Here is a 72,089-nt window from a genome sequence, read left to right on the forward strand (position 1 = left end):
GATATATACTACCATATTGTTTTCCATAATGGGTGAAAAGTTTAGAATTCCACCCACAGTACATAAATACACTTGTCTCATCACAAGTTTGTCAGCATTTATTCTGTCTTTTTATTTTCAAAATTGGTGAGAGGCACAAAAGAATATTTTCATATTGCTTTTGTTTGCATCTCTTTCTAAATGCGGGACATTTTCCTGTGGAAACTGGGGACATGGTGTTTTAAGCTTTTTAAAAGTAGGCTTTTGAGACATAACTGACATCCAATAAGCTGCATACATTTACAGTCTATAACTTTATAAGTTTTAACTTACAGCCGTCACTGCAATCAAGAAAAAGAACACTCCATCTTCAACTTCTGGAAGAATTTGTGTAGAATTGGCCTTATATTTTCCTTAAGTATTTGGCAGAATTTACCAATAAACCTAATCTAAGTCTGGAGATTTCTTTGTGGGAAGGTTTTTAACTACAGATTCAATTTTTGAAGACAATTATTAGGTTATTTCCTTTTTTTGAATGACTTATGTTTGTTTGTGCCTTTTAGAAAATTTGCACATTTCATACAAGTTGTCAGATTTCTTGGCATATGGTATGGTTATTCCTAAGATTCTCTTATTAACCTCCTAGTGCCTGCAGATGTGTCGTCATGCAACTCCTCTTATATATGATGTTGGTAACTTATGTCTTTTTTTCCGGTCAAGCCAGATATTTTTCCATTTTATTAATCATCTCCAAGGACCAGTTTTTGATTTCATTGATTTTCTGTATTAATTTTCTATTTTTAAAATTTCTGCTCTTAGCTTTATTATCAACTTTCTTCTATTTAATTTAGATTTAACTTTTGGTTTGATGTCAGATATTATATACTTTATCTTGCTGGACAATGACATTTTTTAATTCTAACCAATGCTCTTGAGCTTTGTTTTGGACATAGTTGCTTAGAAACAGTTTGATTCTGTCAAGCCTCGCTTTCGAGCTGTGTTAGCATCAGAGAAACCTTTAATGGAGGACTAATTTCCCCCTACTGAGACACTACATTCTGAGCGCTCTACCCCAAATCCTGTGAATTCCAGTTTTTCTGTTCTCTGGAGCAGGCAGGCCCAGGAACGTAAACTAGTCCCAGCTTTGTATTATTTCTAAGGATTGTTTCCTCTAATCCTTTCAGGTTGTTTTCTCAGGTAATTCCCTCACATAAATGTTTTGATCCACACTCTGCTGAATATTGACAGGGGTCTCTGCGTAGATCCTTGGATCTCTTGGTCTCTCTGTCTCGGTCTCCCTGTGTCTCCTTCCCCAGCTCTCTCCTATTTGGTGCTCTGTCCTCTCTCTGTCCTCAACTCAGGCACTTTTGTATCATCCTTGCTGACTTTTCAGAAGTTGTTTTGCTTGCTTTACATCTCTGACTAATCTCCTTATTTGTCTATTTATTTTTAGGTAATGGATGTTGTATCAGAAAAATAACTTATAGAAATAATTGACAGCTCAGGATGACTACCTTCCTTTATTTTTTTTTTAAAGATTTTTTAAAAAAATTATTTATTTGACAGAGAGAGAGATCACAAGTAGGCAGACAGGCAGGCGGAGAGGGGGAAGCAGTCTCCCCACTGAGCAGAGAGCCGGATGCGGGGCTGGATCCCAGGACCCTGAGATCACGACCGACCGAAGGCAGAAGCCCAACCCACTGAGCCACACAGGCGCCCCAACGACCTTCCTTTAAAGAAGACTTTTATTGCTTCCACATCAGTCTGCATAATTTGACACTGAGATTTGGGTTTAAAGTCTTCTGGTCTGCACAGAGTACCTGGCTGTAGCCTGCGCAAGAACTTCTTTCCTGGGTTCCTCCTTTCCTTTTAATCCTGAAATATGGTTCTTTGGATCCCAACCCAAAGCGGACCATGAGGTTTAGCAGGGTTACACACTTCACAGGTCCTGGAGGCAGATACATGTCACCCAAGACCTATAATGATGTTAAAAATGCATAAAATAAAAAGTAGTTCAGCTTTTGATGATGACCAGTTTATGATTGGATAATGCCTCTGGCCAAATGCTCCACATCCAAAGCCTTGTTAAAATATCGGTGTCCCACCCTTTCCAGTGGCATTTTAATTCCTTACTGCCCACCTACTTGATACATTTGGGAAGATGATTTTTATATTTCATCCATCTTTTTAGTTATGTTTAACAGAAGAGTTTTTCTGAAATATTTAGTCCACTGACAATATGTTTCCCTTTAAATGTTAAGAAGCAGTGTTTTGCAGCGGAACAGTCACTGTCCTAAATGTTAAATTCAGTCTTACTTTAGGTCTTTTAAGTTCTCATAACACTAAATACAACATCCAAAAAATTATGACAATTAAAACTCTCTCCAGCTGTGACCAAATGTCCCTGGGGAGCAAAGCTGCTGTGGGTGCAGAGCCACTGCGTACCAAACCCTGGATGAGCGCTTGCAGGCCACCCCACCTCCCCTCCCCGGTCCATGCTCCTAACTGTCATGCTGTACCGTCTGCGTGGAGGCGTGGGGCCCCACCCCAGTTTCTACAAACCCCCAATGTCTCACTGCTTGTCCTTTCCTCACAGACACGACGTTCCAATTAAACAATTCTTTTTCTTCTCTGTCCTTCCCCTTCTTGTGGGGAAGACCTTCTGTTCCCTTTATTTAGCATGTACTCCTTTCTCTTCTGAATACCTGTCCTGTCCAGTATAAACGCTGTTCCTTTTCTGGAGCCTTTCTTTATCTTCTCCCATGCATTTCTCCGCACTCTGAATGTGGTTTCTCCCCTGCAGCTAGGAGCTGGGTCAGTCGGAGGATACATCATGAAAACTATGAGGAAAGAATGTGTGTCTTATCCATCTCTTGTCTTCTAGAAACAAAGGACCGTTCCCTGCCCGTGGTAGGCACTAAGTAAATGTTTGTTGACTGAATAAATCGCTGTTTTGTAAGAGATAGTGATTGTCTTTCATGCCCTGATTCTAGGAAGAAACTACGTCCTTACCTTGTGTTTTGAAATCATCATAAATTTATTACCAAAGGATTTATGTAAATGATACCCTGCTCGAGTTCCTGCTTCTTTGAACGTATGAATTCTTAGAACGTTATGTCCCATGCATGGACTACTAGGTAACATTTGCTTCCATTTATTTGTCTGCTAATAAGCTGCTTTTTTTCTTTACTGTTGATTTTTTAAAAAATAATTTAAGGGCTTTGATTGTATGCAAGCCATTCAACTTTGTCCATGTCAACGGTTTCATTAATTTTAGAATCCATGAGAAGAGAATTCTATAACCAATTGAAATTAAACTGAAAATAAACTTAATTTTTGTTCAGTTTTCTTTATGGTTCAGTTGTTCCTTATGTATTATTTCATTAACCCCAAGTAAAATCAAGTTAGAGCAACATTTCCCAAAGAATGTTCTACCAACGCTTTTAGGAGAACCATAGAATAAAATGTTGATGGTTATATAAACTGTGGGTACTTTGTAGTGTATCCTGCTCTGGGGAATTCATAATTCACAGTGACAAATTAAAAGTAGTAAGAAAGCCTACAACAGAAATCAGTCAGTCATTGGCTTAACCTCATTTAACCTATTTCTGAACAGTAGACCTTAGTTGTTAAGCACTGAGGCCCTGGTGCTAGTTGGCCTGGCCTCAGATGCTAAGTCTACCACTTTCTAACTTTGTAAACTTGGATGAGTGTCCCTTTTCTGTGGCTGGGAAAAAGGAGGTAATGATGGAGCTGTAGGGTGTTGTAAGGATTAAATAATACATGTGAAGTTCATGTAACTCTTGAACAATAAGGGCTTGAACTACAGGGGTCCACATATACATGGCTTTTTTTTTTTACAGTACAGTCCTATGAATGTAATGTCTCTCCTTATGATTTTCTTAAGAACATTTTCTTTTCTCTGGCATACTTTATTGTAAGAATATAGTACATAGTTTGTATGCAAAATAAGTTAATCAATTATTTTATGTTTTTGGTGAGGCTTCCAGTCAGCAGCTGTTAAGTTTTTGGGGAATCAAAAATTATATGGAGTTTTGATTGTATGGGTGGGGCTCGGGGCGGTCAGTGCTCCTAACATCCACATTATTCAAGAGTCAACTGTTACTTAAAATATTGCCTGGATTATTGAAAACTCTCAATATATATTTACTATTATTTTCATTTAATTAATTTTTAATCCTCATTATAATTTATTAATAATTTTAACTAATAATTACATTATAATTATTAGGAAATATTTATCCACCTAATTGATATGGTTAATATATTTAATAATAAGTTACTGACAATTGTTTATTATTAATATTATTATTATCATATAAATCCTGACCACAGGACTTGTTTTGGAGTAAGAACTATTGGGATCACTATGAGATTTGTTAGAGATTTTGGGGGACTGCTACAAAGATTTTTGATATAACAGCCTTTTTAGGGAAGTCTGCCCAGATGGATCAGTTTTTATCTCTGAGCACTCACCTGCAGAGGGGATAGCTAATCCAAGTAGGAAACAGCCAGTGAATTCCTGCTTATACTTGGATCCAAACTGTAAACCTTAGCTGGAGGAGTTTTCTTTTCCCTCCAGGTATACTGAGGTGCCCTACGATCTTATCTGCCCAGAGAGAAGAATAAAGCATGAAGACAAGAGAAGGAAAATGACCCCCCCTCACTCTCTCATACAAGACACATACCCATCCACACAGATGAACATACAGAAACACAGACCCGCCCATCTTGACAAACATACCAGGCAGCCATACTCACCGAAGACAAACTCGCATCCCGGGGGGCGCTGTTGGAAGTTCCCGCAGGTTTTCCCGTTCCTCGTCCCACTCTCAAGACGCTTGGCACTGTGAGTTCTCTAAACCACACTTCAGAATGCTTTCATTATGTTTTCCTTTGGCTTACTTTAGCCCCTGTTGATTTATCTTATTACCATTTTCTCCAGAAATACCTCAATTTTAATAAAAATACCTCAAATTTTATTGCAACAAAAAAACTTGGTAAAATCTCAAATTCTTCTCATATTTTAAAAGCATCAATCAATAAATCAATACAAACTTGGGATTTATTTTAACTATATTTGACAAATAGCTATGAACTTAAAAAAACTTACTCTTTATTTAGAGCCTTAGAAACATGATATATATATGCATCGTGTTTAAAAGTTGGAAGTCAGAAAATAGCTTTAATATTAAAGTCAAGATAGGGTCAACAGAGATTATTAATATGCTAGCTTAATCTATTTTAATGAAATGGAGAATTTTGTATTTTGCATTTAAATTTAATAAATAGGTCATAATAGGACTGGTTCATAAGGAATTGGTTAGAAAATTTTAACTGAAACAAATGAAATGCTAGGACTCTAAGGCAAATTTTATGAATTAAGAAAGTGAATTATTAATTAATATAATAATTATTGTGAATTAATATAATAATTATTTATTGTGAATTATTTCCAAATTGGAAATAATTTTGCCATCAGTTTATACTGGCTATAAGGAGAGTATAGATTATGAAATCACCTAGTATATAGACTCCACAGCTGATTAATTGCAAAAGCTGTATGAAGTTTTCTGAAGAATCCCGGTGAAATAAATACTGTAACATAAAATCAGTGGCTACTGTTACTGTCTGCATATTTCATAAAGGCTTCTGTCTGCATATTTCACATGATTAAGTTACCACTGAGGGTTTAGGATGCCAAAATGAATTTTAAATTTCAGACTGATTGAAAATTATATTATTGTGATTTCATTCACTGGATATTCTAAACATTGATTCTACAGTTTTCAAAGTATTGGTTAAGAGGTACATTAGTATTTTTATTTCTCGATCTGATTGAAGATATAATCTTATGATTTACCATTTTAGAAATAGATTTGGACAGCCACTTTCTAAGTTGTGAAGATTTTTAGAATTTAAAAATGGAAATACAATTCTTAAAGGCTGCATTAAGAAATTAACACTATCCTGTGCACATATCCATGTAGACATACAGATAGAAAAGACAGTTGAGTGATTTTACACTAAAATAATGATTATTATATTGATACTGTTTACTTTTTCCTGCTCCCGAAGTGAGGAAAATATTTTTTTTGTATTATCTTCTTGCTTAGTTTGAAGACAAAGATTTAAAAAAAAATTATCTCCTAAAGTATATTTTAGTGCAGAGAATAAAAATTTTATGTCATAATAGAAAAATTTGGTAAATATTGTAGATTATTTTGCTTTTGATCAACACTTTTCTGTTTATCTCTTATGTGGCTCTTTGGGTAAAAACATAACTCCAGCAGAGTTAATTCTTCTCTAGGAGTAAACAGTTAAAAGCTATTTCTTTGAGAAAGAGCTCATCAGAAGAGAGTTGATGAGAGTGTAGTTCTCAAAACTCTCACCAATATTTGTCTGTATCTTTGCTGGAATAAATGTTTGCCCTCTGAGTGTCTCTACGAGCCAAAAAATGTAAATTACTTGACCAGATTGCTAAACTGCAGATTTTTGGAAATTTATAGTTCCTAGCTTTCTTTTCTTGTTAGTAACATTTAAATCATGATCTAGATAAGCTCAGAGACTTATCAAAATTGATCAGGGTTTTTAAGGAACGGCTAGAGACTCAATGGTGTTTTCACCTCTGGTATCCATTCTGTTCACTGAGCTTCTGAGTTCCTCCTTTGGTCCAGTCTTCTGAGTCCCTGATGCCATGTTTCTTCTGGTCTCCACAGAATACAAACCTGGTCTTTACAAGCCTTCTCTCAGACAAGGGGGACTCCAGCCATTCCTCCTTCACTCTCTTCTTCCAGACATCTGCTCCTGCCTTCTGTGCCATGTTCTGCCTCCCGGTTTGGAGATGTATTTACTCCTTCCTCTGCCCTGTTCTAATAATTTCCCTGGTCCTGAACTATCATTTGTTGTCTGTTGCCCCAGCCTGTGGAAATCACATAATGTTTTAGGTACTGGAATGAACTTTCTTTTATATCTAAAACTTGCATCTGCCTTTTAGCTGCCCTGTTTCAGTTGGCAGAACTGTTTCTAGGTCTCAGTTTCTCTCTATAGTTTGTTCTGTCTCATTAAAGCTAATAAGATCATATCTGAAAGGCACTTGAGCCTTGAGATTATTAGGGTAAGGGGGAGAAAAGGAACAGGATCAAGAATTTTGCTTAATTGAAATCACTGTTGTCAATGTGCTTTGTACCAAGGTCAGGATTAGTGTTTTCCTTCTTTCAACATCCACAAATCTGAAGATATAAGATGATCTTTCAGTTTTCTTGATCATTAAATGAAACTTATGAGGGAAATAGTTTTATTAGGTAATCTAATAACGGAATTGGATGGACTGAAGTGTTTTGGCAAATAACTAATGAAACTATTCGGAGCTTCAGTTAGTTCTAATTAGAGCATCTAGACTAGAAATCCTGAAGAAGATCAGATGTTCTGACTGTGCTGCTGACTGGATATCCTCTGGAGAGAACTCTCAATTTCCAGGATGGGCATGGAATGTGAATCTGGAGTCCCCCCGTATCTTCAATGCAGGCCAGACAAAGCTGCATCACAATCCTGTAGCAAAGGCAGGTATTGAGAAGGACCCATCAGAATCTGGTGTCCAGTGATATTGATCCCAAGTTGCATTAGAGCAAAAAGTAGCTGGCCCTAGAGCAACATTTTTCAGAGTATTACTTTGACCACTACTTTTATGTGATGTAAATCAGCATGATAGAAAAACAGCATTTCTATGATGAAATATAGTTAGGAACTGCTGAGTTAAATAAGAGTAAACAACGTCCTTTACTTACGGACATCCCAGGCACTTTATTATATGAAAGTGTTTTATTCAAAAGATGAATATTTTTGTGAAGCATTTTTTCAAATGTTTTTGATCATTTACCCGAATTTTATCCAATGAAAACCACAAAGAATGAATGTTTGAAACTTGTCTAATTTGGGACATAGATTTAGGGAACATATTTGATGCAGTGTTCAGATGCAGAATGATCATCTGCAAACATGATCATTTACTAAAATAAATAACATATGTTGACAAATTTAATGAATGGCCAAATGGTCATGCAAATGTTTTCTTGTACTTCTAAGCTCATAAACTCTAAAAATAGTATTTTGTACTTGAATTATGATTTGTATAATTAAAACCCAAGTTTTAGGTCTAGCTATTGATTTCTGGGCTTAATATTTTATATTATGGTACAGTCTGGCAATCCCAAAGGGATGCTTAACCTTGAGAAATAATATATTTGCTCTTTTTTCACAGAACTATGTGTTGTAGGGATTCATGGCCCCGCCAGTTTCTGGGAATTAGACTGATTGCCTTGTTGACTTATGGCAACATATCCATTGTTAAAGGTATTTAAAAAAAAAATTAGAAGTCCACTTTCAGTGTTAGAGTGCAAAACTGAATTTCCTATTCAGAAAGATATTGCCAGCTTCCCTCAAGCTGGTTCTACACTCAAGGAAGCTTGCCAGACTGCTTATTAATATGATACATTCTGAGTTACCATTCACCAGCTTACTTTGGATACTTTGGATACTTTGGATATGGTATCCAAAGTATACCATATACTTTGGTATATTATATGTATACCAAACATATTTGTGGATACCACATATCCAAAGTATACTTTTGGATACTTTGGATATGATAATTCACAAAACAGAGTCTGCTCTACAAGGAATTTTTGTCTGTTTGTTTCAGAGCACCTGGCTACTGAGAGTAGGTTATCAAACATTCAGTTTTCTTTCTGTCTCTAGGATACATCCAGTCATGCTCTCTGACTTTTCTCTGTGATGAAAACCTCTTTCTCTGTCTACCCATCAACAGAGTAGTAATTTGGAGATAGAATACTTCAACAAAAACAATATATTTTTAGAACAATACAGTTTAACAGATAATGGAAGAACTGAAAAAATGTTTAGGAAAATGTTTGTGTTCCTTGTAAATAATAGCTAAGAGATACTGAGTACTTACTTTGTCAGATACTGTTATACATCTTTCATTTAATCATCAAAGCGATCCTGTAAGTAAAGTGTTATTATGCTTGTCTTCCATGAGTGGAAACAGGGGTGAAGAGAAATAAATGACCTTCCCAAAGCCACAGAGTTGGTAGTGAGAGAGCTGAGTTGAATGTGGGCGTCTTGCTCTAAAACCCAGACACTTGAAGCCACCACATTACATGACCTCTCTTCAGCTAAAGAGAGATCCTATTCATTACAACCCACTGAAATTGACCAGGAGGGCGGGTAAGATATTATGATGCTTGTTTCCATGTTTTCACGATTTAGTTTTTGAAAAGTGCATTGTGGCTTTGCTCACGTTGTGTATCTGCTTGTAAATTTTCAATGACTTTATATCACACTGAAGTATAAATCATTTTAAACCAACCAGCCTAGTCTGTAATTGTCAGTTTAAGAGCCTAGTCTGTATTTGTCAGTTTAAGTGTCAAGCACTCCATATTCTGGCCTTTTTTTCAACATTCTAATGCTTTACCTAATGTTATTCTTAATGGACATACCACTAAAATCAGCCAGGTTTATTTAACTTATCCTGCCTCCAAGACTTTGTTCATATTTCCATTGCAAGATCTATCCACATATCCTCTCAGATTGTCCAATTAAATTCTTTTTCAAGGACTGTTTCACAGCTCACTTCTTCCGTGAGAATGCTGATGTCCTTACCTTCTGTCTTGACTTTGAAACTTCTGAAATAGATTTTAAATATGGAATATATTTGCATCACAGGAGATGTGACCTTTGAGTGTAATCTTCAGGATGCTGAGGGTTCACTGGGCAGAAAAATGGCCTGGAATCCGGATGGTGTGGGAACTATCACAGAGAGCAAACATGACAGAGCATCACAAGGGAAAAGCTTAGAAAAATTGGTAGAAGCCAAAATATAAAGAAGTGTATGCAACTTGTTACCAATTGCAGAATATATTTTGGAAACAATGATTAACCAAGGGAAGATCCTAACAAGTGCATGACTTTTTGAAAAAATTATTGGCTGATCAACACTATAGTTGAATTCTGTCTTCTTATCACCTTTACTTTGTTTTTCTCACTGGTAGTAGTATAGAGAGATGATTTCCAAGCCTTTAAGAAATTATTGCTTTAGTCTAGGTAGGATGTTGAGAACCCCAATGACTGAATGGGGCAAGAATAGTGATATAGGAGAAAGGGGACATATGTATGAGACAGTTCATGTCAAGTAAATGTAGGGAAAAGGAAGGGAAATAATCAAGAATTATTTCAAAATTTTTGACTTGTGCAACATAGTTTTTAATAGTGTCATTAAGTACATGAAAGATTAGAAGGGATGTGGGTGTAAAACACCTTTCCTAGTGGGCTATCCAAGGCAATAGGTCTGTAGGAAAAGAGGTGACAACAGACAATTGGAAGTTAGAGGTATATGGCTGAAGAGAGAAGTTCAAAATGGATATATACACTTGGAAATTTAGGCTACTGGTAATTGTTGATTCAATATACTCGAGTAAAAACAATCGGGAGAATATGCAGAGTAATAGAGAATTGAAAATGTACAGTGAGGCATCTTTCAAGCCAGGATCAAAGCAGAATCAAGAGTAGGGAAGATTCTCCTATTCCCCACACATAAGCACAAAACATTAATGGATCTAATTTCATTCCCAAGCAATGCAAAAGTAAGGAAACAAACTAGTGTAGAACAGTTTACATATGCACACTGACTGCCATTTTTTGATTTAGTATCTGCAATAAATGTATAATCTCTAAGATATATTTGTTTTTAAATTTTAACTCAGTATATACAGGGAATCCTGTATATATTTTGCATGTAAGTCGAAATGAATCTTCTAAAGTGAATGATTTTGAATGTAAGTATTATAAATAACCAGCACTAACTATTGCACATTTAATTGAATTCTTTTATTTTAAATATTCACAGTACAGGAATTCATTAAGCCTGAATAGAACATCATTATTTACACATCTAAGGAATAACTCCAGTGGTAAATCAGTGAAGTGCTTACATTGAATATAGGAAATATGATTGAAGAAAGAGAATTCTCCTTACACATACAGGCTCAAACCCTTTATACATTTATTTCTGCCTTGGGATCTTAGCACAGATCACTGAAGTCACTATTAATTGCTGAACAAAATTTCAAAAAATTATAACTATACCAAATACACCATATATTTATAAACCCAGAAAGACATCAATGGGCCAGAAATCCACATTACGATGGCATTTTTAAGGGAAGGAAATTTCAAATGACATCTCCAGTTTAATTTGTGGAAAATGCAAGTTCTTCAAATAGCTGAATATACAGATTTTCTATGGCGTTTTGCCTTGCATGGCTTATTAAAATATTTGCTTAGCTGCCATAACATGTTATGTTATTTACAAGTTGAATTGATGAAGGGAGCAATATGGTAGCAAACTAAGAGCCCAGATCAGTTGTTTGCTGAATGCCATACACATACAACATCCTGGTCAGTGAAGGTGGCCTCCATACTGCCAGGACTGGCTACTCAACGTTTGGATTAATGCTTTCCTCCAGGTTGTAGCAAGACTCAGTTGCATGATTTTCACTTGGAATAGTAGCTAGACTCAACTTTTCTTACTGTTATACTAACTTCACTGAAGCAGTTAAAATTGAACTTGAATGAACCAAACTTCTGTAAATAAATAAATAAATAAATGTATAAATAGAATCCCTACTGTTTTAATAACATAGCAATAAAATTACCTTCCAACAGTATAAATGCTTATAAATGCTTATATTGATGTTTTAAGTCACCAAGTGCTATTTCTAGCCTTACTATATTATGATGAATGACTAATTTCATTTGGGAAGTGGTCATTGGTCCACATATATTATCTGTTTGGAATTAAGCCCTTTCAAAAGCACAAGTATATTTCCTGAAGAACACCAAAGAAAAATAAAAACATGAACAAAACTTCACCAAATGGCATAATTTCTGTTCCCAAAGACTATTGCAAATTATCAGCATGTAGAGGCCTGGTCTTTGCGGCCAAAATGCGTATTTTCTATGCATTTTTTCCCCCTAATCACCCAAGTTACCGAGAAAAATATTTTTCCTCCCTGCTCTACCAAGTACACTGATTGGCTGTTAACACTGCCTGGATATTCTATATTATTGCCCAATTTAGTGTTGTGCAGACCTGGCCTCAAGTGTTTTCTGCTCCCACATCCCTCCCCACCACCCCTGGCAGTAATACTGATTTTGGCAGTGTAAAAAGAAAAAAGACACACTCTTCTTGATTGTAGAAAAAGCTGCCAGAATATTGTGTTCATAGTATGGAACTGATGAAGATGATATTTTTCATATCTTCATGCTTTTATAATAGTAAATTTCTATGCAGTAAATTGTATCATTTGCCAACAAATGATTTTATTTGTTTTATTTTATTGCCAACAAGAGACTTTAAGAAGAAAATTGGGGGTGAGGGGATTTTACCACATTATGTTGCCCAGTTAAAAAAAAGCAAAGCAACATTTTCTATTGGCTCATTAGCACTAAGAATAACATTTTCACTTTACTCAAGTTTAAAAAGAACTTTTTGAAAGACGTGAATCATGCACACAGACTGGGACAAAGCCTATGTATGAGTTGGCAGTGTAAATGTCCCCCTCCCCCAAAGTTGCATGATTCACCAAGGGCATGCATTTTTTCATCTAATATAACACAACCTTAATATCTTTATATAATTTCTAACACATTTTATTTCAAACATGCACTGGCTACTAAAATAAGATTTTAAAGAAAAGCTGATGTTTGATATAAAATAATCGTGTCTTTTCAAGTGTGAAAAAATACTCTACAAAAAAATAAGTAGAAAAGTGGTTTCTGATCAATGTGTGATTTTATCTATAAAAATCCAGATGACTAATTAGTGTGCTTACAATAACCCTATGGGGTCTGCATTGCAATTTTACACATACATGAACTTAATAGCATTAAACAACTATTAGCACAATGCAAGTAAATCCTTATCAGAAATAACAAGAACTATAAGCTGTACATTTGGCATTTAGGTTTCAGAGTATTTTTAAGAGTCTGCTTAAATATGATAGTACAATAGTGCAAAATCACATTACATTAATAAAACATACAATTACCACCCAAGTAATTTATGGATTACTGACCCTTACAATTCACATATTGGCTAGAATTGGCACATTTTGTTTCACCATGATAGTTTTGACCTTCTTTACTTGAGTGCACATTGTTTTATTCAAAGTTACACTTGAACTACATAGAAAAAAGTGTAGGCTTATGTGTGTCTGTATGTGTGTTTTTGAGGAGACGAGAGAAAGTATATAAACTTCACTGCAGCTTTCTTTTTTAGCAACCATTTAATTAGAATTATAGTAGAATTATAGAAATTATAGAAACTGCTTGGTAACTATTTTCTCTTCTTTCTTATGGCTCCCAGAACAGTGACCTGGCCACATGGAAGAGACCGAAAAGGAAAGAAGGAAAATTCTAGAAGAGTATATGGCAGCCCATGCTCTGTGCCAGGCTAACTAAACCAGACTGTCTAATCAAAAAAATCAAGATCTAATAAGCACTTCCCAGTTGGCTCTAATGGAAAGTCCACCACACTATTGACTGATGAGAAGTCAGTGGCCCAGAAAAGCTAGTGAATCATGCAATCAATTGCACCACCTGGAACTTGGGTTCTAATCCTTAGTTTACTACTCTCTTCCTCCTTTCTGCAGCTTTGTAAGCTGGAATCTACATTGAAACTTGTTAGATCTTCCTTCACTTTTTCCCTTTAAAAACCTCTCTTATACACACAGGTTGATTCAGTTTCAGAATAAACTACATTATTCCAATGAAGATGATTAATCTCAATAATTTCACTCAGGTAATTCTGACCAGTTGCATTTCCTCCAGCAAACACTCTTTTTTTACCTTCATCTTATGTACTATTTATGAAAATGGCATTTTTATATTGTCACAATTACTCCACTAATCCTGATTCCTACAAAATCCAACCTTAAATTTAAAAAAAAAAAAGGAGAAAAGAGGGGGAAAGGTGCACATGAATAAGTAATTTAAGAGTAAAAAAAGATGTCATTATTTTCACTATGTTTTTCTATCTCCATTTCCAATGCTACATCTTCCAGCCCAAGAGCTCTCATTGATTTGAATGTAAAGGATCTGCAAGCTAAATGATTGTTTTTTCATTGTCAGTGAACTTCTGGTCTCAAGTACAATACTCTTTGTCCTTCAATTCATTATTTTTGAATACTAAGTAAAATATTTGAGATAGGCCATCTATTATATAAAAAGGGGACTGCTCCTACTTTTACATTGAACCAGATATTCTCAGTCTGTTCAAAGCTCTTAAAGAAGAAAACCAATGTGTGGCAGGCCTGGATCTCATTGTAGTCCCTGGAGACACATATCCTGTCCTAGATGACAGTGAGCTCTCTTCTTGCAATCTGGCCTTGGACAAGGATGGCCTCTTCAGGATTGTCTCATCTGAGGGACTGGAGGTGGCTAATGAGGCCAATCCGAGAAGGGGGATGCAGTCTTGTAACTCTCGTGCATATTTCTTGCATAATGAGTAGCACCAGCTTGTTGATTTAGTCTGGGTACCATGTCTGTGAACCTGCTTTTCTATCTCCTTCCATTAATCAAAATGGAATGCAAAATGTGCAGTAAGAGTCACCAGAGTTAACATACCTCTGAAAAAATCACTCTCAGAGTTTTTCAGACATAATTTATATTTGTTTTTTATAGCAAAACTCCAGCAAGCTCTAATGTAACATACTTTATGTATACAACTAATTCAATAATTTGTTTGCCAGATGATTCAGAAGACTAATTTAATTTTTGAAGTTTTCTAACATTGCATCTGAAATAAACATGTCTCTGAAATAAACATTTCTAATGTTCTTTAAAGTGAGACAATTGGGGAGGCTACTGGGTGGCTCAGTGGGTTAAAGCCTCTGCCTTCAGCTCAGGTCATGGTCTCAGGGTCCTGGGATTGAGCCCCACGTCGGGCTCTCTGCTCAGTGGGGAGCCTGCTTCCCTTCCTCTCTCTCTGCCTGCCTCTCTGTCTACCTGTGATCTCTGTCTGTCAAATAAATAAATAAAAATCTTAAAAAAAAATAAAGTGAGACGATTGGGAACTGCTTAAAAATACTATTTTGAATATTATTCATTTCTGACACATCAGTGTAAAACATTTATGTTTGCTTTTTTTGTTTTATTAAAGTACAACTTAGAAAGTGTGCAAATGAACAGTTGAGGTTATTTGTGTCAAATTTTTATTTATTATGCAATTAGAGCAGTCTTAATCACAGTCTGGCTAGGAATTATTTTATTTCTGCACCACTAAACAAATACATACATGTTTATTGAATTTATATTCTCCCATTTTAAAGGGACTTTTAGAATTTTTTAACTTTAGGAAAAGTAGATGAAGACTTGATTCTGCTTCCTAACTTAGGTCATTACCTGACTCTGCCGCTGAGCTGATGTGGTAGATGAAGTCAGGTTGCTGAATATTTGGGGACCCGTGTCTTTACCAGCAAATCACCTCGGAGAATCTTCCTTCTATTCCATTCTGTGACATAAGCTATGCCAACTAATAATAAGCTAAATTGACCGTTAATTTACTGATTGCTCATAACAGGGAGGGGAAATTAGGCTTGCTTGGGTTCCAATTATTTTAAGAAATGGTGTATGTGTTTAGTAAGTCAAATAATGCCTATGTACTCCCCCTTCCATTACTGAGTCATTATAGAAGATGTGAATGCATGCTTCCACACTATATTTATTTGTTTCTTTTCTTCTGAAGATTATTCCTTTGGCTTATTTAAATTTGCAATGATTCTTAAAAGCTGTCTGCTTAACATTTTCAGTTTAGAACTGAAATTTGGAAGTAGTTTTGAATTCCTTACAGTGATATTTTGTTATAATAAGTGATTGTAAATTTGAACACAGTATCTATTCACTTATATGTTATTTCATTTGTCCATGCACACACACACACACACGCGCACACAGACACATGCACACAGACACATCGGGAATCTGCTACCTCCACTTCATAGATACAAAATCTGAGGCCAAGAGGAGTCAGGTAGCCTGTCTACAGTTAGGGAGTGGCAGAACTGAGAGTCAGTTGTAAATCTGTGGTCACCCAAACTCCATGTGCTACAGCTAGCTCATTGCTATACGCCAATAGCAAATTACTTTTCCACCCATCAAGCAAGGGCTTTGGGACATAGAAAATAGGTTCTCTTAAACATATACATTGGATTAGCAGATCACAGAAGCATAAAAGTTTGTGGCTGTAAGGATCTTAGTAATTGGATAGTCCAATTTTCGTATTGCAAAATATAAACATGCATTTAGAACCTAAAAAGAGAATGAGAGATATTTTTTCAAGATATATAAACTTTTCTTTTCCTAATAATACCTCCAGGCCAAGAATTGAGCAGGTCTTTTGTGTACACTGTTGGTTCCCAGAGATGGCTCCACATTAGTGTCATCTAAGGTGTCTTTACAATTGTTGGTCTCTGGGTCCCATTTCAAACCATTCAGATCAAATCTCTGGAGATGGAGTTTGGGAGTCCACAATTTTAAATCCTCTCCAAGTGATCCATACATGCGTCTAGGCCTGAGAAATACTGCTATAAACCACCCACAACTTAAAAGAAGATTTGGAGACTGCCCCAAATTGAGCGATTAGTTAGCCAGCACCATGCTCATGCATGAAATAATTAGGCAAATAGAGTCTCTTGGCTCTTAAAGTAGAGAAACACTTTACTGTCATATCCAGGATGATCCCAAGTGAATTAAAGACATTAGCTTATATCAGTTCAGAATATACTCCATTTTATAGGTGGTTATGACACAGACCTCCAACCTGACAGCACATCAGAACTATCCGGGGAAATTTTTAAAATACAGATTCCAGCTCCCATTTCAGACCCAGAGAATCAGAAACTGCATATTATTAATATTTTTCCAAATGATTCTTATGCAGTTGACCCGGGAAATTCCAAAGACATGTGTGTGTTCGAGAACCACTGGCTAAGTTAGGATGGTTTATCAACTACAGCGTGAAACAGACTAACTTAGGAAGTATATTAAAAGCATGTTTTTTGTTTTTTGGGTTTTTTTTTTTTTTTTGGACTTGTTCAGAAAGAATTGCCTGAGCAGGGTCAAAGAATCAGTATTATTCATAAATACCTCTGGTGATTCCGGGTGTGGTGACCCAGGAATCAGGCTTTTCAGTTACATTGACAAAGACAGCTGACATTGGAGAGATTTTTTTTTTAATTCTTTACAATATTTTCAAAGTAGATCAAATGAAAAACATATGGTAACTATGAATTAAGAATAACTAAATTGTTTGGATATATTCAATCTGGCTTACTCAAATGAGGCTCCCTGTTTCATTGTCATCTGGGGATTTGCAGTGTGCCTCCACTGCCTCCTTGAAACTTTTGCATTGATTAAAAAAAAGTTTTAGATTATTGTAATAAGAATGTGGATGATATAGAAAAATCTATAACATTTTAAAATAATACTCATTATATGGTTGGTTTTCTGTAGGCAATTAAGGTCTCCGTGAGTCATGAGTATATGAATTACAAAAGGCGAGGTAGAGAACGAAGGGGAAGGACTTAAAGGAAGAAGTTCAGTTAATTGAGCACTTGCTATATTCTAAGCACAGGGTTAGGTTCTTTCCATATATTAGCTGAAATAATCTGTTTTACACTTTAAATGTCTATTCAGAGAAGTAAGAGGGACATCCATTTGAAATATTGACCTTCAAAAAATGATATGGTCATTGAAATTTCATTTGAAAATACATGCATATTGTCGGTTTAGATCTTAGACGAGAGAGTAACAACGCCAGAAGGAGCCTTGCAAACAACGAGGTCCGGAGAGGTTAGCTGGATTTCTGAAAATGAGTTTGTTGAACCAATAACCCAGCCTAGCATTGTCTGGTTTAGCAGACTCTCTCTCATTTTTGTTCTGTTAACTGCTCTGTATAATGCTTATGAATATGGATGCATTCAATATGAATTACTGAGAGGGAGAACACTTTGGATTGTAGTTGAGCTTACCCATTTGCAAAATGCTACAAAATCTTTAGATGAGAGACATCTAGAAAAAAATATCATCTTAACTGACTGATGTTTGCAGTACAAAGGAGTGCAGTTAGGTGGGAAAGAAACTGCATTTTCCTCTGTGCATAGTTTGGTAATAAATATGTGTTCTTCACAGTGCTCGCACTTTATATTCTCCTCAAATACTAATTGTCTTTCCTATTAGAAACAGTTGGTGTTCATATTGGAATAGAATGTTAACAAGTTCCAAATCCTTTAAAATCTTTCTTGAAATGTTACTTCTTTTGGGTTGCTAGGATGCAGGAAGATTGGAAGGACATAAAGACTTCCTTTGCATCCAGTCAGTAAATTGACCAAAGAAATAAATATAAAACATAATCTCTAACTGGTACCAATAAGCTAGAACTGTTATCACACTTTAATAAAATTCTGCATGACCTCCAATACAATTTCTTTATTCATTGAACAAATATTTGTTGAGATCCTTCTCTGTGATGGGCACTGTGCTTATCTTTAAGATCCTGAAGTTTTTAACAGCTCAATTGTAATTAATTTGTTAAGAAGCTCCCCTAAATGATATCAGAGTTCAAGGGAACTCAAAGGTATGGTTAAGGTCAAAAAGTCACAAGGTCATAATGTAAGGACCTAAACCTTGTTTTGGTAACATTACTTCACGCAAAGACATTTTCTAGACAAAGGCAAAGGCATTACCTTAAGACTCATGGAATCTAGTTTGAAAATAGGCAATCAAAAAGATATCAATTGTATAATTTCCTATTCTTAGCATATTTAACCTCCAATTGGAGGCAAGAATTTAAAGCCTCAGCAAATAATTCCTAAATATTCTGTCACTTTATACATCAAGTGCTCTGAGCTTTCTAAGCCCTCACAACAGAAAGCATTTCTGCACATTCTAGGATTATCAAGACATGTAGTGAGTGCAAAATTTTAAGCTGATGTTGGTTTCCCACTAAGATAATTTTTTTTCCAGTCTCTACTTCTAAAATTTATGGCTGTCATATAATATGACTGTCATGTCTTTTTTTTTTTTTTAGGAGTTTAATACTGTTGGATATGGAGAATTCAGTATATATTCTTACAAAGAAGACCTATAATAATATTTACATATTCTTACTAGTAAGGCCTATAATAATTAACATTTAATATTCAGACCATTGAAGATTTTTTATAATTTGGAACAAAACTTTTTAAGTTGTCTATTCTGCTTTTATATCCACAGTTTATCCCCTGGCATAATTATTTGTTTTTATAACCAAAAGCAAGCTAATTTTGTTGAATCCATATCTTTCACCAGGAGATTCCTTTAAAAGAATTGCAATACATGGTATTTATTAATGGAGTGCCTCAGAACCATACACCATCTTTGAGGGTCACATTTCACTTAAAATGTAGTCAAAATCCATTTCCTTCTGCTAAAGCTCATCTCCTAAAATATTTAAAACAGAATGCTAACAAGTTTGATTTGTTATTTACTATATACTTTTTTCAAAAGTCAAAGTGTTTCCACATAGAGTGTACCATTCCATAGGCCTTAATTAGAGCAATAAGGCATTCACATTTTTATGAATTGAGACATACGTTTACGGTTAGATGAGAATACAATGAAAAATAACATAGAATTGAGAGATAGGCCACCCTTACATTCCAGTCTTGGAATTGTCACTAGCTGTGTGTGTGTGTGTGTGTGTGTGAACATATTTCTTGAATAAATGTTATTTCTGGATCTGGTTAATCCATAAGTAGAATCAAGGGATTGATTTGTAAACATTGCTATAATACCATCTATCCCTAAAACTTACAAATAAATACTCCCAGAACTGATGGGCTAAGTTGACTCATTCATTTTGGCACTTCAAATTCAGAAAAGTTATTCTTCTGGGACCTGGTAATGGGTTTTCAATATATAGATGTGTCAGTTAGTGACATAATATTATTGCCTTGGCTTGAGTCATATTATCAGCATGTGATTATACTCAGTCTAAAAAAGAGGCCAAATTCATATTTGGCAAGAGAGGTGATGCCCCCAGGTTTCTTAGTTCTTTGAAATCATGAGTGCCAACCACAGCCAAGATGGGTTGTCAAGACACTGAATGCTTCACTGCTTTTGAGGAAAGCAGGTGCTTTCTAAACATGTTGGTCATGCAACCCATTTAGAACACTACACTTTTTGTAGGATGAGAAAAGGATGACAGAGTCAGTGTAAATGTATGAATTAGACTTTTTAACCTGATGAAATAAACATAGGTGAGATTTGTCTTTATCTACGAGGGCATCCACACAGACACACCACTTCTTGATGTGATGTGTTAGAAGACATAACATGGAGGGAACCTACATCAGGTCAAATGAGTAAACAAAGTTTGCAGCTCAGAAATATGTCAAATCCCTGAGCAACTGGGAAAATTTGCTATCTTATTTTCACTAAATCAACAGTGACTCATATAAACTCCATTGAGAGGAGTACGTGCATTAACACAGACTCCAGGAAAGCTTTCGTGTATCTCTCCACTTAACTGTAAGCTCCTGTAGGGCAGTGACGGTAACTTGTTCGTCTTTATCTCTGATTAGGGCATTGCCTGACACAACATGCCCGTTTGACACGGGTAAAGAAATGAACCTGAGGATCAAACAGTCCTTCATCTCGTGCCAGAATCTTCCTCTGCTCCACTCCCCCTAGAGCTCCAGAGAGCTCAGTCCCACACAAGGCAGTCTGGGGCAATGGACATATGTCTTACTGAACTCAGGTTTGTCTCTATCTAACTTCCATTTGATGTAGAAGATGGTGGATTTGTATTGTATTCTACTAATGTTAACATGTAACAGGACTATTAGAATACGTCACAACTAGATCCAAAAGGATGTCATCAGAACACTCCAGTTCCTTTGATGGGTTTTTGGCCTGAATGGAATAGTCATTAAAGATTCTTTTGGGACATGTTTTTCTTGAAGAATCCTTAACATCTCATCTTTTTTCACCTACTAATCTCTGCTTATATCCAGCTCTTAACCTTACAGAGGAAAACTGTTGTATACAACTGCAGGTTCAGGGATGAATTTTCCAAGAACTTAGTGTAGTGGCAAGTTTATTTTGGTTCTGTAAAGCTGTGAGGGCCATGGTCACATGTGCTATATATATGAATAATTATGAAAATGAAATATAAAACATCATCTCCAGTTAATATTTCTATGCTAGAACTGTCACTTTCTTGAAACAAACAAAAATTTTCTCATGATTTTCAATGACATTCATTTGTTCATTCAATAAATGTGCATTGAGATCGTACTCTGGATTAGAATTGTGTATTTTCTATAGATCCCCACTTTATTATGTTTAGTATCTCCCATACAACACTTTAATGATAATTTCATTTAGGTTCTTGTAATGTGAGAGCAAATCTTTAAAATGTTTTGTCTATTTATTTGTCCAGAGGGTAAAATGAAACTTAAATATTGGGGCTTGGAAAAAATATTTTAAATTTTTATGTTATTCAAGATTATACATAAATGTACCACTTGTAAATACGATTTGTATCTATACACATTTTATCCTTTGTTATTTGAGGAAATTATTTGTTTTATTATAATAATAAGTGTAAGGATCGGGAAGAGAACTATCCTAGATATTCTTATGTATTTTCAGGATTATTTCCCAAGTTCTACAAATCCCCCCAAATTGGATATTTAGAAATACTTGAACAATTTAACTCAAGATCTTGAGAACAAGTGGCTGCATTTGCAAGACTGCTTAATGATAATAAATGAAAAGTCTAATACCTTCCTGAAAAAAACAGTTCTGCTTCACTATCTTTTTTATTCACTACATGAATAATTCTCCCTTCACAAAAAATGTGGTAAGCAGGTAAAAAGTATATCTAATAGAGACAGTTACACACTTTGTTCACTTTGAAGTCAAAGAGGTTAGAACTCAGTTACAAATACCTTTCCTTTGTTATATTAGGCAAACTTGGAACTAGAGATCATGGTATTTAGTGAAAATATTTCATATTTTAAGATGTGCATTGTCATCTCCCAAATAGCTTAAACAGCTGACCAATGTAGAAACAACAATCATATCACGAATGTACATTACAAACAACTACCAAAATGTGAAAAACAATGTTTACAAATGGTAGCAAAGAATAAATTAATTTTCAGTGCACATAATTAGGTATATACAGGATAATTTAAAACCAAAGGGAGTGATTGCTAGTGCTGAGCTCTCAGAAATCTCCATCAAAGTGTACACGTTACCCAAGAGAGAGTGATAAAAATAAATTGTGACACAAAAGCAGAATGCTGTCGTCTCTCTTCTTATCCTCAAAACTTGGATGATAGCTCATCAAAATAATTTTTCCAAGTGTGCAAATGATGGAAAACTTTAATTCCAAAACCATTTCTCTAAATTACCAACAGATTTGTATTCTTGATGCCTTTTCACGTGATCACAAGCCAAGCATGCATGTGATTCCCAAAATCGTGGGAGATTCACTGTGAAATCCTTCCTCCAGTTAAAGTAACTAAGGTATAACTTATTGTTTTTGTCAACTTCCTTTAGATACTTGGCTAGCTCACTGGGAGAGTTATAATCTTCCACATGAATGAATGAATCTGCTGGAATATAATTCTCATAATTTTCCCTAGATGGCCCCAGAACAACAGGTACAGAGCCAGCTAAAAAAGCATTATAGAGCTTTTCTGTGATGTAATCTTTGTGGATTGAGTTTTCAAAAGAAAGATAGAATTTGCAAGTAGATATGGTAGGAATCAAATTTTTATCATTCACATACTCTCCAAATGCTTGCCCATAGGTATGGATTTCAATGCTTTTGCTTAGCTCATTGTAATACTTGACCCTGGCGTGCTCAGGGTTCCAGTTACTTACAACCCAGCACACTAACTTCTCTTTGCTTGGCACTTCAAACACGAAGGGGTTTGTGCTCACCGTCAAGAAGCCGTAAGGCACTTGGATATCTGAGTCGCGGCGGTAAGTGAGAGTCAAGTTGAACAGGTGCTCAATGCCACTTTTTTGGGGCGTGTGAGTTGGTGATTCCAAATTCATCCAAATCCATTTCTGGAAGGGTGGCCTAGCCTGCTGAGGTAAGTTAGTCAGATCCCAACTGATGTCTCGGTGATGGATCAGAACTGCATGAGATTTGTTGTACAGGGAACGGTCTGTTGTGAGATGGCATCCTTGGATGTTGAACATTGCTTGGCAAGATGTAAGGTCAAAGGTCTGCCCAAATGGCCACACCCAAATCAGGATAGTAGTTTCATTAAAATAATCAGTTTTGGTGGAGAAGAAGTTTTTCATTTTCAGCACTGAGCTGGCTGACTCCATTGGACTGAAGATCCAGCTGTTGGTAGGCTTGATGTAAATGAGCAGACATGCCATAAAGCAGCCCAGGATAATGCAGACGATTAAAAATGGGCGGAGAATTCCTTTGGATGCTGATGTCATAATTTTTTCTGTGAAAGAGAAAGATGGAGGTAGGTAGAGGTAGCGATGAAGAGCTAATCATAAAATACAATTTGAGGTTAACGGGTGATGTATTTCAAAATACACTTAATCACAAAATCAGTTGCATTTTCCTTTTTTAGTGTTACTAAACCATTAGAGAAATGGAGCTTTTATTAAGCCAAGAAACTGCCTTTCAAAGGCACCTTCCCTTGAACTCCATAAATTATGAGTCAGAATTTGTTACGAGTCTGCCCGCATATCTTCAAGCTGGGTCACATTTGTTTTCAATGCCATCCTTACCTGTTATTTTATTTGTTTCTAGAAAGCTGGCACAAAGACTGGCATCACCAAGGGTATGACTAAAATTTTTTGTACTTTCAGATCTGAAACCATTCCTTAGTTTATATGACTATTATTAATTATATATAATTACTACAATTATTTACTAATGCATTTTTGAGATTGTAATATAACTTTGCAGTTCAGATGGAATTCAGTAGAAAACCAAAATTTTTAAAGAAAAACTTTTGTTTTGGTTTTTTCATATAAGCTCATCTTCACTGCCAAAAATGCATCACAAGGGATCTCTTATAAGAAGTGGCAGCTCTTGGTTTGATATCTGTTATTTGTTTTGTTTTGCTTTTAAGTAAGTACACAGGTACAAAAATTTGGGAAATTAAAATATCTTTTTTAATTTTTTTTCTTTTTTAATTTTTAATATTTATTTTTTCTTACAATTTTTCTTATTTACTTTTAATAATCTCTTAGTACACCCAAGATCTACTAGGTTGTGATAATAAAATGCTATAGCAGCATTAGAAAAACATTCTCATGTGGTATCAGGGCATTAAAAAAAGTTTTTCTTAGCATTAAAATGATATTAGTATAATAAAAATAAATGGATTCTCAAAAGAAAAGAATTGTGTTTCATGGAGGACAATATTGATCTTGTGAATTATAGCAGATTGCAGCTAAAAAGATGAATTAAGGCTTTTTGATTTGTTTTTAATGGAAGAGTCTTCAAGGTTTTTCCTCTTTGACATTCATGTCTTCTTATGAATATGAACACAAAGATAAAATATGTAATATGTTTGCAAACTGTCTTTTGATCAAATTCTTACTGATCCTCTGAAATTCATGATTCTTCTCACCAAAATAATGTGGTCTATCATTTCAGATTCATTAAAATATTTTAAAATCTTGATCAAAAGCTAGTGTACAAGCATGAGCAGTTTCTTTCCAGAAAAAAAGGGAGAAATTGTTCTTTAATTACCTAAATTTATGTGAACATTTAAAAAAAATCACTTTTTTTTTTTTTTTTGCTGTTATGCAGCTTTTCTTAAAGCATATGACATAGCCTATGTAGTTCCCTTGATTTTATGAATCCAAAGATTCTGGATATTATATCCTGGAGCATTCCCAGAAGAGAATTATTAGAATCAAGGACTGAGACTAATCATCAAATTTAGCTTCAGCCCCATCCAGTCAATAACAAAAGGAAAATAAAAAAAGTGTCTACCAAATATGTTCAGAAACTATTAATTAACTCCTGAGCTATGGAGAAAATAGAAAGGAATATGAAAGAAATCTTAGATATTTAGAACTAAATGACATTGTTGACTCTACATGTCAGATTTTGTGGAATGTGGCTAAAACAGTACTTTATTTAAAGGAAATTTACAGCTTTGCACATTTGGGGGAAATTAGTTAACAAAATTGCCAACTGAACAAGCTGGACAGAGAACAATGGGCCAAAGCTAAAGAAATAAGAAGTAAAAAATTAAGATAAGGATTGAAATCATTGAAATTGAAAGCAGAAATTTGAGAAGACTGATAATACCACATGTAACTGTGTGAAGTGATGAATTAACTAAACTTATAGTAGTAATCATTTTGTAATATAGACATATATCAAATCATTATGTTGTACTGCTTACACTAATATAATGTTACATGTGAATTATAACTCAATAAAACTAAAAAAAAATCCAGAGACAAACTTCACACAAGAATAATCATGAAAAAAGGAAATTATTTTTTTTAAAGAAATTCAGTTTAAATATAAAAAAAGAGCAAATGATTATGCAACAGAAAAAAATAAGAAATGACTATATGGAGTAATTTTATATTCATGAATTTTGAAAAACTGATGAAATGGATGGTTATATATCTGTACAAATAGAAAAATGCCAATTTTAATGAGAATTTCTTATTAAACAAATAGCAGTTAATGAAGTGGAATTGATAAACGATAATTGAAAACAAACAGTAGACCTAGGTGGCTTTATAGGAGTGATATCAATTGTTCAATAAATAGAGAATACTACTGTCATATTTTAAAAATATAGAAAACAAAAAAAAAGCTTAACTCATTACATGAAGTCAATTATTAACCTATTACTAAAAGGAAATATAAAAAGTTAAAAAGGTCTATTTCACTTATGAACAGATACAAACATTGAGCAACAAAGAGAATTAAAATATATTATGACACAATTCAAGAGTAGGTTTATGTAGGTTCATGTATATTTGATCCTACTTTATAAATTTGACTGGTTGGATAATCTATTTCTAGACTCTGAGAAAAGTTACTAGAAAGATCTCTTTTTTAATGGAGTAATAGTACTAACCTTTAACATACATGATTTGACTGAGCAATGAAGTGTTTTTCTCCTGTAAGACCAATGTTTAATGGTATTTAGAAATGTTTTCATTGATAGGGTGCTGGGGTGGCTCAGTCAGGTAAGCATGTGACTCTTGATTTCAGCTCTGGTCACGATCTCAGGGTTGTGAGATTGAGCCCTGCGTTGAGCTCCACACTGTGTCTGGAGCCCCCTTAAGATTCTCTATCTCCCTCTTTATCTCTCCTTCTGCCCCTTCCCTCCACTCATTCACACACTCTCTCTCTCTTTCTCAAAAGAACAAGGAAAAAAAGAGAGAGAGAGAGAGAGAGAGAGAGAAATGTTCTCATTGAAAAAGTTTCCTTAAGTCCTTTTTGAATTGAAATACAATGGCAATAACTAAATAAATGATGTCAATTCATTGCAATAAGTTACAACTTAAATAGCTCCTGTTCAGTAAATGCTCATTCTCAGCTAGGTCCTGTGCAGAGCACTTTGTGCACATCATTTCCTTTAATCCTCACAGAACCTCTATGAAGAAAGTCTTTTATCACCTTTGATGAAAAAAAAAAAACAAACTGAAGTCTGGGGTGCCTGGGTGGTTCAGTTGGTTAAATGTCTGCCTTTGGTTCAGGTCATGATCCCAGGGTCCTGGGATTAAGCCCCAGGTCCCAGTCCCTGCTCACTGGGGAGTTCTGCTTCTCCCTCTGACCCTCCCACTGCTCATGCTCTCTCTCAAATAAATAAATAAAATCTTAAAAAAAAAAAAAAAAAACAACAAAAAAACTGAGGGTCAGAGATATATGCAACTAGCTTAACCATTGAGTTATACTCTTTCTTGCCTTCTACAATCTTCTTTGAACAAGTAATATAAGCATCAATTGTCTATTTAGGTGCATTTGACACTTCTGGTTTTATTGTCTTGGTTTCTCTGGCCTCTACACTTTATAATTGAGGACTACTTATCCATGCATTAAATTTCGAGCAATTTCCTTTAACAAGAACACCTGACACTTATATGATACTTTCTAGTGTCAAACATTGATCTTAGCACTTATGTTAACACACACACACACACACACACACACACACACACACGTATTACCTCATTGTCATCCCATTTTATTGATAAAGAAACTGAGGCTTCTAATGGTTAAGAAACTTGCCCAGGGTTACCCAGTTCAGAAGTGGCAGAGCACACTTTCAAACAAACCCAGGTCATTGGTTCTAGTTTGAGTCATGAGCACTACATTTTATGTTCACTGATTCTCCAGGCTGCAGCTAGAGAACGTAATAACCAGAATGCAAGCCCTATGAAGGCCTTTCTTTCTTCACCGCTTTATCCTCATCACCAGAATACAGTAGGTGTTTAATAAATGCTACATATGTTGCATGAATGAGTGGGTGGATTGCCTAGTCCCTACCCTGTGCAAGGTAAAATGCTAGGTAACTAGATAAGCAAAAATGAGCCAAGTGTGAATGAAGAAATAGATACTTAGTTGCTTTCTTTGTGCATTTAACATGTATACTTTCAGAAAGTAACTACCATCACAGTTGGGATACAGATATTTCTACCACTAAATGAGCAAAATCTCCTAGCTTTGCCTTTGTCATATGTCAAAGTTGGCATCTATCTAGTATACTTTAATTTCATGACTCTTTTTGGCAGGAAATGAGGGAAAAAAATGAGGAAAAAAATGAGGAAAATGAGGAAAAAAAACAAAATGAGGAAAAAATGAGGGGAAAAAAAGTCACTAGGCAAGACACAATGCTCCTTTCACTGCAGGCCTCTCAGTTTTTCTGCTTCCTGGACATTTTGTATTGGGGTTCATTTTGTTAACTCTCTGCACACCTTTCCTCTCAGCTTTTCATTGCTGTCGGGGTCAATTTCTGAAAAGTAGGGGCAGTTACTCAGTAACCCCTGCTTTGTACAGAAACTGTCAGGAAAGTTTGCCTCTTGGAGCCTAATTGACATCCCCTTGACAGGAACCTTTAAACTTACTTCTCATAACTAAAATTCAGTTGGATACCCAACACATCTTGAACTGTTAATTGATACAACCTATTTTTAAAGCACCCATAGCCATGTCACTTTAGCTCTCACTAGAGAGAGCAATACATTTATAGCATAAAGCAAATTATAACCATAAATAGTGTAATGAAAACTTCTCAGTTATTTTTGATAGTCTCAAGTACCATAAAAGAATATAAAGACATCAGCATTAATAACTAACAGAATCTTTTGTAAAAACGTAACTTGATGGGACTTGGTGTGCATACAATTCTGCTTTCTATTAAGGGACTACCTTCAGTGTCACGCCTTAGGAATACTCCACTGAGAGTTAAAGAACAGAAGGGAGCCTGGAATAGAAGAGGTTCAAGCATGATTCTCACATCATGAATATGCTTCAAGGTATTAGGGAGAAAAAAATGTGAAAACAAAGTGAATTAAGAGGCTTCTCTAAGGAATGGTAATTCTACTTTAAGTTTTTGGTCTGTGAGTGTCTGTGCACGCGCGTGTGTTGAATCCTTACTTTACACTGAAAGAAATGGGTATATTTAGAACAGAATTCAATACCTGCCTGAAACTTACAAGACAGAAGAGGACAGTTGGGCTTTAACTTGCCCCTTTGGACTTCACTCCTAGATAGCAGCCACCCCCTGATTCTTCAACCCACCTCTCCGGCTCACAGTAGCAGGCATGTGGGGCTGGAAGAGAGCTTCCCTATGCCCTCCGGAGGTCCTGAGTCAACATGTTTGCCAATCGTTGTGTAATACACCTCTTCTCTATTTGTTGTGTGGGTGCACAATGAGCGCATTCCCAAAATGGTAAGACTTTTCATCCACATAAAGAAACAGAACTTTCGATCCACTTAGGCATCTTCAGATTAGTTCAGACCAGCCTCCAAGGAATGGATCATGGACAAATTAAGTTAGAAATAGTTAAAGAAAATAAGTGATTGTCATTCATTGTGACTTCTTCCCTGTTATAATAAAATTTGTAAAGTGCTTTTGATAGTGGCTGGACCAGAGAAAGCGCTATGTAAGTGGTTGCTATTATGTTATTACTCTCTGTTGCAGTCAAGAATCCGAGCTCTCACCATTGCTGAAATTCTTCTGGAATAATAAATCCTTCTTACGTCTATGCAAATTATTACCATTTCTAACAACAAACACACACACAATCTCCTCTAAGTTCAAAACATAACTCATTATTAATAAATTTTGGATAAATATATAATATACAATTTCTAATGAATTTAAACATGGTCTTTCAATAGTTCATGGAGTCACACTTTTTACAAAAGGTTACTCCATGAGCATATTATATGTAAAGGATTCTATAGCAGATATTTGTTAGTTTATAGTGTCTGGATTAATCTCCCTTCTTCTGATAATAACACCCTAATTTCCTATTGGGATATTACCTCCCCCCTCCTGTATACAATCTTTGGGACTGCAGAGAATGTTATTTCCCCCTTTCCTAACCCACATTGGGCAGAGAATCCAGCTCATTCAAACTCTGACTCTTGGACTTGGAAACTTGAGTAGAAGGGTCAGGATGGAAAATGTTGGAGCTGATTAACCACAGTAGGGCTTCCTTACAAGATAATTATATAAACTCGGCTACCTGCATCCAAGGATCTGCTTGGGATCCTGCCTTCCTGGGCTTGCCTCTTCAGCTATTCCTTCAGTTCTAAGAACTACTCCATAAACTTGCAATAATTTCCTTCTTGTCTGTTTCAATTATAATTGTTTTTATTACTTGAAACAAACAAATCCAAGCAAACAACCACAACAAAATAAACCCTAACCAAGGAAACAATCAAAAACCCAACTAATTATCTCACCTCCTCTTTTTTTCTTCATGCAGGTTAGGAAGTGTATACCTAGAATCCTTCAAAATATATCCATAATTATTTGGATTTAAAAAAAACAACTCTAGGGGCACCTGGGCGGCTCAGTGGGTTAAAGCCTCTGTCTTTGGCTCAGGTCATGATCCCAGGGTCCTGGGATCGAGCCCCACATGCGGCTCTCTGCTCAGCGGGGAGCCTGCTTCCTCCTCTCTCTCTACCTGCCTCTCTGCCTACTTGTGATCTCTGTCTGTCAAATAAATAAATAAAATCTTTAAAATAAAATAAAATAAAATAAAACTCTATATAAATTCTCAAAACAGCAAACCATCTCTTCATTTTATGTTAAGCTGTAGACGCCATCCAGAATTTAGGTATTTGTAGGTGGTATTTAACTGAGCTATTACTTATCTGTTTGGTCAGATTCAAAGAACAGTGGTGTTCCCCACATACTCATTATGAGGTTTGGTGTCATGATATCAATATGGATTCTGTGAAAGTCTTCTGAATCCTACCCTGAATGTTCATATTTTGAATTGCCTAGTTTTATTTATTTTTTGGGTTGTTTGTTTTTGTTATGATTTTGTTTTGCTTTCACTTCTTCCTATGACTTTTATAGTAAGATCCTTTCCAAGAATAAAAATGTCTTATGCTTTCAATACCCTATACCAAATTATATTCTGCCTCAAGATACTGTAAGACTTTATATATTCATCACTTCACTTTCGAAGATTCCCTTGACACTTCACATTCCACTGAATCTTCCTCATGGGCATTCCTGCTCTGAGTTCTCACTATTCTCCCCATTAGATCCTGAGCCAAATGCCTCCTGTCTTTGGGAGAGATGCCATTTACTTTTTGGCAAGAGATCACTGGTTGATCTCTGGAACGCTATCAAATTTGTGTTCGCGAACTTTCTCAAAGACCTCTGGGTATTAGCTCTGGTATTTCCATGGGTGAGCCTCTTTTATTTGCTCCAAACACTGGAGAGGCTTCCACCAAAATATGCCACTTTTAATGGTCGACTATGCTTTTCCAGAATATTCCTCAGATTGCGCTCCAGCACACATAAGAATTCCCTGACTTATTCTTCCTTTGGGACATTACCTCTAAAATGCTCAGAAATCTCTGTCTTCTTTCCCCCCTCTCACTTTTGTCTCATACATTGGTTTCCTTCAGTGTGCAAACTGCCAGCGATGGCTTTTCCTGCATGGCAAACTTCTTCATCTTGAGCAGTTTCTACATTCACTCTCTTTGAAATTTCTTTCCAATTCAGAGATTAACCTTTTTCAGTTTGATCTTTTATCTGCTTTCTTCTACTCATAATCACCTGTTCACAATCGCTGTCTTTATTCATTTTAGAAGATCTATTTGCACGCCTTCGCTGTAGCTAGAGCAATCAGATCTGACACCGAGCCAAGAATAACTTGGCTCCTGTGCTACCTTCCCAGAGGGAATACCACAGACAGGGCCAGGGATGCTCTCTGGCAGCTACCTAGAACATGCTTTCTGGGGTTCCTTGAGGCTAGCATTCTTTCATAATTTGGCTGTCAGCACCTGTGCTTTCTACTATAATTGTCAGGTGTAGCCTGTAGCAGCCAGCCAATGAAGGTCAAGGGAGCCTTAAAAACAACAACAACAACAACAACAAAAAACCCCAAAAACCTCAAACTCTCATTTTGAGCTGATATATTACTATGTGTTCCCAACTCCGAAGATGAGAATTTTTTCCTTCCAGATGACAAAGTAGAGTAGCTCGTTCCTGACATCTCCTGTCCTTCAAACCCACACCCTACCCAGTACCATTTATGCCTCCTAAACAGTCCTTAGATTAGTTGACTTCTTTTTACTTCTCCAGGTCTGGCGTCTATCTCCTCTGTTATAGACTGCTACCCTTGCTTTCTCAGTGGTACATCTGGCACTCGCTTTTGATGCATTCAATTGATTCACAAGGCAGTAGACCAGTGGTTCTGAAAGTGTGGTCCCCAGACGAGCCACATCATCAGCGTCGCCTGAGATCTTGTAAGAAATGAGATTCTCCCACCCGAACCCAGAAATAAGGAATCAGAAACTGGGCTATAGCCCAAGAATCTATCTTAAAAAGTCCTTCAAGTGATTCTGAAATATTGCATGTCACGTTCCCTTCTGCATTTCCAGCATGGCCATGGCTGGTCTTCTTTCACTGAGGAAGTCACTGGACCAACTCTGCCGTCTCCCTGGAGCAATTTCCCTCCTGTCTCTGTTCATTTCCTCCTTTCTGCTCCACTGGCAGTAGATTATGGAAGGATTCCTGACAACCTCCTGACACCCACCCCACTACATACACACTAAATCAAAGGCCCTGAGTATGTGTCTCATGGTACTATCTGTTGTTTTTACAAAGCACTTACCACAGTAGCTAGGGTACCCATATTTATGTATTTGATTCGTGTTGTTGCCTCTGTTTGGTTGTAACTAGGCTCATATAATTGACATTGGCTTTTTTCCTTAGTATTCAATTTCTTGATCCTAGTCAGATGTATATATCCTTGCTTTCAACAAATGTTTTTTTGAGTGACCAAGTAGTTAACAATTATTGAGCATTTGCAATGTTACAGGAACAAGGCTAAGACTTTTCAATAAATTTTATCATTTTGTTTTCAGGAAAAAAAACTCATTTTTTGTGCATTTGAAAAATAAATACATATCACTTTCTATATGCCAAGCATGATTCTAAGCACTTAAGAAATAGTAATTCTTTTAAATCCATAATGATGAGATAAAATATACACTATAGTTACATTCATTTTATACATGAGGAAACTGATGCACATCTATCCGTCCCATGTCACACCAGTAAGTGATAAATTAAGATGTGGACACTAGTGGCTCGACTCTGAAATGTGTTGCTCTAAAAATACAAGTTAAGAATTGAGAATTCCAGCTTACAACTGCAAAGCTGTGAATTCTGTGAATTATAGGATTTAGAATTTATTTTATGACATATATTGGTCTGAGGTCCTTGTTCATTAGAGCAAACTAGGTCACCAATACTTCATCTCTACTCTTTTCCTGGAAACCAATGACCAGAAACAGAACACTAGAAGTTTTAGATAATTCTCTTCCTATCCCTGAGAGTACAGAGGGGTGAATTAGTGCAGGAGAGGAGTCTAGCTTTGTTTTATTATTAGGCTGTTTATAAAGCAATTCCAGGAATATAAAGAATAATTGACACATTTGGAATTGGTAATCCCAGGCTTCTGATCATTGTATTCCTGATAGCCACATTCTCTTTGAGGTGAATTCCTTTTGTGCTTCTCCGTTGAGTCAGCTTTGAAAATTGACCTCAAAGAGCCAGGTTGACTAAAAACAATAAAGGTAGAGAAAAATAACCATCTCAATAAAAATTTCAGTTATATCCCAGAGTTTGTGCACACAATGTCATCAGCTAACATTTTTTAAAGGTTTTACATGTATTTAACCATTACTTAAGACAGAATAAAGAATCTCTTTTCTCTAAGTTTTACATTCCAAATTCCCTGTTTCCCAGCAGACTACTACGTAAGGTCATTTGCTTTCAGTGATTATACTATGATTGTTTGACCTTCATCAGTCTTACTACCAATAATCTCTGCAAGGAGTCCCTCAGTTGTTTTTGTAAATAACCTCGGGAGGGAGTTTCCTATGGACCCAAACCGGTCTGCCGGCAACAGTCCCCATCTATCGCATTTGTCCTTTTTCCTCCTTTGGCTACCATGGGTCTGAGAATCCAACCAATGCAGCCTCACTCTGCTCCTACCATCAAATGTGTGGGTTTACAACCTCAAAGCCAACTGTCTCCTGACCCTTGCTTTATGTTCCTCGGCTCTTTCTTACACACTTTCTCCAACATTAAAATTCTTGCTTTTTAAGTCACAAAAACAAAATTGAAAACAAAAACAACACACCATCGTGCATATCAAAAGATGTTAACAGATACTAAGGAGAAGGTTGACATAAAAAAAAGAACATATCTACCTGTAGAAGTAAACACTATATTAGATGAGGCATTGCCTTGACAACGGTTTCTGGATCACACCAAATTTTATAGACTGATCATCTTTTGAACTCATGTGAAACTAATTAGCACCAGCTTTACTGGGATTAAATAAAAACACATCACTGTAGTTAGTGAGAAGATTCTCAAACTTCAAGTTAAATCTACAATAAGAGAATAGGCCAATAAGAACCAAAACACAAAGGATAAGCCGCTAAGAAACCAACAGCCTAAGAGACACTCTGATAAAAGTGTGGCTAAAGAAATTTCAGGAAAGAAGAAAGTTCAATCAACTTGCAACTGAGTAATCTGAAAATGAACTGTTTGATTAAGATACTTAACAAAGATGATATTAGATGATATTAGATGATATTATGATATTAGAAGAAAGGTAAGAAGGAGGAATTTAGAAGTAAAAGATGCAAGAGTGAAAAATCCTTAAATTTAAGATACAAACACTCCAATCCTTGGGAGGGGGAAAGGAGAGGCAGGGAGGACTTCCACTGAATCACCATTACTCGGCCGGTCCCAATGGCTTCTTTCTCCTCAAGGGTCAGCTAACATTCTTATTCTGATTTCATTCTTAATAAATAATCTTTTTTTTTTAAGATTTTATTCATTTATTTGACAGAGAAAGAGATCACAAGGAAGCAGAGAAGCAGGCAGAGAGAGAGAAAACAGGCTCCCTGCTGAGCAGAGAGCCCGATGGGGCGCTCGATCCCAGGACCCTGAGATCATGACCTGAGCCGAAAGCAGAGGCTTAAACCACTGAGCCACCCAGGCACCCCATAAATAATCTTTTGAATATTCAGTTCACTTTCTTCTTTCAGAAGAAAGTACTATATTTGGTGAACATAGTAGAGAAAATGAAAAGAAATTATATTAATAGAGAATAGCCTTAGGTCCTCTCCTCCCACCACACGGGAAAAGACAGTTGTCTTGTCATGGAAGGCTGATTCCTCCTCATTAACTCTGGAATCTAAGTAAGTCAAGTGACCTCATTATATATATTATCTCTGATTTTTCCTTTCTTTTTTTTTTTTAAGATTTTATTTATTTGACAGAGAGAGATCACAAGTAGGCAGAGAGGCAGGTAGAGAGAGAGGGGGTGGGAAGCAGGCTCCCTGCTGAGCAGAGAGCCCGATGCGGGACTCGATCCCAGAACCCTGAGATCATGACCTGAGCCAAAGGCAGCGGCTTAACCCACTGAGTCACCCAGGTGCCCTCTGATTTTTCCTAATCTTCAATTTCTCTGTTTCTGGTGGTTGCTTTCCATTAGGATTTAAATATAATCATAGTTCTTGTCTTCTATTAAAGAACCTCCACTCTCCCAAATACTGCCCCTCTGTTTTCTTTTTCTCCACAGATAGCCACATCATTCATATAGCTACCTAAGCCTCTGACTAGAAATCATTATTTATTCCTTCAACTCCCTTACCCAATATCTAGTCAATGATTACACTTAATCAATTGAAATGCTGTAGTATTTATAAAATCTCACTCACTTTCTCTATTGTTATGTCATTGTTTAGGCCTGCTTCACTTATTTCCTGGATTATTATAATGAACCACCAACTGTTTTCACTGGTAACGGTCTTGTTTTCATACCATTCATAGTAAACACTGTGACTCTTTTTCTTCTTTTTCTTTTTTTCAACTTCTCCCTTTCGAAAAAGTTTTGTTGTAAAGCAGTGTTGGGAAGGAAAGACTCAAAGCAGCTAGCCTATGATCCCTCCTTATTACCAGGGAGATGTTCTGGGGAGTGGCAGGTTAAGGAGGCAGGTGATCTGGTGCAGTGTTTTTGTAAACACAATAACTTGACCTTCAGGCCAACAGATTACTCATATTTGCTGGAAGGGAGAATTCTTATCTATGAAATACTTTCAGGAAGACGTTCTTGGTTTAGGATTGCTTATTGTAAAAGAACCTAAACTTGGATGGATTTATGAGGCATGACTTCCTAGAGAGTGTCACATAAGCTATACAACTCTCTTTTTTTTTTTTTTTAAGATTTTTTATTTATTTATTTGACAGATGGAGAGATCACAAGTAGGCAGAGAGGCAGGCAGAGAGAGAGGAGGAAGCAGGCTCCCCACTGAGCGAAGAGCCTGAAGTGGGACTCGATCCCAAGACCCTGGAATCATGACCTGAGCTGAAGGCAGAGGCTTTAACTCAATGAGCCACCCAGGCGCCCCACTATACAACTCTCTTAAGTATAAAATAAAGATGTCTTACAATTTTAATGCTCCCTACTCTGTGAGTGACACTGGGGACTTCTATTATTCTGGACCAGAGACCAGGTATGATGCAAAAAGGAGAGCTTATTGAGATTGCTAGGATATTTTAGACTTCTCCCTGACTCATGACTGATTGCATCCTTAAAATATTGGCACTTTGATACAGGGCACAATCTCTGATAGAAATGAGTTTCATATGGCAGTCTAATTCTTTGTATTAGCTTAATATTTGCTACACAATTTTGAAAATACACGAGTGCAACAAATGGGAGCAGTCTATAAACCAATTCGCAGAAATAATAATAATATTTTGTGTGTCTTTCTACTTTATCATAGAGATCTATTTAGCTAACTATTCACCCCTCTAGTTTCAATTATCAAGTGTTTTTAAACAATAATGAGAATGAATAGATTCAAATATCTTTTTTCTTCTGGCCTTTTTTTTTTTTTTAACCTATCTTTAAGTTGTGATCATTTGCTCATATCATCAAGAAAAAAACTTGATTTTTCTTGGAGGGGGTGAGGGGCAAAGGGAGAGGGAGAGAGAGATTCTGAAGAAGGTTCCATGCCCAGTGTGAAGCCTGATGCGGGACTCAACAGGGGGCTCAGTAAGGTGTTTGATGGCGGACTCAAGCTCACAACCCTGAGATCATGATCTGAGCCAAAATCAAGACTTGGACACTTAACTGACTGAGCCACCCAGAGGGTCAGAAAAAACTTGATTTTTAATGGTCAAATAACCTTTCATCATACGAATATACTGTTAATTAATTCACCATTCATTTATTTTTGGTCATAAATACTATTTTCACTTTTTTCTAATATAATTATTATCATGATATATAATTTATACAGTGAATCTATGACTATATTTCTGATTATCTCCCTAGGATTGCTTTATAGAAGGGGAAAATTGGATAAAAGAGCATGAACAATGTCAAAGCCACATATCTATTAAAAAGGCATAAGAACACATGTATTTACTTAAAAATGTAAAGAGTTCTTCTCATCAGAATTTAGACATACTATTAACTTTTAAGGTATATGTGCTTATTTTTCCAAATTACATATACTGTGTAACTTGTTAAGTTGGAAGAACTTTTTTTTTCTTTTAAGATTTATTTATTTGAGAGAGAGAGCAAGCAAGAACGAGTTGGGAGGAGGGCTAGAGGCAGAAGCAGACTTCTTGGTAGTAGGAAGCCCAATGTAGCACTCAGTCCTAGGACCCCCAGATTACTACCTGAGCTGAAGGCAGAGGCTCAATAAACTGAGCCACCGAGGTGCCCTGAATTTTTTTTTTTTAATATTTTATTTATTTGAAAGAGAGAGAGAGAGCCTGGGGCGGGTGGGTGGAGGGGGGGCAGGAGGAAGGGGCAGAGGGAGAGGGAGAAGCAGATTCCTCACTGAGCAGGGAATCTGAGGTGGTTTCAATCCCAGGACCCCAAGATCAGGGCCTGAGTGGAAGGCAGACACTTAACCAACAGCCATCCAGGTACCCGTAAATTGGAAGAACTTTTTATTAGTTATATGTAAAGATATGACAATATCTTTTCAATTACATATTTCAAAGTTTTTAGTAGGTTGCCCTTTGATTTACTTTTGGCATTTTTAACATACAAAGTTATCAAATTTTAGGGGTGCCTGGGTGGCTCTGTGGGTTAAGCTTCTGCCTTCATCTCAGGTCATGATCTCAGGGTCCTGGGATTGAGTCCCACATCAGACTCTCTGCTCAGAAGGGATCCTGCTTCCCCCTCTCTCCCTGCCTGTCTCTCTGCCTACTTGTGATCTCTCTCTCTCTCTCTGTCAAACAAATAAATAAAATCTTAAAAAAAAAGAATTTATTAAAAAAGCAAAGTTATTAAATTTTATACAGTCAAGTGTATATCTCTTTCTCCTTTGCTTCTGTTTGTATTTATACTTAGAAAGTATTTCATAACTAAAGATCAGTCAAATCACTATGTTATTCTAGGTTTTAATTGCTTATATTAACTGAATATACAACTGAATATATTTTTGAAATACCCAGCCAATTATTCCCAACAATATTTATTGCATACTCTGTCCTTTGCACACTCTTTTACAGTGGTTTATTTATCAATTTCATGGGGCGCTTGGATGGCTTAGTCAGTTAAGTATCCAACTCTTGATTTTGGGTCAGGTCATCGCCTCAGGGTCGTGAGGTTGAGCCCCATGTCACGTTCCATGCTGGGCGTGATTCTGCTTGTGATTCTATTTCTCCCTCTGCCCCCTCCCACACCCCCTCTTAAAAAACCCAGACAAAACAATTCCAGGTTGGGTATATGTCTGGATTTATCTCAAGGGAATGTATTCCATTCCATTCATCTGTTGATTGCAGTGTTTATAGCATGCTTTAAATTGTTTATATTAGTTTCCCCCATAATTATTTTCTTCAATTGTTTAATCACTTGTTTATTCTTCCAGATAACAGAATTATTTTTGTCAAGTCCATCCCTAAATCTGATTAGTACTTGGAAGAAATATCTCATTATGTTTATTTAAAGTATTTGAAATAATGGCGTACTGAATGTATTTATTCTTCTCAATGAAAATGTACTGTCATTATACTAAAATTGTTCATATCTCACAGTAAAAGTTGGTGGTATCTTACATATATAGAATATTTATTTTTTCTGAGACATTTCATGTTTTTATTGTCCCTTGTTATTGTATAGAGCATCTCCCAACCTTACCATCTGAATATTTCTGAACAAAACTAATGATTTTACTTTTTTTATTTTATTGGAACACTTTACAGAAATCCTCATATTAATTTAAAAATGTTGTGTTTATCTTATTGAATCTTTAAGATATACATACAAATCCTTTGTAAATAATAATGTTTTTCTTTACAACTTCCAATAGGTAAAATACATTTTGGTGGCTTGAAATTTTTGGAATTCTATTAAATAGGAATGATAGTTGGCATCTTTGGCACATTTTTACTTGTAAGAACTGTCTTATCTCTGGTTATGTGTCAGAGTACTTTTTTTTTTTTTTTTTTTGAAGATTTTATTTATTTATTTGAGAGAAAGAGAGAGCAAAGGAGAGCGAGCACAAACATGGGGAAGGGGCAGAAGGTGAGGGAGAAGCAGACTCCCTCCTGAGCATTGAGCCCAACATAGGACGTGATCCCAAGACCCTGAGATCATGACCTGACCCAAAGGCAGACACGTAACTGACTGAGCCACCCAGACAACCCTAGAGTACTTTAAAAAAAAAATATATATATATATATGTATATATATATATGTGTATATATATATATATTTATTTATTTGAGAGAGAGAGAAAGGGCACAAATGCATGTGCAAGCCTGAGTATGGTATGGGGCAGAGGGAGAGAATCTTCAAGCAGACTCCCTGCTGAGTGTGGGGAGTCCAGCACTGCTCTAGATCTCAAGACCCTGAGATCCTGACCGGGGCTGAAACCAAGTGTCTGGACACTCAACAGGTTGAGCCACCCAGGCACTGTGAGATATTATTCTTACATCAAGGAAGTTGTTTTCTACTATACCTAATTCTTTGTTTCCTTGTTTTAATTAAATGTTTTTTCTTCTACTGTATGTGTCCATCGATTTTTCTTGTTAGGTCTTTGCTGTGTTTTGCTACTATTTTCTTAGTTAATCTTTCTTAGTTAAATCTTCCTTAAATTACTGCTTGATGCTATTTTTCCATTCAAATTAGTGCTGCTATTGATTTTTACATACATATCCAGAAGTGATTATGTATTTTTTGTTATGGAGCCTTCTTAATTAACTTTTTGTATTAAGGCTAGGATACCCACATAAAAAGTTAGATGAAATAATACAAGCATTGTATAATTCCAAACAAAGTGTAAATGTGAAATAAATGTTAAACATTGTTATTCATTTTATGTAGCAGACAGTATTAGTGAAAAGATTTCATAACATTATGATTATCTTTCCTTGAGTTTGAATCCAGTTGGTCCTGCTCCCTGTCTTTTTTATATTATTGTACTACATTATATTGGTAACATTTCCAATTTCTTTTATTCATGTATTTGATTTTTTGATATTACTTGAGTTAATTTCAATTATTTGTATTTTCCCAGAACTGTCCACAGCATTAAGATTTTCAAATATATTAACTTATCATTGCATATGGTACTTTAAAAAACATAAGAACAGCAAAGTGGCAACAGTAACCTCCTCTGATTTTGTTCTTATGTCACTTCCCTGGGTCTAGCTTTATTCATTTATCCTTAAAGGAATTGGATGCAGCTTTACCTCCTGTTATGAGCTGAATGTTTATGTTCTCCCCAAATTTCATATTTTAAAGTCTTAATCCCTAGTGATTTTGGAGATGAAGTCTCGAAGGAATTAATACAGTTAAATTAGGTCATTAGGGTAGGATTCTGAACTGGTAGGCTCAGTGTCCCTAGAAGAGCACCAGAGAGCTCTTGTTCTTCCCCCTGTCCCTGCAAATCCACAAGGTCATATGAGCACAGAGCTAGAAGGTGGCCATCTGCAACCGATGGGGTGAGCTCTCACCAGACACCACCCTGCTGACACCTTAATCCTGTAATCGCAGCCTCCAGAATTGTGAGAAAATAAATTTCTGTTGTTTTAGCCACCCAGTGTGTGGCATTTTATTGTAGCAGCCGCTAGCAGAATAATGTACTTCCTCATCGAAGTGTTATTTCCACAGTCCTCTTACTATGAATGTCTGTCACAGCTCTTACTTTATTGTCTTGCTCAAGAAATATTTCTTATATAAATGAAAGCAACAAAAAGTCATATACCTCTTCCTGAAGGAATGAACTTACTATTCAGTTAACTGTGTATATGTTAATGGGGCTGATTATCTCTAGGTGTAATGACCAAATCTTTTATTCTTGGCATGAAAAGCAGAGAAATAAATCCTGAATGTCTTCCCTTTGGTATCTGAGCCACCAGTAGATCTTCTCCAATATTATCTATTTGTCTCTCTCTAAACTTAAAATGGTTTAGAGTTACAAAGAACAATATTCACTCATAATGTGTTCATCTGACTCAAACTTGTTTTTTACTTTGATGCTATGTGAATTAAGTGCTAGATTGTATCTTTAAAAAATATGAAAAAGAGGACCATCAACTGGCTTCTGGAAGATGCAGGACACGTGGCACATGGTTTTGTGACTGAAAACACATGCTCTGGACACTGAGTGCCTGATTTTCAATCCAGACTCTACCTTTGGTTCTCTGTGAAATTCTTGAGCAACATCTTCAACTTCTCCAGGTCTCAGTTATTCATCTAAAAAATAAGAATACCTACCTTCCAGATTTGTGCACGTATGATTAATTGATACATGTAAATTACCTGGAACAGTCCTTGGCGCATAGAAAGTATTTGGCAATTATCAGCTGTGGTATTTACTACATATACATGTGCCCGGTTTCAGAAGTATTTCTCATTATTGGATATGAAATTGCCACATGCGGTAGCAGGAATAAACTTTGCAGTTCCTCTGAGTCACAGAGTTGCAGGAGATTTTACATGGAGTAACCGAGTCACTTAACCACTGAGCGACTGGTCACTTCTCAGAAAAAAACAAAGTGGCATTTTGCAGCATGAATGTGTCACTACTTGTCATTGGTCACGATGCAAAAAGCAATTTGCTCCATTTTAATTTGATTTTGTTCCATCTTTTAGAGTAATTACCAGACAATTATTTTGTCATAAACTGTATGCTCAATAGGCAAATCTGGCTCCATGAGATTAAGAAACTCATTTTCTCTGATGTGCTTTGCCCCTCTTTGACCTTCAATTTCTGAAAACATATTTTTCAGGTGTTCTCTTTGGGAGTAAGTGATTTTTCAGTCATTTTCATTTTCTTAATTTTCATTGTTCTTATGTATTGAAATTCCATTTTTTTCCTACAACCAGCAAACTAACTAACCCATGATTTTGTATATAACAAATGCTCATTAAATATTTTTGAAGTTTCTATGTTTATGTGACACAGTGTTATACATGGATATTACAACAATGTATGTAAGTTCCCTTAAAGAACTCACAAACCAGAAAAACAAGTAGCAAAAGAAGATAACAATCCTACTCAATAATATACACTTTAAAAGATATTATCTTAATATGAAAGACTTCCTCCTCTGTGCTCCCATAGTTGCTATCTCCCTAACTGGACACTTGTATTATAATGAGGTCAAGGTTGATTTCCTTGTGTTCCTCCCCTCTTAGACCCTAAGCTCCACAGAAGCATGAACCAAATTTATTTTGACATCCTATTATAGTTACCTAACACAGTCTTAGGTACATGGAAGACGTAAGTATCTTCTAAATGAGTAAGTGAATAAATGAATGGGTGAATGAATGTTCAAGCAAATATTATGAACTTATGGCTTTTTCTTTCTTTCTTTAGAGTGGAAAGAACAGATTTCCGTGGTCATATGCATTATGAGATGATGATCCTCAAGCTCCCACTCTCCGGAAATTTCCAACCATAACAATTTTAGCGCTTTTAAGATAGTGGTTTTCTGCTCCTGTGGTATAAAAGAAGACCCAGATGCTTTAGAAATCCCAAAGCTAGGGAAACTGCAAAAGTTTTGTTTTGCTAAATGACAACTCTGTGAAATCTAAATATAAATGAGATCCTTAAAGCAAAAGAACACAGTATTTGAATGTGATTCCTCTATTGCTGACAATAGAGTTGATGGGAAGCAAATACAGGCACAGTTCAAAACCAAATTACCTGCTTTCAGAAGCAGTGAGAAGGGAGACTGAAGTTTTTTACTGTTTATTATATTAAATGATTAACATATTGATAGGGCTAGGAAACCCTTAGATACTATATTTCATGTTCTTTCTATTTATATTTCAGTTAAATAATAAATTGAATGAGAAATTGAGACTCATAAATAATTATTGCTAAGAATGATGGCATTATTCAAGGCCTGGAGTTATAGTCTCCTTAATTAATGATTGTCAGGTAGTTGACAATGGAAATGTTTGCAAGACTTACATTGACTAAAGATGAGAAGATTTGTGAGCATTTGTGTTGAAGGCAATAGAAAATAATTAAGAAACAGTTTTTAGCTGGGAGGCATCTTTGTGATAATCTAATCTGACAGCCTCATTTTATAGCTTGATAGCGTTATGAAATAGATATGTAAAAGTCAAATTAGCACTAATACTACATATTTGTGACACAATAGGAACTTGAAGCCACATAGTTTGACTTCCAGTTCAAGACTTTCCATAATACAATGTCTCTTCTCTTCATGAAACGAAGAAACTGTGATAGTCATAATTCGAAATGAAAAAGAGTCCAAAATCAAATCACTGAGTGAATTAAAGTGAAAATAATTCAAATAGAAATGTAAATTGAACAGGGAAGTCTTGCCTGGATATTGAATGGAACCAGTAGCTTGTCTTGGCCACACTGCTACACATTCTTTTACTGTCTTCTCCTTCGGGGCACTGCATTGTGTCCCAGACACCTGAACCCAGGGAGGTTGGGTAGAAAGGGAACCCAAGCCAAATGGTCATGTAGGTGGACACACAAATTTATTCTTTTTTTTTTTTTTTAAAGATTTATTTATTTGAGAGAGAGAGAGAGAGAGAGAGAGAGCTCCTGCATGCAGGAGTGGGGAAAGGGACAGAATGAGAAGGGAAGAAAGAATCCCAAGCAGACTCTGTGCTCCAGGAGAGAACCTGATGGTGGGGGGGAGCTCGACTGGGGTTTCAATCTTATCATCCAGAGATCATGACCTGAGCTGAAACCAAAAGTCAGAGACTTAACAGACAGCCACCAAGGTGCCCCCAGAAGTTTGTTCTTAAGTCTGATATTCTTTTAGTCCTTTTAAAATTGGAGGATCCCTTATCCTGCCCCACACTGTAAGCAAAAAAAGCCTGCCTATCAAGAATTGCTTCTGCTCTGGGTAAAGAAAGTTTCTGGTGGGTATGATTGTAAGAGAATATTTATTTATTTACTTATTTAGTTAGTTAGAAGATTTTATTTATTTGAGAGACAGGAAGTAGGTGTGTAAAAGAGACAGAAAGAGGGAGAAAGAGTGCACATGAGCAGTGGGGTGGGGGAGAGGGAGAGGAAGAAGCAGACCCCCTAGTGGTAGCAGATAGCCAGGAAGCATGGCTCTGAGGCTGGAAAATATCAGACTGGAAGATGCTTCCCCTCTTTCTCTTGGACTTTATCCAAGGTTTGGAGAAAAGCAGGGGAAAAGAGAGAATATCGGAGAGAATAAACAATTTAACATGACCAAAAGGGACTGTTTCAATCAAGGGCTGGCAAAGTATACATCCAGTGGCCAACTCTAGCCATAGCCTCTTTTTGTAAAAAATTTTATTGGAAAACAGACACATCCATCTGTTTACATATTGTCTAAGGCCACTTTTGTGCTACAATGACACAGTTGAGTAGCAGTGGCAGAGACCTTTTGGCCCACAAAGCCTAAAATATTTACCAACTGGCCTTCTGTGGAAAGTTTGCAATTTCCTGGTTTAAAGCATCAGGTAGAACTCGTTTTAAAACATAATGTGCATTTATTTATTTATTTTTCTTGATATGTGATCGCACAGGTAAAAAGCCCGAGTAGTTTTACGCAACAAACTCCACATTTCTCTTTACTGCTGGTTAAATCTACATGAAACTTCACGCTCAAGACATTTGTATGCAAATAACCATCACTATTAGCCACAGAATTGATGGTTGAACTTATATTAAGTTTTTTCTGCTTGCTTCAAAGTGACCATATTTCTTTTTTTTTTTTTTTTTTTAGATTTTATTTATTTATTTGTCAGAGAGAGAGAGAGAGAGAGCGAGCACAGGCAGACAGAGTGGCAGAGGGAGAAGCAGGCTCCCTGCAGGGCAAGGAGCCCAGTGTGGGACTCGATCCCAGGACGCTGGGATCATGACCTGAGCCGAAGGCAGCTGCTTAACCAACTGAGCCACCCAGGCGTCCCAAAGTGACCATATTTCTTATAAAATTCTTAGCAGGCAATGTCGTATTGGCAATGTACTTAGTTAAGACAGAAGGTGGGAGTGAGGTAGCAAAGAAATGAAAAACAGTTTCTCACCTTTACTTAATAGAGGCAGAGCCAAATGTGCTAGATGGGAAAGTGATGGGGCTGTGGCCTCAGAGAGGCACAGGTGTTTTTTCTCGTTGGTGAACTTCTAGATTTGCCTCCTAAACTTTAGCCTTAGGGAAATGGGATCCTAAAGGGAATTTCTTTAGCTGTAAATAGTCCCAGAAAGAGTCTCAATACCTTGCTGAGACATTTTCTCAAAGTCCAGTTTCAAGGAAAAATGTCCTGCAATCTAGCTAATCTATGCCATTGTTACAGCATAGCAACACAATTGAATTAGTCCACCAGTGTATTTAGTGTAAGATCCCAAAACATTTCAGAGTCAACCTCCCCTCTGGAATAGATGAATACTTTAAAACTTATTTTATATATATATATATATATATATATATATATATATATATATATATATACATACACACATATATATATGTATATATATATATATATTTTAAGGTAGAAAGAAAGAAGAAAAAAAAACACATGTGTATAAAATGGTTTGCATTCAGGTTCAAGGAAATTTTGCTTGGGATGTTTTCTAGATAATTTCTCCAGGACTTCAGAACTGGGCATATATAGAAGCCCATGGGTTTTCTAGTCACAAATCATTTTCTGTGAATTCTTCCTACCTTCCCTATTCATTTTCATCTTTTTCAGCCTCTATAACCTAGCCGTGCTTCCTGTATTCACTTTATCATTTTTTTTTCTTGGTTTCAAATAAAGGCATAATGACGAAAGGCGAAAAATAAGGTTATAATGTGAATATCTTGTTATTGTGGTAGCGGTCAGCCTTTTTTATTTGGGGACCTTTGTGTCTATTTCTTGCCAGGAGAAAAACCCTGGCAGATACTATCTTGTTTAACCTCTGCCTCCAAGTAATTTTATACTTAACTGGTGAAAGATGACTGTTCCATTTCAATAGCCTTCTCCAGTGGAGAAGTTTTTTTAGGTATAATTTACATCTTTCTTGTTGTAATTTGCAACCATTTAATTTGATTCTGTCGCCATGTAGATGGAAAACATCTGGTCAACCTTTTTACAGAGCTTTTTATATACTTGAAACTAGTTATTAACAACCCTCAGCTATCCTTTCTTTAATAGTAATCTAAGTTTCTTTAACATTTCTTCATAATAATGTGCTGCTCTTTGTATACAAAGCTGTGATTGTTAGGACACTAATTTGGATTGTTTCTTGGAGTGGTGAAGAGTTTGCATTTATCCAATCACATTTCTCTTACTTCAATCCCTAATGTGTTGCTTGTGCACCTTTAAGTAGTGGTCTACGACTTCAAAAGCAAGTGAGATTTTGGGCCACAGGGTTCCATATTTTCTGTTTCAACCAGTGGAGGAAATCCTTCATTTAAGCAGTCTTAATAAACACTTCTTGTGTGTTCCTCAGTCTTGATTCACAGAATAAAATCTCACAATTTTCTTTAGAAAAACTAAACAGCAATCCAAACAAATAAATTATTAGATACTTTGTTATGCAAATGATTTCTTAAAAGACATTTTTAATGACAACAATGTGACAATCACATTTTTTAAAAAACTTAAAACTCTTAGCAATGCCATCAGATGGTGGATCCCATTAAATAGTATTAAAAAAAAACAAAAGAAAATCTGTGGGATTTATATGCTAAATTATCATATTGTAAATATAAAAGACCAGGTGTTCCATCTTGACAAATTCATAACTTTGCAGGACAGACGCAAACATATTTTATCACATAAAATATTCATCAATTTTTTTCTTTTGTTTTTATTGAAAAGATTTTAAATGAAGCAAGAACATAGTCAAGGAAATCTCTAGTGAACACAAAGACTTTGAGAGGACAGCTCAGTTCTCATCTCCCACCAAGAGAGAGGTAAGATCGTGTGGTCATATGAGGTAGACTCAATTCATTCAATAAATACAATGTTACTGACTAATCTTGAGTGCTATTCAAGTTGCTGTTGATACAACAGCTAAAGAAGACAGACAAGTTTTCTTCTCTCGTGCAGCTAACATTTTAGTGGGGGCATGGAAGACAATACAATAAAAACAAGCAAACAAGACAGTATCAATTAAAGTAAGTATTTTTTTTTTCTTTTGGAAGATTTTATTTACTTATTTGACAGAGAGAGAGAGAGAGTGAGCATAAGCAGGGGGAATGGGAGAGGGAGAAACAGGCTTCTCCCTTAGCAGGGATCCCGATGCAGGGTTCGATCCCAGGATCCTGGGATCATGACTTGAGTCGAAGGCAGCCTTTTAACCAACTAAGCCACCCAGGTGCCCCAAAAGCAAGTTGTTTGAAGAAAATAAAATACAGTAGTATAGAATGATTAGTGCTTATGTAAGTCAAATGATATATATTTAAGAGGAGACCCGAATGACAAGGAAGAGCCAGCCCCTCAAATGATCTGGAGAAAAAGCAACATAGAGAAACTAAAGGAAATAGAAAAATGCCCTTGTAACTGGACAAAATGCTGTGTGCTTTGCAAAGCTGTTCTTGTATTCTTCCCAACAAGGAGTGCATTTTTCTGCCCCTCTCCATCAATTCAAATTCAAATCTACCATTTTCTACAAGTCCTCCCCCAATTCCATAAAACCGTCTATTTTGACTCCAGCCCTTAATTTTTTTTTTTAATATTTCAATGGTACTGGGAAACTTCATACCTAATGATAGATTAAGTAAATGTTTGCTACTCTCTTATGTTTTCAGAATACATGGTTATCTTTGTGATGATGAGAATTGCATCTCTTTATTTTGTCCTCCATAGTAACAATCCTACAGACAAGCGATATTGACTAAATAAGAATCTTGAGGCTTGCTGAAGATTTACTAAGGCTTGCCACTTGACCCTGGAATTGTGACTTACTCCTTAGATCTTCTACCTCTAAAAAGGGTTTTAAATATATATATATATATATATATATATATATATATATATATATATAAAAGGAATGCTTCTGGGATAATAACCACAGTAGCTTGCCCAATAGTGACAAAAGTACGTTAAATAAGAGTAAAGTAATCAGAACTGCTCAGATTGGGCACATTTTCTAATATATCCTAGAGAATTAATCTTTGCTTAAAGGACATAATCCTGATTCTTCGCTTCTAGTTGTCAGTTCTTAGCCTTCATCTTTCAATGACTATCCACTTTTATTCCCCCCTGTAAAAAGTGTCCTTTATTTATTGTCTTGACTTTTGGTAGCAATCTCTAAACATTACTGATACTATGCAGAAACCCATACTGTTGAGACTCTAATTTTCAAGAAAGAGGGCAAAAGATTATAGGAGCTGTGGCGTTAATACACTGAACATGTTGTGGTGCCTGGCTGACTTAGTTGGAAGAGCATGTGACTCTTGATCTTGGGGTCCTGCATTTGAGCCCCACCTTGGGTGTGGAGATTACTTAAATAAGTAAAGTTTTAAAAAAAATTGAACATGTCTCAGTGATACAGTGTTGTTTTCCAAATATAGAGACCAAATAATGATTTGAAATTATTTTTAGACCCACACACAATCAGGAACAAATATTTTGGCAGTAAAAAATGCATATAAAAATGCATATGGTGGGGCACCTGGGTGGCTCAGTGGGTTAAAGCCTCTGCCTTCGGCTCAGGTCATGATCCCAGGGTCCTGGGATCGAGCCCCGCATCGGGCTCTCTGCTCAGCAGGGAGCCTGCTTCCTCCTCTCTCTCTGCCTGCCTCTCTGCCTACTTGTGATCTCTATCTGTCAAATAGATAAATAAAATCTTAAAAAAAAAAAATGCATATGGTGGTAAATGGCAGAGTCCATAAGAAAAATGTGCAAGGAAATCATTCATTCCAGTTAGTTCACTGATTTGAGGAGTTATTTTCTGCCTCTAGAATTATCAAATGACATTCAAACCAAAAATGGTCCTAAGTATTAGAAAATTTTTTTATTCTGCTAGGTGTTTCAGGACAGAATCTCATGATGGCATTTAAGGTCACTTGCTTAATTTGAGGGTTGGGATGAATGGAGGAAAACCAAGAATGGGCATCCCTTGAGTTGATGAGAGCCCTTGAATATGGTAGAGTGACAAAATTTTGCTCTATGAGCCTTCCTTAAAGCTGTCGTTTAGATTTTTAAAGTACTTAGTGTTAAAGATATCCCTACTCTGTTTTTATCCGGCTCCAGAAAAATAAAGGTCATGCAACTGAGATACAGAGAATGGCAACAGGAATAAGTCCTAAATGTGGAGCTTAAAAGGATCTAGACTGAATGAGAAAGAAGAAGAGTGTCTCAGACAACTATTATGCCCCACCTCACCCTGCTTTGAGTCCCACTTGTTGCTCCAACCTCTATAGCAGGAGGTGACCATCTCCATGCAGCCCTCCACCAGCCACGGCAGGTGCAACCCAACCGTGCCTTTCTCTGGGTCACAAGCCAACCACTTATTGCCTACAGACTTCTCTGACACACTGAATGTGGAACATTCTTGGGAACCTGCAAAGCATTCAGAAGTGTTGGGCAGTTACGATCTGAGGAGTCAACCTTGTCCCAACGGGAATAGGAACTGATGGATAAACATTCTTGTCTCTCATCCCCTAGGACAAACAGCCCTGACACACTTCATAAAGCTCCTCAGAATGTGTCAGTGCCATGGACTGGAGTGCCAGTCACCTGTTTGGTGGTCAACTTGATAATGCATCCTGAGATAAGCTTCTTTGTCTTTCCTTTTTCACTTGTCCTCTTCTGTGCTCCTATTTCTTAGGATTAGATGTTCCTCAAAATTACTAGTCATTAAGTCTTTGTCTCTACTTTTAGGATCTATTTTCAGAAGGACTGAAACTAAAGCAGTGGGGATTTAGGGGGAAGAAAGAAGGAAAGGGGCAGGGGGAGTGAACCATGTATTGACCCCCAAACAGTAGACTGTTAACTGATTTATATGCTAAATCAAAGCTATGGGTAACCCAGAGTAAGTGAGAGAGTTTTACAGATAACCATAATTGTCTTTGAGTTTCTACTTGACTCAGAGCACAATCCCCAAATGTCCCATTCTCCAGGGTTTCAAATGTGTTGTCTGAATGGAGAGCTAGAGAAATATATTTCCTTCTAATCCCAGGACAGTAGCTCTTTGTCATTATTACATACTTTATGGAGTTTTATTAACTTACATAAGAAACCATAGGAAAACCATTATCTTCAACATATAAGGCAATGATTCTAAGTGACAGTAATATTATTTTCTTATATTACTCCTATTTGATAGTATATCTGTGTAGGTTTGTGTGTGTGTGTAAGAGAGAAAGAGATTTTGTTTCAGTTTAACTTCTTTTAACTAGTTCATTGGCTATTCTGTTTTAAAGGAAAAAAGAAGACAGTTTGATATTGATACAATATAGTTCATGATCCTAACATTAAAATGTGGGTTGTTTTCAGTTTATGGTTATTATAAATCTCGCTGTTGACATTAAATCTTATTTATAAGCTATTTAAACTTCTGCCAGAGGCAATCTGAGGTTTCTGCACTTATGAAATAAAACATTTAACTCTCATGAATCACAATATCAATTTGACCTACTGTGCACATTGTAAACTACTCAGACTCAATTCCTGTGAAACTTAGCATCTCCATAAGATTTGGGTGGAAACTCATTTTCCTGCATTACTTCACACCATTGACTTACAAATAAGAGAAAACTTAAATTGGCAAAGTGACTTTGAGCTTCTTGAGATGTTATTTATGCACATACATTTCCTTCTCTGATCAAAGCTTTTAACCTTGTTCTTTGAAATATTATATTTGTAATTTCATTAGACGTTTCAAAACACATCAGAATGCAACCATTTTTCAGTATCTAATTTAGCTGAAACTGCAAATGAGTCCTATTTGTTTTCAGGGTTGGTTTTATTTCATTAAGTCAGAATTACTTGTTTCATAATTACATGTGGAAATAAATAGCCTTTTCACAGGCTAATGAAAAAAATCACTCACTCAACTTTAGTCCAAATTTATCAGGCTGGCAGAATTTCAAGTAACCTTTCAGTCATCTTTACCATAAGAAATTAATTTCTCTTTCTCAACACAATAAAAATGTTAATTGGAATTTTCCCTAATTAGTTAAAAATCAAAATTTTTGAAGAATGAAGGAGAAAGATTTGGTAAACGCATAGCATTAGAAAGGAGATTTGGACATGACAGAAAAAAGGTTTTATTTATAATGCCTACTCCTTTCAAAATAGTTCTTCAATTGAAAAATATCTAAAGAGAGAAATAAACTAAATTTGAAATGATTATGTACTTTTTTAATAAATAAAACTTTTTCCTGAGAGAAAAAGTCAAATTCTGGCTTTCTAAGAGCTACGATTTTCTTCCCTTTATTGAACTTAGCTTGCATTTATCAAGTAGGTACTCTATGTTGAGTTATTTATACTGTTTCACTGATAATGGTAATTATCCTCCATGATAATGGGATTATTTTACCCTACATCGCTGGGGGTGAATTTAAAATGGAACCCAAACCATCAGCAGAGCTTAATTTGAAGTTAGAATTGTCATGATCACATTTGCTCCACATTCATCGGAATCTCCATGAGCAGTACTAAATTACACATCAGTTATTCATGACTTGGTGGTCACAATAGTAAATATGGTGGGTCACTCAGCTACTTCCTTTAGGACTTTGGCACTCACTCATTTTCCCAGTTGCTGGGCCTATTGGCTACTGGCAGTTCACAGTTGAGCCCCTCCATCGCGGGGTGCCTCTTCCAAATCTGCTCCTACATCACTGTCTCATCAAGGAGCCAGTACAAAGGCTCAAGTCCCTTGCCAAGGTGGGTCCTCTGAAGGGCCATCCCATCTCCAGGGCTCCTTAGGATCATGTAAGGCCCCCGGAGGGGCTTCGTGGCAGAGCCCCCCTCCCTTCATCTAATATTGCTTCCCTCACTCCTATATAGATGCTCCCCAAACACTCCCCAATACAGCTCTGTACACACTTCCTCTCAGTGGCTGTTTCTAGGGGACTGGGAAAGGACTGGCAACATTTTTGGTTATCACAGGTGTTACAGAGTGAAATCACTCTAAAAAGTTATTTTTGTTTTGGTATATGGATTGATGGTGAATATTTTGAAAATTTCTCAGATTCAAATAAAAATTTCTATTGTATAGAGAAGAAAATTCTTGAGTCTTAGCCATGTATTTTAACTAAGCATCTGGAGACGTTTCAACCCTTTATGAGAAAAATATTGGTTTTGCCTAGAATCACCCTTTTTAGTACAAGTCTGTAGAAAGTAGGCAGTCTTGGTGTAAGGGCCAAAGAAAAAGCTAATTTTATTCCTAGGAGCAGGAATTCTAATAGACACATAAATCAGATCATCTCTCTCTCTTTCTTAGAACATTTCAATGGCTCACCAGTGCACTAATTTAAAAAAAGAAAAAAAAAAATCCAAGCTTCTTAACATAGGTGTGAGATTTGGTCACTATCAGTTTTCCCAGCCCCATTTCATGCCAGTCTCCCTTCCACTCCACATCCCAACCACACTGGTGTCCTCACTATTCCTTCAATGTGTCAAGTTACTGTCTTCCTGAGGGCTTTGCATTTCTTAGAATGTTCTCCACTTTTTCAGAGGGTTTGATTCTCGTTTTTCAGGTCACAATTTAGATGCCACCTCTACAAAGAGAACTATGTTGACACTATCTAAACTAGCACCCCTCTCCCCAGGGACTTTCACTCATGTTTTCCTACTTATTTACATCATAGACGTTATTACCACCTTGTTTATTAATTTGTTTACTTGTTTACTATCTATTTCCTCTAAGTAAAATGTGAACTTTGTGAAAAATACACTTCATATTGTTTCTTGTAGTATCTCTAGAATAAATATTTGCATAATATTTATGGAGGATCTATTATTAAGAATCTTTATTAGAGATGGAACTATCACTATGTGATGTTCTTAAAAATGCCATTAAATAAGATCTTTTATGAATTAAAAGCCCCTTCAGATTGACCCCTTGAGAACTTGAGAGCCGCACTTAAAAACTTCTTATCTCTCAGTACTAACTTCCCCATAATAAAGAGCGCATGAGTCACATCTCCAAAACTGTCAACAACGCATTGCCCAGAAGTGTCTTACCAACAATCATGTGAGGCAATATAACATGGTGGCCAGGAGGAAAGGTTCTGAGATAAAGTCAGATAGCTCTATCATTTATGAATAGCATGATCCTGGACAAGTTATTTATATTCTAAGAGCTGGGTTTTTCATCTGTAAAGCATGGAAAATAAGAGCACTCACCTCAAAGCCCTTCTGTTAGGATTAAATGAAATAACGCATGTATAGAAGTGAAAGCCAACAGATTTCTGTTACCTTCTATTCAGACATAGCATCATTCACACCATTATACCCTTCCTGCCTGTTGCTATAAGTGAGTTTTTCTTATTAAAGTCAATCTCTTGTTTTGACAGTAAATCCTATCCCCTTTTGCCTAACCAAGAATTACTGAGTCCCTTTCTTTCATTATCATTAATTTTCGACTTCTGTAGCATTATTTCAATCACAAGGCTAAGAAGTTTCCCATCTTAAAACAAGTAATCAAACAAACCTCTTGTTCTGCTTCTGGGCCAGCTACTACTCCATTCTTGTATTCTACTTTGCAGTAATACTTTCCAAACCAGTTGTCTATTTGTTCACTCTCTTCATGGTTTCTGCTCGTGTTCTATTAAGTACATTCTACTCAGGACTCTTCCTTTGCTACTTCATGAAATTCTTCTCCCATTTGCTAAACTCAGTGATGAATTCTCAGTCTTTATCTTACTTGTACTTTACTTGGAAGCAATATTTGATACAATTGCTCTCTCCCTCAAGGAAAGTTTCCACTCTTGTATTAAATTACCACATTCCCCTAGTTTTCCTTCTTCTTTATTAGTCATTTCTTCTCTGCTCCTTTCTTGGTTACACCCATTCTTCCTAAGCACTCAAGATTCAAGTGTCCAGGGCTCAGGACTTGGTTTTTAGAGGTTCTTTTGTTTCACAACTATGTGTAAATTACTAAATGTATATATTTAGATGAGACCTCACCCCGAACTCTAAACTATTTCAAGCTGCCTACTTGATTTTTCCATCTGGATAACCCACAGATATCTGAAACGCATTATGTTTAACAATGAAATCTTGGTCTTTTACCAATCTTGTTCCATCTGTTGCCTTTCCCTTCTTACTTGATGGTAAACCCCTGTTTTCAGTTGTGTAAGTTACAACCGTTCAGAAGGAAATTCTGCTGACTCGAACTTACATATAGAATTTACTACTTCTCTCCATTTTCAAGGATACTTTTAAATGAAGTCATTGTCATTTTTCTTCTGGAATATTGGAATAGCCTTCTTCTTGCTTATATTTTTATGCCTCTTACAGTCTCCCAGAAGCCAGAGATTTAAATTATAAACCAGATCATTTCACTCTTCTGCTTAAAGCTTTTCCACTGGCTCTCTGTGAAATTTATCTATCTATCCATCTATCTATCTATACACTGCAGTTCCTGGACAATTCCTCCTAGGATTCTTGTAATTTCCTAAGTGATAAGAGCACTATGAACATCTTTTGTTCTAGTGTTTGGTCTTTAACTGTAGTTTCCAACACAGAGCTCTTAAATTCCTTGGAATTTCCTGCTTGATTGGAGAATCTTTTGTTCTAATGAGGTGATTCTGGATGGATGCCTGTCTGGGAGCTGGTTTCCAGAAAGACTAACTCATGATTAGACATTTACAACTTTCACCCTCTATCTCCTACCCTACAGGAAGTGGAGAGAGGCTGGAAACTGAGTTAATGATCAATCATGCCTATGTAGAAGCTTCTATAAACACCCCAAAGATATAGGGTTTGGGGAGCTTCCAGGCGGGTGAACATGTGCAGGTACTGGGAGATTGTTGTACTCAGTGAGAACAAGAAAGCTCCGTGCTCTTCTCCACATACCTTGCCCTATGCATCTCTTCATTTGGCTGTTCATCTACATCCTTTATCATATCTTTTATTATATAATTAACTGGTAAACACAAGTAAGTGTTTCTTTGAATTTTGTGAGCTCTTCTGGCAAACAATCTAATCCAAGGAGGAGGAGGCCATAGGAATCCCCAAGCCAACCTCCAGGATAACCTGACGACGAATGACTTGGGATTGGCATCTGAAGTGGGGTGGGAAAAATCTTGTGGGAATGAGCTCTTCACTTGTGGGATCAGACACTTTCTCTAGCTCGACAGGGTCAGAATTATAAGTTGTAGGACATTCAGCTGGTGTCATAGAGAATTGTTTGGTGTGGGGAACCACCCCCCCTCCATACATCTAATGTCAGAAGTGTTTTGAGTGTGGTAATAATGTGAGTAAAGGAAAAACACACAGGAATAGTGTAGGGTTTTTTTTTTTTTTTTTTTTAAGCATGCTACCCGTTTTATTTAGATAAAGTCTTATGATCCTACTGTTTCCTTCTTTACATCCCTGACCATTACTGACTTTATTGACTCCTACATATATTTGCCCTCAGGTTGCCTTAGGCATTTGATTTAAGACCTTTCAAGATCTTTCCTTATTATTTTAATTTTCAAAACTAGAGAATTTACGGTTGTTTATTAGGAATTAAGGATCACTTCCAATAACTTCCAGTCCCAGATGTAGTCTTTAAATTCTTAATTATGCTGCCTCTCTCAAATTTAAAATAACCATTTTACATTTTCAGGATTTTTTTTTTTCAGGCTCAGTAATGATAACTTTTAAGCAGAAAGAAAAAAAGGTCACAAAATGTATGGTGTGACATATATATATATATATATATATATATATATATATATTAGGTTTCTAGCACTGGCTCAAATATCATATTTAAAAAAACAACAGTATGAGAATATTTATTTATTTTTCAGTCAATGGTATTCCAGGGCTACTGGTTCCTATTTACTGATAAAATTAAAACAAAAATTAAGAGCAAATGAGAAACCTTTAACTTTAACTTTAAAAAAAAGAGGTTGTTAAAAATGAATCGTTATGGCTTCTGTAGGTAACACAGAATACCATGCCAAACTTTTTAAATTTTAATTTAATTTTATTATTTTATTTCATTTTATTTTAGTTTATTTTAAAGATTTTATTTATTTATTTGATAGAGAGACAGCAAGAGAGGAAACACAAGCAGTAGGGAGTGGGAGAGGGAGAAGCAGGCTTCCTGCTGAGCAGGGAGCCCCATGTGGGGTTTGACCCTAGGACTCTGGGATCATGACCTGAGCCAAAGGCAGGCACTTAAACCAACTAAGCCACCCAGGTGCCCCCAACCTGTTTTTAAAAGTCAAATGTAACATTATTCTGGAAAAACAAAAGATATTTAATACCATTGTGTTATGCTAGTAAGATGATTTTTGAACTCACAATGTATAGAATATGCCAATATTTCTACGCTTCCCTAGTTTAATGTTATATTATCATATTTAACTGCCCTTAGTATAATTACTTCAAAGATTTGATTCATTAAACCTGTCACTTACATGAAATTCTTTAAAATGAAAAGTATGAAAGATCTCATTTTTTTTATTGTTTCCAAAGCAAAGGAATTCTATGCTTTCCCTTTCTCTCAGTGTCTTTTTCTTTTTTACTTATTCTTCTTGATTTTATGCTTTTGAAATTAATCACCATGCATTCTTGAGGCATTTTTTATGTACTCAAAATCACAAGCCAAATCTAAAATTTTAGCTAATTAACGTTTCTGACAGGTAAAGAATACAAAATAATATGAAGACAGCTTTAAATCCACATGTGACAGTCACTTGCATAAAATGCAAGTTTGGCTTTAGCTATGTATGGAAATATGAAAAATCTTTCAATCAGGGCGTGTCTTTTTACAAACATAGGGTATGACTGGGTCTCAATTCAGATTTTTGATCTCATTGCTAGGCTTAGGTAGAGATCACATCATATCTTGATACCATAGACTATTATTGTTCAACTCTGTAGTAATATCTTTCATTGTGGACTTTTCTGTCATCATTTAGTGATTCTTCAAGTGAACCTGAGACAAAGATTTACTCTCTCACCCTAAAATATCTTACTTTATACTGACCCATTTTGTCTTGTGATTCTAGCTGTCTCATGAGATTTCTTTAGAGAATTTGTCTAGACCAGTTCTGTCTAATAGAACTTCCTGCAATGATGGACATGTTCTATATCCATGTTGTCCCATATGGTAATCACCAGCGACACATGGTTATCGAATGCTTAAAATATGGCTAGTGTGACTGAGAAACAGAATTTTAAATTTTATTTAAATTTATTTAATTTACCTTTAAGCTTAAGTAGTCACATGTAATAATTCTGGTTTCGGTTACAATATGTAAAGAACTTGGACATTGTCACTCCTCTCTTTAAAGCAAGGGGAAAGCTGAACAATTGAAAATCAATGATTTCTGGACTCATGGAAGAACTAAGGTCAAAGAGCAAACCACTACCCCAAATCTAGAGAGACAGCTGAATCTTGAGAATTGCAGCCCAGATCTCCTTACCTGGAACAGAAGCTGCTGGGGCGTAAGCTGGCAGGGATATTTAGATGGTAACCTTCATGAACTGCTGAGCCCGAGTGTGGACTGGCCTGAGTGCCTAACTTGTGAGGGCTGCAGTCTTGGGAGACCGCTACATTTTCTTGGGTTTTGCCTCCATAAACCCTACCAGTTCTCCCAATGAAGAGCCAGGATCCCTCTCTTGATTCTGGTAGGGGAAGGAGGGAAAAAATAATTGTGAGATATACTTAGGATAATCTTTATAACAAAGACTTTCTCTCCAAGAGAAAAGACTTTACCAGAGCCTTATCTGACCCAGAGGAGGTGTATTTCTCCAAAAGCAGCTGCTCTAACTTTCTTACATGACCTAAGAAGAAATAAAAAGCTAAGAAAGTCTCGTGAAGGTCATAGCCTAGAGACATAAGCCCACTGAAAGACTTAGATTTAATCATAAGTTTACAACATACTTTTCCACCACCCACACCTTACAACCTTGCCAACAGGACTCTGGTATATAAACAGTGGACTGCAGCTGAAAGAGCTACAAGATGCAGGTTCTATACCAGGGAGAGTCCTCAGGGAACTCTAAAAGAAAATGTCTAAGAGAAAATGGAGCACGAAGACAGCAGTGGAGGCCAAACAAGGACACTAGCAGAGTGTGATGTCTCTGGTACCCACAGCTGTAACAATCATTAATCACAGCCCAACCGCAAGGTGGAATAATAGGAAATTTCACACTGAAGTCCTATTTAGGGGTCCCTGGGTGGCTCAGTTGGTTAAGCGTCTGCCTTCGGCTGCCTGGGACCCTAGGATCAAGTCCCGCATCAGGATCCCTGCTCAGCTGGGAGCCTGCTTCTCCTTCTTTCTCTGCCTGCTGCTCCTCCTGCTTGTGCTCTGTCTCTCTCTGTCAAATAAATAAAATCCTTTTTTTTTAAAAGTCTTATTTACCTCACTTCTTATTAACTGACACATTGTTTCTAGTTTTTGACAAAAAATTATAATGTATGCTGAAAGCCACCAAAAACATATCCTGAAGAGAAAAAAGAAGCATTAGAACCAAACTCAAATATGATACAGATTTTGGAGTAATCAGACAGAGAATTTAAAATAACTATGATTAATATGTTAAGGGCTCTATGGAAAAAAATAAATGACATGCAAGAACAGGTGGGTAATTTAAGCAAAAAAAAAAAAAAGAAAGAAAGCTCTAAGACAGAATCAGAAGGATTCAAAACCACTGTCACAGATATGAAATATGCCTTTGATGGGCTCATCAAGAGACTGGACATGGACAGGAAAGAATCAGTAATTTTAAACCCATGCATATCATTTTCAAATTGCAGAAAACTGAAGATGGAGATAAAAATCTTGAAAGGTGCCTGAGGAGATTAAAAAATACTTTATCTATAAAGAAACAAGAATGATAATTATAGTGACTTTTTATCAGAAACCATGCAAGCATGAAGAGAGTGGAATGAAATATTTAATATCAAAAACCCCACCACCCTAGAATTCTAAATCAGAGAAATTTTCCTTTAAAGTGATGGAGAAATAAAGACTTTTCAGCCAAACAAAGACCAAGGCAATTCTTTGCAAACAGACCTGTTCTCCAAGAAATGTGAAGTGTTTTCAGGGTTAAAGAAAATGATGTTAGAAAGTTCGATCAAAAAAAAAAAAAGAAAGAAAAGAAAAAGAAAAAGAAACTTGGATCTGCTTAAGGAAAAGAAGACTGTCAGAGAAGGAATAAATGAAGGCAAAATAAAGTCTCCTATTTTGCTTATTCTTAATCTAAAAGATAACTGCTTAAAATAATAATAACAATGTAGTAAGTGATTTTAGCGTATATATAAATGAAATTAAGAATAACTTAATTAAGTTAAGAAATGAACTTAAGAAATTAAGAATAATAATTAAGAATAACTGTGTCATAATGGATTGAAGGGAGGGATTGAGAATTCTCTTAAAAGCTATGTTCAGGGGTCATCTGGTTGGCTCAATTCATTGGGTCAGCAACTCTTGGTGTCAGCTCAGGTCAGTTCAAGTTCTCACGGGTTGTGAGTTTGAGCCCTGTGCAGACCTCTGTGCTCAGCAGTGGGTGTGTGTGTATCCTGATTGAGGATTTTCTCCCTTTGCCCCCACCCCCACACTTGCACACTTGCTCGCTCTCTCTCAAATAAATAAATAAATCTTAGAAAACAAAAACAACTATCTTTACTACACACCAAGTGATACAGTGGTATTTGAAAGTGAACTTAGATTAGTTAAAAATGTATATTGCAAACTCTAAAACAAACACTGAGTTTTTCTTAAAAGTATAATTGGTATGCCAAGAGACAAAATAAAATCATGGAAGATGCTCAGTTAAAAACCACAGAAGGCAAAAAAAGAGGGAAAGAAAAAGAAACAAAGAACAAATGCAGTGAATAGAAAACAGAAACACATGAGGTATAAATTAATCCAGCTCGATCCATAACAATTTTAAATGTGTATGTTCTATATACATCAGAAAAACACGATAAAAAAATAAGACCAATAAGATGTTGCTTACACAATCCTACTTTGAAATATAAAGATTCAGGTAGTTTAAAAGTAAAGGGATAAAAGAAATGCATACCATGCTAGCAGTAACTAAAGAAGCCTGGAATAACTCTCTTAATTTCAGACACAGCATACTTCAGAATAAGACAGGTTATCATAGATAAAGGTGAACATTATATAATGACAAAGTGGTCAATTCTCCAGAAGTCATAACAATCCTTAACATGTATGCATCTAACAATAAATTGTCAAAATACATGAGGTGATAATTGATAGAACTGTTGGGAGAAATAGACTAATCTATGGAGTTGAAGACTCTGATCCTCTTGCTTCAGTAATTGATAGACCAAGCAGGTAGAAAATCAGTAAGAATGTAATTGATCTGAATAGCCATAAAGAGTCACCTGTGGCTAGAGGCTGCCGTATTGAACAGTGTAGCCCTGGTCTCTTGCTACTCACAACGTGGTTTTTGGACTAGCAGTATTGCTTTGTCTTGGAGCTTGTTAGAAATACAGGATCTCAGGCCACAGCCAGAACTACTAATACAGAATTTTCATCACTAGCAAAACAGCCAGGTGATTGGTAATGTATATTAAAGTCTGAAGAGTACTGCAATTGACTATCAGAAAAACTACACTAAACTAAATCTCCATGATTAGACTAGCATAGCTATTATTACTTATCTTCCCATTCTGATCATTAGCATTGTCTACTGGTAACTATCATCAGATCATATTTGGAAATAGGAAATAGTGAGAGCATGGTGGTATTGTCATCCTCTGGAAACTTAAATCAATACAACTTTACTTCTAAGGGCAATCCCATTGCAAGGTTCTAAACGTATTTCTGCCCCAAACCAGCTGTGCCAAACCAGCTACACCACCGAGGTGTCCCCCAAAAGTGATATTTTTATAGTAAGTGGTTATAACAATCCCCTCAGTGAGGAGAACCAGGAAAAAAACAGTCCTAAGATAAAGAATAGGGGCACCTGGATGGCTCAGTCGGTTAAAGCCTCTGCCTTCGGTTCAGGTCATAATCCCAGGGTCCCGGGATCGAGCCCTGCATCGGGCTCTCTGCTCAGTGGGGAGCCTGCTTCCCCCTCTCTCTCTGCCTGCCTCTCTGCCTACTTGTGATCTGTCTGTCAAATAAATAAAATAAAAAAAAAAAAAGATAAAGAAGAGAGGAAAAAAAGAAAAAAAATTGTGGCATTTGCCCCTCACTAATAGATATAATTATAGAAAAGAACAGGCCCTGAAAATCTTTGGTGAAAGAAGCAGAGTAAGTCTTATTAATTGCTTTGTCTCAGAGCACATCGCTGCCTTCAGACACCCACACTAAGGCCACTCTTCTAGCCGATCCCTGGGCCGCGTGCAGCACCATAGTGTATCAAGCACCCAGCCTGTTCCCTTAGCACCTCAGGGCAGCAAACTTCAGAGACACTATAGGTTTCCAAATTTTTGCCAAAGATTTTTTTCCCAAAGATTTTGATAATGAAATAACCATGAGCCTATGCTGGTGGTCTCTGGTGGCTTTTGTATTCTCCACTGAGACTTCCTTTAGATGCTTGGTTATACCAGCCACAACCATCAGCAGATCATGAAAACACAGAATGAGACCCCACTTCTAAATACAGTGCCCCTAACTCATAGTAAAATGCCGAAGTATCCAGTCTGGAAAGAACTCTTTAAACATTCTACACTAGCAAAAATTTGTGAGTCAACTGTTATAAGTTTAAGTAGAAAGACTGGTTGGTACTTGAAAATGCAAATTTTTTTTCTTCAAAAAATACATTTATTGACTGAAAACATTTCATCATCCTGGATGTTTGGCATATTTTACCTGGGGTGTAGTGGGTATAAGCAAATGCTGAAAGATGAAGATACTGCTTTCTAACTGGTATTGCAAGTTACTTGTGGCCCAAATAAAAGATTCTGTTAGCAGAATACTGCTATTTCAGTTCGTTAAGGCCATTCTTTTGCCACATCAACTGGCGAGCGTGTCTGGAAGAAACAATGCTAGTACTTTGTGATATTTCAGAATCTTGATATATGACCTCATTGTTCAACCTGTATATCTAGATGTCACTGAGAATATATAATTTTACTACAAAAGATATTTAATGGGAAAGGAACACATCATGCAGACAATATACAAAACTTTAGAACATTAACACACAATCTTCAAACACTGCTTGTACCTGGGATTCTGTTTTAATCAAGTACTCAGAAAAGTCTGGAGAATCTTGGGATTTCTGGGTGTCAAGAGAACTGTCACTTTTATGATTTTAAAAAAAGAACAAACTTGATCTAAAGGTGCAGAATTTCAATCACTGAAATACATAAAAAAAACCAAATGAACATTTGGTTGAACTGAAAATATACTGTCTGAAATTAAGAACTCATTTGATGTGTTTAAGAGTAGACTGATGGGAGGAATAAGAAACTCAGAAAATTAAAAAAAAAAAAAGAAACTCAGAAAATTTAGCACGAATTCTTGGAATGTTCAAAGTTCTTTCTTCATATTCCCATAGCTAAAGGCATGGGGGAGTAGTCACACTTTCTTAGAGTTATCTGGCATTTGTTCTATTCATAATACATAGTTACATGGTCTACAAAATGTGGTTTTTATTTAATGGAAAATGAGAATTATGGGATAGCTACATATGTGAAGCTGTCTCTAGCTCCTATAAATATTTGTGTGGTCCATGAGTATTCATATCCACATTCAGGCAGTCACCTCCAGTACTGAAACTGTTCACTACTCTTTCCAAATAGATGAAATCCAGTCTGTCTATGTCTATGTCTGTGTGTATGTCCATGTCCATATCTATATCTATGTATTCAAGGTATAGATCTCTGTGTAGCTATATCCATATCTATCTAAGTCTCTACATCTTTATCCAATGCTAGAAAGCCTCTTCCTTGAGTACGGTCTTTCTTGTGCCAATCATTATTTCTACTCTGATGTTACAGAATTAAACTAATCCATATTTTCCTTTACTGAAGGACTGTAACCTTTTTAATTTACCCTACAGAAGTATATGGAAGTTATGTGTGATTATAATTGCCTTTCCATAATCATAATTTAGGAAAATATTCAGTCTTTTATTTTCTTTCTCTTTTCCTCTTTCTTTCCTTCCTTCCTCCCTTCCTTCCTTCCTTTCTTCCTTTCCCAACCCTTTTCTCCATCCCTCCTTTCTTTCCTTTTTTCTTTCTTTCTCCTTCTTCTTCTGTCCCTTTCTCTTATGCACATGCACACACATCACTCCTGATCATCATTACCTTTTCATCATCATTATTTTTATTTCTGCCACATTCAGTAAATAATAAACATCGGTATGATGGCATTTGTAATGCAAATGTATTTATAGACAGATCCACATTTTCATTTTCCCATGCTATCACCAAAATCCATTTCCATAATTAATTAAGATCTAACTATATATGATGATAAAATTATTCAAAATCTTCAATATATATGACTAGGTTGTTTTTCCCACATTTTTGGACAGACATGAGGGAATTTGGTGAATCATCAAGTTGGACAAAGTTTTATTACTATATGTAAACAATTTAATAAATAATGTCTTAGTTTATAGCATTATATAGCTTTTAATAAAATTTTATAGACATTTTTCCAATTACTGTGACCAATTATGTCACTGGATTGATCCAGGTGACTATTAGCCAAATCAGGTAAACAAAACCCTTCTTATTCAACTAGAAACACAGTCAGTGATAGAAATTAAAGCTATTTATTCTGCGAACCCAGAAAGCATGAAAGCATCTTTCACCAGCACAAATAACCTAGTTGCTGAACAGTTTGGAAACCCCAGAACCTCATGCAAAGTACCCTCTTCACTCCTAATCCCAATTCTTCATAGAGCCAAAATCCCATCATTGACACAGATTCCAGAATTCCCAGTTTTAATTCAGTATGCCAAAAACCTAAATTCATGGTTTCCACACCATTTTAAATTTTGATCTATATTTTAAATTGGAAAACACAGGGCACTATTTTTAAAGCATCAGGCAGAAAGCTTGTATGTAACTACAAGGTTTCCAGATATTTTACCTTTCTATAATTTTATCTGATATTCAGCCTAATTCATTTTTTTCTTTTTTTATAACATAAATTTAAACCAGTGAAAAAATATATCCAAGGGCAATAAGAAGTATCTGATGTTGTAACAAAAAGTATGTATGTTTAACTTTATCACTAAGAAAGAATGAATTAGTGATGCAGTTCATCAAGACTATTCATTACTTCTAACATTAAAATGATAAGCGTGTTAGAAATCCTGTTGATACAAGACTCACTTATGAAACTAGAACACTGGATTCATCCATTCATTTATTCAACAGATGCTGGCTTCCCATTAGGTCCTAAATTAAAGTACTATGCTAAGGATTAAGATGATGGAGACATGAATAGAATTTGGATCCTGACTTCAGTAGAAGATAGTTTAAGGTACAAAGAATAATGTGAAATACCATGGGAAACTTTATATAGTACAGGAGAACAAGTGAAACAGATTTAGTCAGTGTAATTACCCTGGCTCTGCAAACCTGTTTTGGGAGACATTTCTATAAATTACACTGTTTTAAATCATTTTACAGACATATAGTTCTAACAATGCATTTGGTCTTATACAACCCATCTTATATCCTAATTTCTCATGTCTTACTCCATGTTATGATTTTGGGAAGGGAGTTCTAGAGAAGAGTTGCTTTTAGTAATTTTTTTCCTCCTTGGCTCAACTTAAGGATTAGTACATCATTGCTCTGAGTGCAAGGCCAGGGACACAGCAGATATTCTATGAGGAAACGCTTAAAAATAAATTTTACAAATGATGCTCAAGTTCTGAGGATGCAAGCCTCATGGGCTGATACAGGATGAAGGAGAAGGAGCTTAAATTTTAGTCACTAATAGTACAGAATGAAGTCATGGACATTTGGGGTGATGATGAGCCAGCAAAACTAATGCCATGGAAATAGAAGAAGTGGTTAGAGATTCTTTACATCTCCCCAGAATATTTGATCATCAAAAGAACAGAGCAAGTTCGTTGTCTGAAGGCTGGTCCCTAGAGTCACAAAAGGAATGATGAAGGAGTTAGAGAACAATTTCATTTGTCCTGTTGCAAATGGTTTCTTTTTTTTTTTTTTTTAAGATTTTTTATTTATTTATTTGACAGACAGAGATCACAAGCAGGCAGAGAGGCAGGCAGAGAGAGAGGAGAAAGCAGGCTCTCCACGGAGCAGAGAGCCCGATGTGGGGCTCGATCCCAGGACCCTGGAATCATGACCTGAGCCGAAGGCAGAGGCTTTAACCCACTGAGCCACCCAGGTGCCCTGCAAATGGTTTCTACTTGAGAAATTAGTAACTCCCCTTGCCAGGTCATGAATTCAAATAGATTGATATTTGATATCTATAACATATACATTTTAACTTATATTATACAGTGTTTACTGGTACAATTTTATACAGTGGAGGAAACCCTTCTCTCCAGCATATCCATTATGATATGAGGATGATTAAGGGCCATTCAGATTTCACCTTGTTTTGAAAATATACATTAAAAATAGAGTCAGCAAGAGTGTGTCTTATTGTTTATTTAAAAACATGACACATGAAATATAAAGTTAAGGTAAATAGCATTGTGACAATTATGCTAAACACTAATCATATACTTTTCAAAGAGCAGGTTGCAAAAGTATAATTTAAAAGTCACATTGTTTGTTCTATTAGTAATATTTAAAGACTGGATAATGGAATTAATATAAATGAAATTTCAGATTTAGAGAGAAAAATAATTGCATTTGCCAAAAATATATTCCTTTCATTTATAATATACCATTGTGGAACAATCTCTATGTTTCTTTAAGGAGCTTGTCTCTGAAGAGAGGACAGTCGTGAATTTTGAAGACAAGTGATCTTTGGGTAATCAAAAGAGAAACATGTAAGGCAGGATTGTTCTTTAATAATATGTTATTGATTCAAAGTATAATTTTAGGCCTGAGTAGTTTTTTCTAAGAAGTGGATTAGTTTCCTGTTTTGGAAAACATGTACATTAAAAATAGGTTATATAATATTTTGAATTCCTTAGTTGAATTAGCTTTATAGTCTTCACCGGCATTTCTGAGATATGAATGTTTAAATCCTTCTACATTGTTTTTTTAAAAAAAATTTTTATTAAGGATTATATTTAATTTTTTTGTCAGAGAGAGTGAGAGTGAGCAGGAGCAGGGGGAGTGGGAGACTCAGCAGGCAGGGGGAGAAGCAGGTTCCCCACTGAGCAAGGAAGGAGCCCAATGCAGACTCAATCACAGGACTCTGGGATTATGATGTAATCCAAAGGCAGACACTTAGCTGACTGAGTCAACCAGGCATCCTCCTTCTACATTGTTTTTGTTTAATTTAAAGAGTTATTAAAATCTTGGTTGATTTTTTAAATGTCATTACTTGTCTAGAATGATTCTAAACTAGAACTTTCCTTATAATTAACTTAAGCATCCCCAAATCTAGGAGAATTGTTTATTCTGATTCAATGCACATTCCCCAAATAGTTTTATTGAGCAATCTCTTTTTTTTTTTTTTTTTTTTTTTTTTTTTTTTTTTTTTTTTTAAAGATTTTATTTATTTATTTGACAGACAGATCACAAGTAGGCAGAGAGACAGGCAGAGAGAGAAGGGAGGAAGCAGGCTCCCTGCTGAGCAGAGAGCCCGATGCGGGGCTCGATCCCAGCATCCTGGGATCATGACCTGAGCCGAAGGCAGCGGCTTTAACCCACTGAGCCACCCAGGCGCCCCTTGAGCAATCTCTTTTAAGAGAAAAACACAAAAATAAATTCATCCAAATAATAGAAAGATCATAAAAAAATCCACATACCTTACATTTTACCATATTTAACATTTATTTAACAAATTTTGAGGAGCCAAGGCCCTTCTGTGATATTTCCAGTGATTCTGGTAACAGAGTTCTGAGTACTGTGGACAAAAGAATTGTCACACCCATTTCACAATTATATGAGGAAATAAAGGTAAAAGTATCAATAACATGTAGAATCAAAGAACAGATAGAAATAACCAGATCTTATTTAGCCTTCTTAGCTAGTCTTGATTTCATAATATCTTTCTCAAGGCCTAGGCATAGTTAATGAAATTCCTTTAGGAATTTCTACATAGAAACTCTCTTTTCTAAAACAACAAACTAACCCAACTTTAATGAGAAATGAAGGAAAAAAAAAAAAAGAACATTTCAAACTAGCATTTTCTGCCATTGTTTTATTTAATGGAAACATATTTCATTTCTTTTGTTATAGGAAGTCACAATTTACACATTCAAGATCCAAATTGCAGCCACAGTAAAAAGGACATATTCTATTTATATTTTATGAGAATTGGGCTTATGGTGAGATGAAATGAAAAGAGCTATAGTGTTTAAAACAGACAAACAAACACAAACAAACAAAAAACAACAACAAAAACAAGCAAGAATATTCCCAAGGCTCCATGGGGAAAAGGTGAGCTAATAACAATGAAATTAGAAAGGTAACATTGTGATGGGTATGCTGGCTCAGAGATTTGATCCTCAAAGTATCTGCTGGTTGGAAGGAAAATTACCAGTCCTGTACCAGTGTAAAAATTTAAAAATCTTCTAGTACTATTATCTATTTGACTAGTGAAAAGAAATACATCAGCCTCACCAAGAATGAGAAGTATCCCTTGAGTAGCAACCAAGTGATTATTACCTTCTGTGAAATCAGCTCTCCTCATTGCAACCACAAAACCCTAAATTAAAAAGTTGGAAGAGACAGTTTGGCTTTATAGTCTCCAAAGGGATACAGCTATATACAACAACAACGACAACAACAACAACAACAACAAAAGTAACCAGTCACAGGAGAAAATCTTAGATCAGAAATAGAATGTACCTAACAAAGGCATGTTATGAAACAAAACAAGAAATTAATTGCTTCAACAATTAGGCATTTATTTATTTATTTGTTTGTTTAAAAAAAGATTTTATTTATTATTTGACAGAGAGAGACACTGAGAGAGGGAACACAACCAGGGGGAGTGGGAGAGGGAGAAGCAAGCTCCCTACTGAGCAGGGAGCACAATATGGGGCTCAATCCCAGGACCCCGGGATCATGACCTGAGTGGAAGGCAGACGCCTAATGACTGAGCCACCTAGGCACCCCTAATTTTATTTTTTTTTTTAAGAGGGAGAGAGAGAGAGCACATGAGCAGGGTGGGAGAGGGTCAGAGGGAGAGATAGAATCTTTAATAGGCTCCATACCCAGTGTAGAGCCAGACCCGGTGCTCTACCTCATGACCCTGAGATCATGACCTGAGCCGAAATCATGAGTGGGACATTTAATTGACCCAGCCGTCCAAGGTACCCCAACTAGGTATTTAATAGTACAAAAAGCAAACAACTTTTTGTATCACTTTGCTAAGGTTGCCATGATAAAATGTTATACACTTGATGGCTTAAACAACAGAAATTTATTCTATCACAGTTCTAAAGGCTGGAAGTCCAAGCTTCAGGTGCTGGTAGGGTTGGGTTCTTCTCAAAGATCTCTCCTTGGCTTGCAGATGGTCACATTCTTGCTGACTCTTCACATGGTCTTTCATTTGTGGATGTCATGGGTGTCTCTTCCTCTTCTTCTTTTCTAAGATTTATTTTTAAATAATCTTTGGACCCAAGGTCAGTGCTCAAACTGACAACCCCAAGATCAAGAGCTGCATGCTCTACTGACTAAGCCATCCAGGTGCCCCTTTTCTTCTTATGCGGACACTAGTCCTAGTGGATTAGGGCCACAACCTAGCCTCATTTTAACCTAATCACCTCTTTAAGGACCTTATGTCCAAATATGGTTATATCTGAGGTACTAGATAATGTAATTATGGGACTTTATAAATTTGGGGGGGGCACAATTCAGGCCATAACATAATTCCTCCATCCCAAAGACAAGAAAGTGCTTTCATAATAGATTATTCAACACTTAACTGTTTTCCCCTCCTAACTCCCAATTACTAACTTTCTTGATTTCAAGGAAACCCAGAAATCAGGTTTGAAAAACTTTATAAACTTGCTAAAAGCATTAAAAAAAAAAAGCAGGTGCAATAAAAAAGTAAACTACAACTGCTATAGAATGGAGACGTTCTGCGCTCTACTGATTGTGGGCCATTTTTTAATACAACAGAGAGAATCCTTTTGGGATTTAAAGAACATATGGAAATGTTGAGAAAGAATGGCTCTTCAGCATGCAATACACCTTCCCATACCGCACACAGCAGTCAAGCCCTCTGGAGGGCTGAGTGACCTCAGGAGAGAATTTCCATGAAGTCTAACTCAGTGTCAACCTCTGTCTTCCAATGAGCATAGACAGGATTTGTCCAGTCACATCGATTGGTTCAGAAGTGAACACATCAACTAATTGGGCCCAAGTAGAGTGAAGTGTCCAAATTTCTATTTGGACAATGTACTGTGTGGAGGTGTTGCCTACAATGGCAAGTAGACATTTTGCAATCATGGGGAAAGTAAGTCTAAGAATGAAGCTTTTCCTGGAAGAAAAAAAGAGCTGGTGGAGTTGTAAAGAAACTAAATTAGACTTGATCAGACTGTACCCAGAGCTCCTATCTCTGGACTCCTAAATTACGTAAGCTAATAAATTTCTTTTACTTTTTAAGAGAGCGTAAGATGTGTCTCCTATTATTTACAACCCAAACTATCTTTATTAATATACCTTATAATTTCCAACTAACAACCCAAGTACTATTTGTTTGCCTTTAAAAAAGTATTGTTGTAGTCCAAGTAAAACTATAATTTTAAAAAGCAAAATTTGACCAGATAATTGTGGCTGTATAGACAATTAAGGATTCTAGGACTGAAAGTTCAGTATTCACAGGAATAACCACTTGGGAAAATGATTTCATTACTCCCCCCGCCCCCATATTTCTTTCATTTTTGCTAATATCCAACTCCAAGCTGCATGTGAATATTAGTAAGATGATAACTATAAAATACTGATTTCTGATTTAGAGAGCAATATAAAGTATATCATTAGATATACAAGCAAGTATTGTACCAAATGAGATTAACCATTGGATTGAAACCATCTATTCAACTCATTCCCATTTGTCATGCTGAAAACTAGTTGTGAAATAAGGTTAATGAGGTAGAAACACACAGTCTGATAATCAAATCTAGAAACAAAAGATACATGTAGTAGTTATCCCTCCAGGAAAATTAAAAATTCGGCCATTTCCTCTAGGATCAAGATGGGTTGCTGGCCATTACCGGCAAAATAAATATTTCTTAAAGAGGCAGGAAATTAATTCTATGGCACATAAAAATAAACACATTCTTTTTTTTTTAAATGACAGTAGTGATTCTTGGATTCATAATTGAAAACCATAAAGAAACTGAAAAAGTGAGATTCAAGACATAATGATAAATGACCTCAGGAGTTGGGATAGTATTTCCCATAGTCTCATTTAATAAGTTACTATTTCTGTCTTGTTTGAGTGAAGAGCTGTGCAGTGAAGATCTTAGTGGAGATGGTCATTATCCACATAGAGACAACTTTCTAGTATAAATCGTACTTTCTTAGCTTAATTCTGTCTCATTTCTTTTTTTCAGGATATTTCTCAATTTTATACTTAGAAAGGTATTTGGAAAGTATTCATAACTCTTACATTGTCTACTTACAGGGAACCCTACACACTTTAAAAAAATGATAAATCAGTTTTTCTAGTTCCCCAAAATATAGATAAATGCAAGGCATCCGTCAATGTCCTGCCGTGATTTAAAGAAGCAAAAACAGGGAGAAATAAAGCAGTGGGCTCTGACATGACACAGAGCACATCCTGTATGAGTTGAGAGCAATTAATTCTCAGATGGTCTAACTTGATGTTATTTAAAAATTGTTTACAGGTATTTACAGCATTTAGTTTCTTGAAAATTTATCCCACAATTACATACAACAGTTAAATGCTTTTCCACCAGCTTTATTAGGATATAATGGACATCTAACACTATGGACGTTTAAGGTATACCCCAAAATGATTTGATTTATATGTAGATATTGCAAAATAATTACTAAAGAGAGGTTAGTTAACACGTCCACAATTTGTGTGTGTGTGAGTATGGTGAGAACTTTTAAGATTTTGACAATTAGCAACTTTCAAATATACAATATAGTCAAATATTTTTGTAAGCACTCTAGTTTGATACCACTTAATAGATGGGGAAAAAATATTGGGCTTGATTTAAGGCACTCTACTTTCTTTATTAATGAGAATTAATAACTCCTCCATAATAGCTACAATTTCTATGCCCTTTATTGCTGTTCCTAACTAGATTTCTATAGTTTCCCTGGAAGATACCCAGATGAAGTTTGCCTATCCTCTGGGAGGCAAAGCCCAGCTTTCACTAAACTTCACATGTGGGAATGAAAACACTTTTCATATTATGCTTTTCAGGTATTGCTTTTAATACATTTTAGCAACATTCTTCTGAAAGGCAATAATTCTCCATTTACAACTCTATCAACCAACTGGGCAGTAATATTCAGTTGTTTGAACTTGGCAGAACATTCATTGGCAAAAACACAACAAATCATTGTCTAAAAGGACAGTACCTAGTGACTCAGCATT

General features: G+C 36.0%; 1 protein-coding gene across 1 annotated transcript; it reads right to left on the bottom strand.

The window, feature by feature from the left end:
* Positions 1-22,509: 22,509 nt before the first annotated feature.
* Positions 22,510-30,239, bottom strand: FUT9 (fucosyltransferase 9; the record flags this gene model as incomplete). The annotated part of the gene is made up of 2 exons (XM_080806169.1): positions 30,163-30,239; positions 22,510-23,597 (listed from the first exon to the last, which is right to left on the bottom strand). Exon 2 carries the CDS (start codon positions 23,587-23,589, stop codon positions 22,510-22,512), a length of 1,080 nt encoding a protein of 359 aa, XP_080662295.1. The 5' UTR covers positions 23,590-23,597; positions 30,163-30,239.
* Positions 30,240-72,089: the final 41,850 nt, after the last annotated feature.

The sequence above is a fragment of the Martes martes genome, assembly GCF_963455335.1.
Source record: "Martes martes genome assembly, chromosome: 6".
NCBI lineage: Eukaryota > Metazoa > Chordata > Mammalia > Carnivora > Mustelidae > Martes > Martes martes.